The sequence below is a fragment of the Gigantopelta aegis genome, chromosome 8, assembly GCF_016097555.1.
Source record: "Gigantopelta aegis isolate Gae_Host chromosome 8, Gae_host_genome, whole genome shotgun sequence".
Classification (NCBI taxonomy): domain Eukaryota; kingdom Metazoa; phylum Mollusca; class Gastropoda; order Neomphalida; family Peltospiridae; genus Gigantopelta; species Gigantopelta aegis.
Window position 1 is genome coordinate 73,642,702 of NC_054706.1, and position 72,089 is coordinate 73,714,790.

The 72,089-nt window shown below is 35.0% G+C and overlaps 1 protein-coding gene across 1 annotated transcript; it reads right to left on the minus strand.

Moving 5' to 3' along the window:
• Positions 1 to 11,201: 11,201 nt before the first annotated feature.
• Positions 11,202 to 32,803, minus strand: LOC121378940 (RING finger protein unkempt homolog). The gene is made up of 15 exons (XM_041507333.1): positions 32,734 to 32,803; positions 32,425 to 32,634; positions 31,006 to 31,286; positions 23,649 to 23,784; positions 23,010 to 23,127; positions 21,789 to 21,873; positions 21,256 to 21,404; positions 20,548 to 20,640; positions 19,225 to 19,377; positions 17,656 to 17,890; positions 16,967 to 17,265; positions 16,242 to 16,487; positions 14,286 to 14,381; positions 13,264 to 13,425; positions 11,202 to 11,390 (listed from the first exon to the last, which is right to left on the minus strand). Exons 1-15 carry the CDS (start codon positions 32,787 to 32,789, stop codon positions 11,220 to 11,222), a joined length of 2,490 nt encoding a protein of 829 aa, XP_041363267.1. The 5' UTR covers positions 32,790 to 32,803; the 3' UTR covers positions 11,202 to 11,219.
• Positions 32,804 to 72,089: the final 39,286 nt, after the last annotated feature.

Consider the following 72,089-nt stretch of genomic DNA (forward strand, 5'->3'; position numbering starts at 1 on the left):
AACCTATAATCCCCTCCATTTAGACCGGTAGGGGAATAATCAGAAGGACGGAAATGAAACCTATAATCCCCTCAGTTTAGACCGGTAGGGGACTAATCAGAAGGACTGAGATGAAACCTATAATCTCCTCCATTTAGACCGGTAGGGGACTAATCAGGACAGAGTTGAAACCTATAATCTCCTCCATTTAGACCGGTAGGGGACTAATCAGGACAGAGTTGAAACCTATAATCTCCTCCATTTAGACCGGTAGGGGACTAATCAGGACAGAGTTGAAACCTATAATCCCCTCCATTTAGACCGGATGGGGAATAATCAGAACGGAGATGAAACCTATAATCCCCTCCGTTTAGACTGGTAGGGGAATAATCAGGACAGAGTTGAAACCTATAATCCCCTCCATTTAGACCGGTAGGGGAATAATCAGGACGGAGATGAAACCTATAATCTCCTCCATTTAGACCGGTAGGGGACTAATCAGAAGGACGGAGATGAAACCTATAATCTCCTCCATTTAGACCGGTAGGGGACTAATCAGGACAGAGTTGAAACCTATAATCTCCTCCATTTAGACCGGTAGGGGAATAATCAGGACGCAGATGAAACCTATAATCCCCTCCATTTAGACCGGTAGGGGACTAATCAGGACGGAGATGAAACCTATAATCTCCTCCATTTAGACCGGTAGGGGACTAATCAGGACGGAGATGAAACCTATAATCCCCTCCATTTATAGACCGGTAGGGGACTAATCAGGACGGAGATGAAACCTATAATCCCCTCCGTTTAGACCGGTAGGGGACTAATCAGAAGGACGGAGATGAAACCTATAATCTCCTCCATTTTGACCGGTAGGGGACTAATCAGGATGGAGATGAAACTATATAATCTCCTCCATTTAGACCGGTAGGGGACTAATCATCAGGACAGAGTTGAAACCTATAATCCCCTCCATTTAGACCGGTAGGGGACTAATCAGGACGGAGATGAAACCTATAATCCCCTCCATTTAGACCGGTAGGGGACTAATCAGAAGGACGGAGATGAAACCCATAATCCCCTCCATTTAGACCGGTAGGGGACTAATCAGAAGGACGGAGATGAAACCTATAATCCCCTCCATTTAAACCGGTAGGGGACTAATCAGAAGGACGGAGATGAAACCTATAATCTCCTCCGTTTAGACCGGTAGGGGACTAATCAGGACAGAGTTGAAACCCATAATCTCCTCCATTTAGACCGGTAGGGGACTAATCAGAAGGACGGAGATGAAACCTATAATCTCCTCCATTTAGACCGGTAGGGGACTAATCAGGACAGAGTTGAAACCTATAATCCCCTCCGTTTAGACCGGTAGGGGACTAATCAGAAGGACGGAGATGAAACCTATAATCTCCTCCATTTAGACCGGTAGGGGACTAATCAGAAGGACGGAGATGAAACCCATAATCTCCTCCATTTAGGAGATGAAACCCATAATCTCCTCCATTTAGACCGGTAGGGGACTAATCAGAAGGACGGAGATGAAACCCATAATCTCCTCCATTTAGACCGGTAGGGGACTAATCAGAACGGAGTTGAAACCCATAATCTCCTCCATTTAGACCGGTAGGGGAATAATCAGGACGGAGATAAAACCTATATGTGGGATAGATAAGACGGACAGTCAGACAGGACGGAGATGAAACCTATAATCTCCTCCGTTTAGACCAGTAGGGGGCTAATAATACCTACATCTCGCCTATTGACTTTGTCAAGGCGAGACAAAAATAAAAGAAGTCAACACAGTGGTTATAACTGACATGTTTTTATGGCCATTACTTGATGTTAAGTTGTGAGCTAAACCAGCAGCCCATTGACCTCGTTCCAGATAGTCCAAATCTGTTCAGTAACTCCAGCTGCCAAACGGGACATATTTCTTATTTTATTACTCTATAGTTAACTTTTCCATTTTAGTAACAAACCTCTAATATATGCATACATTTATTTCTAAACTGCTAATGTATGTGTGCATTTCTCTAGCCCAATCACATTTCTAAACTGTTTATGCATATGTGGATTTCTCACACACATTTCAAAGACTCCTGATGTGTGTGTATGTGTGTGTGTGTGTATTTCTCTAGCACATTCTAAACCTGCTAATGCACAGGGTGTGTGTATTTTTCGAGCACATTTTAAAACTGGTAATATATGTGTGCATCCCTCTAGCACATTTTAAAATTGCCAATGTTTGAATGCATTTCTCTAGAAACTGTTGATGTGCTTGCTAACACTTCCACAGGTATTTCTAGCACAATCACAAAGATTTCTAGTACTACTTGCCATACAACAGCCTTCAAATAAACTCTGTTCATAGCTGGTTTTGTCTTCTATGGCATTAATGCAAGAATTGCTTTGTATATTATGTACATGTACTTGAGTGCAAGGATATACAGTAATTAAATACTGAAACTAATATTTGTTTCCCCCACACAAAACAACTTAAAACACCTACAGTTACAAGCATCGCTGGAAATTCACAATAATTTGCTTAGTGGACAGTAAAAACAAATTGTAAATTGGTGATGAAAACAACGTATAACATTTTCACAAATAAAACCTCTGAATAGATTTGGACTACCTAATATTCAGGCACCAACCCAGTGACTGCAGACACTGTCAATGAAGAATTTCTAATAAGAAAATATCTTACTTCACAACTCTTGCACTACTAAGTATTTACAAAACAACTTGTATGTACACCGTCACAAATTTACAGGTACTTTTTTTTTTTCCAATCAATACTTAATTGTCATCATCATTTTCAACCACCAGTACTTGATTTAAAAAAATGCTTAAACAAAGACTTAAATACAGGGTATACAATAGCCAATAAATGTTACACAAATATAGTGCACAGCTAGAGCAGGGCACATAATAAAATGAATACATTTCAAGATAAAGTCAAATGGCACAACAGAATAACATGCATTGTTTATTTAACTGATACAAGAACGAGCCAAATTAGCATCACAACATTTGTCTCAATGCAACTGCAGAATAGAGGTATCTATTTAGTGAGTGTCATTTAGAGGCTGTACATTTTGTACATAATAATACAGACTCGTTCACTTGGTACATAATAATCAAGTTGTCATTTAATAGATACTAGTATTCACAAGTATACAGAGTTGGGAGCAGAACAAAGCATAAATGTGCATAAAATAAGGGGGAATTTAAAGAAAACATCAAAAACAATACACATGTATTGAGGGTTAACCATAGGATTACCGAGTTGTGACTTACATTTAGTTATGTTCACTGACAAGCAGATATATATTAAATATTTACTTATCCATGTTCAAGGTAATGGGGCTAGGAAGGTATTGTCATGATCTGTATATAAGGGAGAGAAGACATTTAAAAGATTTTTTTAAATTTACAATGCACATAATAAAGGGAGATCTACACCCAATATATAACGAAGTTACTGATTGGGTAAAAACAAATATATTTTGTTATTGTTTTTCATGATGTGGGACTGATAACAAATACTATATCACATTGTCTTTAAGGCCATTTTGGACACCAATATTTGTATAAAATGGTTATCTTTTGCTACAATTTTGTCTTACTCTATTCAGAAAAAAATATGTTCCATTTATTATCACATTTATTGGTACAGTACATAAATGTTTACTATTTGAAACACTAAAAGTTTCTTTTTTGACAAAATTCTAAAAAGATAAAACTTGCATATTATAATTACTACTATAAACCACAAAAATATTGTCCCTAAACACAATCTAAATCTATTACATTACACCATAACACATGGTCAAGACTAATTATTTAAAGAAAAGTCAGCAAATTCAAAGCATCAGAGCTTGACATTGTGTTGAAACTTAGTGAAAAAAGATAGTTATCTTTTAAAATCGCTAAAAACATGGTTCATGGATTAAGCTGCTGCTTTCTAGATTGGCAAATCAGAAATGAATCTGGTGCATTTTTTTTTTTTAATTTGCCAAAAAAGCACATTCACGATTTTAATGAGACTAATTTTTGTTGCCCGTAAGACCAATTAAACTTGGCTACACACTTGTAAAACAATTACATCAACAGAATTTTTGACCAGCTCAAAACTTGAGGGTCTAAGACTGTATCAAATTACATAAAAGTTACATATAACTGGTTGATTTTAGACACTAGAAAACAAATCTAGGCAATCAATAAATTTGAAAAGCCTATTCTGCTGATGCTAGCTCCTTCTATATAAGAGTATAATATGCATACATATTTCTATAATGTACATTTCTATAATATAAAACATGTAATATAATAGATACGAAATAAGTAATGCACTTATACGTGTATCAGAAATCAATCAAATCAAATAATTTTCTCCCCACTTTTCAATAAATATTTATGCAAGAATCTGCTGGTTTCTACAAGTCTATGTATATTTTTTTCAACAATAATTTTACATGTCATCATTGTTCCTAACTATAGTATATTACACATTTAACAGGGTGTTTTGTTGTTCACCATGAAATGTACATAGATTATTATATTATTATATGAGCTTGTGTCGTACTGATTTTATGAAACGATTGTCAGGATTATTGTATTGCCTGAGAGACAGCGAGGGTAATACATGGATCCTGACCAGGGGTGGGGAAAAATAAAATTGTCAATCGGTCCCACGTTGATGTCATCACTACCGGGGGGAGGGGGGGTAGAGGGATAAGAAGAAAGGAATACAAATAAAAATTATAAAATCATTTAAAAGGTGATATTTGCCAAATAGTGTTCTAAAAACAAAATCATAGTGGCATTTGTATATTTTTATCTTGAATCATGAACGCGAAATGATAAACATCAAAACATGAAAGAAAAACAAAATGTTTGATCCCATCAGCAAAATTTTTTTTATTATATTTATTTTACATAATGGAATAAATAATATAAAAAAGGAATAAAAGTTATGCATTTTAACTCCCATATATGTATAAAAAGTACCAGTATTCAGTAGTCCTGAAAATTAATAAACAATAACACCGTTGGAGCGTTTGACAACTTGAGCTGGCACACGTTTAGACAAAGCAATTAATAACGTTATCGCCGATTGGATGACATTTGACCTCTCCTGGCTCTAAAGATAGCCGGCTTAGCTATTCCAACTCACTCCCACTTTTTTTTTAAAAAGAGGTGTAAACCTTTTTTTAAATTTTAAAGTCCTTTATAATTATTTGATACACTACATTGAACAGTCAACAAGAAACACATTTATAGGTTATTTCAGTATATTTTATGCTATTTCAAGCAGTTTGTATTTCACAAAAGCCTCTTGCCTCGGACTCAGACACTCGACCCGACAGAGCTCCGTACACAGGCGTTAACATGTGTTGATTGTGACCAGTTGCAAACTCTGGGTCCTTTGTTTTAATTGGAGTGTAATACCTTGGTAGCCTTCTCGCCAAGAATGATGCTATTGTTAACGTCTGTTTTATCTCGTGACCAGCACAGCGGCTTTGACAAATGTCTAGCCTAGTGGCAGTAGATTGATTGTAGCTCCCGACTTATGGCAGACTTTAAAATCACAGACGTCAGAAACACCAGTCAATTTTGACCACTATTTATTTATTTGTTATTATTTTAAATCATGCACAAGATGCCAATGTCTGGGCAGGCTGATCCAATTGGCGGATAGGAATTTGTTCCTATAATAGAAACGGACAGGTGCTTCGGACCGACAAGAATGATAAAAGTGGGACCGGCAAACGCACGTTTTTGAAAAATAATTTCGGTCTCAGAGATCGAGAATCGGTCCCAGACCGGGAAAAAAGGGCTTTTCCCCACCCCTGATCCTGACACAAGTTTCGTAAAATCAATACGATTCACATGCGAGTGTAATAATTTCTTGATCTACCTAATCCATATATTTTTATGAATAACAGGGACCATGGATGTCAAAACCTTTCAAATGTAACTAGGAGACGTTTACACAGATCTAAGACTGGGGAAACTGTATTAAGTTATTACGTCATTTCCCAAAATTATGGCATTGCTTGTGCACATGAAATCATTATGACACACATTGTGTCATATTAGTTATTATCTGTATGACTTGAACTATGTGGATAATAAAAATGATTATATCATTTCTGATTTGTTAAGTTTCAGACAGAAAAATTACAATTTGGTCTCTTTGATATTTTACCTGATTGTAGATATTCACACAGAAAGGTAGTTTTAAAAAGAACTAGTGAAAGATTTTGGCACCATGATTTTTGTCAACTGCAGTATGTAACACCAAAACTTTGAACTGAAAACTGTCAAACAAAATTCCAACAATCGAGTGCCTGTTAAATATTACTCGATGCCCAAGATATAAAATTACAAAATGGGCAGCTGAAAAGTGCTACATTTTACAAGAGATATAAAAAATTATTTCTGTTTGTAAATCATTTAAAATATCTCTGTAAATTATTGTATAACAATTTGACATTTTAATACAATTTCAAAACTTTTACTCTTTAACCCCACTACATATAGAAACACAAAGATGTCAGGACATCAAGACTGCAATGATTGAATGAGGTATATCAGAGCTTATAAATCTGTCAACAAAAACACTTAACACATTTTAGTGGTAGGTGTTATTTTAAAACCAATATTTTTGTTTATTACCTATGTGATATAAGAGTATGTGAAAAGAACAAAAGGCACAGAACTGAAATGCAGGGTGCAATATTGCAATTAAAACGCTCATCTATGCGAGTGAAATTTTACTCTGGTGATTAAAATTTACAAAATACTGGTCTTTTGGCAAGCAGATAATTTTGTCACACCTGGCTGTCATTATGATATAAATTTAATTTTTCATTATTAGTCAGATGACACATGTGTTGTCGAATAATGTATTTTAATTTGCAAAATTGAGGTTCAAATAGCATTTAAAACTGTTTCATTCATGTACACCCATATTAATACTTGATATGTTGCCTGGTGAGTGACAATCCCAAGTTGGCTTGTGATTTTATTCATGTACTAGCCAACTGGCAAGTAATTATAAATTGTTGCTTTGCTCCCTGAAATACACCATAAAGAGTCAGAAAGCAAATGGTATCCAACACCAGGAGCAGGTTCAATACTTAGTAAAACACTATCTGTGTAACAAAGACACAGCATCTGTGTAACAAAGCCAAAGCATCAATATTCCAACAAATGTAACATCACTGTCCAAGACTGATTCTGGAGTTTGGACTTTACTATAAGCATAAATTCTGATTATCTGTTTTTAAAATTTGGCCATTCTGCATCACCGTTGCAACTTTTCACGTTTGACATGGAATTTTATTTACTTAGATTCCCTCAAAACTGACAGATATATTCTGTTAGTGTATTTATAAAACTATGCACAAAGAGTGTTCATAAAATATTTCAATAGTATTTGAAAAATACTGCAAGTATTATAGTCATATCATGCCACGTCTGACTGTTGTGCTTTATTGTAAATGGTAGAAAACACCAGGAAATAATAAACATTCACAATTCATAACAACATTTTAATTACATTAGATTCACTTCAAATAAAAGAGTGCATAAGCTCCTCAAAAAGGTTGATTAAAAAATCTAAAGAACTTTCAAAATCAAATAGCACTAATAGTCACATAAAGTGTTAACTGACAAAAATGCACCAAACACTGCTTCTTATTTTTTGTTGCTCTTCTTGCCAAGTATTTTAAATGTCATGGAGCTAACAAATGGGAAATACTCCAAACAAAAACAATATAACCGTCTCAAATAAATGGAGATTCTGTTAAGTAAATGTGATTTCCCACTTCAGATAAACAAATATGCTTTAAAATAAAATTACTCAGAAAACTAAAGAGTTAGTCAAATGATCATATAAAAACAATCTTTTGAATGAACTTTGAAAGAATGAACTGACAAAAACCATCCGTGCAGTAAAATCCTCCTCAGCCAAAAGGTTCAAAACTAACAAAGGTATTAAGACTTGGTAGAGGAGAAAGAAGTGGCGGAACCCCCACCCCCCCACCCTGCTGCAAACACACCAAACAGATCCTGAATATCATTTTATAAACAAAGATAGTTGAAAGGTTTTAGACTCAAAATTTTAGACTCAAAATTAATATACAAAGTATTTACAAGACAAGCAAAAAAAAAAACATAAGAGTACAGTGCTATACACCAATACGGGATAATACTGGAAGAGTGTAATATTTTTAAAATGGTTACTCAATATGCCACACAAAATCTCGAGCTTGCTCAAACAAAACAAAGGATTAGGTAACTATAACAACCAAAAAATACCACTATCTGATTGGTTAATATTGGTTATCAATTCTGCCACCACAAAATAATTAAATTTGTACACAGAAATCTATTTCGTTACAAGGAATTATGTTCTACCATTATTTGTTATTATAAGACTAATTTTATAATCCCTTTAGTAAAATTCCAGGACAAAAATGTGTTTTTCAATAACTCCTTATCCACACCGAAAATACTGCATTATATATATATATATACACACACACATACATATACCCACACACACACACACACACATATGAAGAAAATACACTTGGTGTTATTAAGTTTTATGCATAAGTCATCAAATTGAACTGATAAATTTGTTTCAAGAACCTTACCAAGGGACCAGATGAAAAATTAGTTTTTTTTAAAGTTGTTATCCATTGCTTTATTCTCAAGAGCATCACACATGGAAAGTATGGAGCACATTCATAAAGAACTGTTCCAAGGAAATTACATTTGGAATGAAAACATTTTTTAAAATTAATTGTGAACATACATAAGTGCTTAATAATATATAGACAAATGTTTTGCAAAACGGTCAAAATATAATAGCTATTTCATATCCTTTGAAATCTATTTAATATGAAAGCAAGTGAGGGAATTAACCATCAACAATTGAAAACTATCAGCAAGGGATATGGTTAGAAAAATATCCCTTTAAACAAGTGTGAATACTGCAGTAGTCACATGCACAAACAGTAAATAAAAATGAAGAGAAAAAAGGGAGATAACAGTCAGAAAAGCAGAATAATGCCCTGTTTGAAAATATATACATTGACAATATCTGAAATTTTAAACAAGCATGCATAAAAAAATTAATAAAACATGCATGGGTGGTATTTTCATTATCTCTTTTAGGAAAAAGGTATAAAATATTTTCAACATGCATGCACAAAAAACCCTAAAACATGCATGGGTGGTCTTTTCATTATCTCTTTTAGGAAAAAGGTATAAAATATTTTCAACATGCATGCACAAAAAACCCTAAAACATGCATGGGTGGTCTTTTCATTATCTCTTTTAGGAAAAAGGTATAAAATATTTTCAACATGCATGCACAAAAAACCCTAAAACATGCATGGGTGGTCTTTTCATTATCTCTTTTAGGAAAAAGGTATAAAATATTTTCAACATGCATGCACAAAAAACCCTAAAACATGCATGGGTGGTCTTTTCATTATCTCTTTTAGGAAAAAGGTATAAAATGTAACAGAATTTGTAATAACGATAAAGCCCATAAATAAAGTAATTTTTTAATGAATGAATTTATATTTAACGACACCCCAGCACTAATTTTTGATGTTAACAGCATAATTATAAAACACAAGTAAAAGAAAACTAAGTATTAAGCTAATCGTTTTTAACAATACCGCTGTTTAAACCCTCTGGATTCTGGAGAAAAGAAGTAAAGAAAAACTATTTAGTAAACAACCTCATAATGTAACTGCCTATGTGTAATGTTGCCAACGTCTTAGGCTGTATTACTATTTTTATATAGACCTCAACCAACCCCCATTCAATACATGTATATACATTCAGAAAATAAATAGAGACAGGTATTTATCACAAATCAACAGACTTGCACCCTTGCAAGAGTTGCTATTTTATGAGTCCTTACATCACTTTCTCACCTAATAACAGTAGATTGTGTAGCTGCTTTCTGCTATTGCTTTCAATCAGTGCATTCTAACAAACAAGACAAGGAGATAATTGAAAAAGGTTTTACAAAACTCAGTTCGTCCAATTTGGGCAAAATGGAGATAATGACATAAACTGGAGTGAGTTTTTATATATACTGTTTACGGTTATGTGCCCAGTGGTTATGTCAAACTAGATTAAATCGCATTTATATGGTTGCTATAAACCAGCGGTATATCCATGAACTAATAACTGTGTAAAATGTAAATAGGGGCATCGAAGGAATTTAACATGGCAGTCTTTGCCAGGAGAGGCGAGTGATGACTCCCGCTCCCCTCCACACTCGGCTAGAAGATTTAGGAGAGCAGCAAATTAATCGCCTCTAACTAAAATATTTAATACAGTTTATTTCACACATCATGTGATTGCTCGCTTAACACAATTTCAGGAGTCAACTTCAGCTCACCTTGATTTTGCTTCTGGCGAAGACTGCATGGGGATGCCTCCCTATCCCCAACATAAAACACTGTAGACTTAATGAGTTTTGTAAAAACACTTCATTTGCATTGTCCTGCAACCACAGAGTGGTCAACATACTTATACTTTATACATGTGACTAATAAGAATACTTCACCACCTCTCATTTAATACCATATTTATGACATGGTGAAATATGCCAAATAAAACTTTCCTCATTTCATAATCATGATAATAAATGTGAGATAAGTTTTAAAAAAAAAACACCTATAAACGGAAAATATAACTGATATAAAGGTAAAGAAAAAAACTGCCGTAAATTTGAATTTTTATAATTTTCATAAATACTTAATCTGATCTCTCTCACCAATGACATTTCCCCCTATTTTAATAGACTGGGGCCTAATTCACAAAGGTCTGTTAGGCTCTGCTAGACAACAAAGCATCCTCTTTGCAAGGCTTTTAGCATTGCACTGCGAGATCGCAAAGTTGTGAGAGTTTAGTGAATTAGGCCCCTGGTCCATATATTTCAAAAGACTGGTCTACTGAAATTGTCAGGAAATGCCCTTTGTGAGCAGTCAGGTTAAGCTGAAAAAAAATCAAATTGTACACAATTGTACAAAAAATACATTTGTTTCTTATTAAAGTCAAAAATAGCTTATCTGAAAGGGAAAAAAATTGCTAGATAAGTTGACGTAAGATGAGACAAAGTGTACACTGTATGTACATAATATATAAATAACTAAAACTTGCTTAAGTAGGTGTTCTAAGAGCTGTAATCGTTACGCGAAGTTCACAGATGTTGTTTGGATAGCTATGTGACAGAAGGGACAGTCTCTTGTTTGGGCAGCACACACGTTACAGAGCACTCTGTGACTACACGGTAATGTGGACACTGTCCGTTTCCTATCTTGGCATACTAAACACTTGTTTGATGTCTGTTGGTATATAACCTGAAAGTAAAGAAAATCAACAATATATAAGATTGGAAATCAAAGGGATAACAACAGTATGTACAATACTTTTTTTCTTTTATAAAAATAATTCAGAGATGATGTTTTCTTAGATGGAATATTTTATCAAGGTAATAACACAAATGAAGAATACAAGTTTAAAAGTCTTAAAACTCAGGAGCTTGACACAGGTAGAAAAAAAAAAAAAAAAGTAGTTTGTTTTATTTAACGATGCCACTAGAGCAAATTGATTTTTTATCTTATTGGCTATTGGAGAAGTAGAAAATAATTCCACAAAAGCATATACCATATATTGCCGTGTATTAGCCGAATCCTTGGATAAGCCGACCTCTTAATTTGACCCTAAATATCTAGTACAAAATCATCAGCCTTGTGTATACGCCGAAGTCATCTTTTGTAAAGTTGTATCGATTTCAATAATATTGTCAACAAATAGACTTGTGCTTTTCTTGTTCATTATATTTGTTTTCCCTTTAATTATTACAAAAACGGTAATTGCGATTGCAATCAATGCAGCAATGCTAACATCTACCATGTCGTGAAAAATAATTTAGAACTGATAAAGCATAACAGAAAAATAAATAATTCAAGCTGTAACAACATATCACTGCACGCAAGTAATTAATTTATTCACTGGACAGCAAAATGTAAAATCATTGAGGCATGTTTAACCCCCCACCACACACACATACACACAGAAACAAAAGATCATGCGGTCCGTGACTGCAGCCGTTCACTGTATATGGTATGGTAATGTGACAATAGTGGGAGTAATTATCGTCCTGAAATTCATGTTATGTTTTTTCAGTCGGTAATGTTAATAATGAGTTTAATTTATTTATGGCATCACTTTACAGTTTAATGCACCCTCCCAACAAAACAATAATATTAGAAATATAATACTTATTTGAAGAAAAAACACTGTTTTGTATCTTAAATTTGCTATACGAAAGACTGGTCCCAGCACAGGTCAAACAAAGATGGCGGACAGTTGGAAAGAATACGTTTTTACCATTGAAATGACAATAAAACAAGTAATTTTTTATTATTATTCATTAAACTTATAATGCATTCAAGAACAAAAAACTGCATAATATTGCATGATGGGGTGTTTTATTTATACTGTGCACAAATTATTGTTACATAATCTGTGAAAGGCTAAGGGTCTGATCACAATTTATAAGTCGCGGTCGGGCATATTTTCGATCAGAATTTTATACTCCAATTTGTTGCCTCTGTGTATAAGCCGACTCTCTTCTTTTGGAAAGTGTTTCTAGACTTCAAAAGTCGGCTAATACACGGCAATATACGGTACACATATATATAGTAAATATAATTATATATACATACCGGTAAAATGCTTTCTGTCAGGATATCTTTTAAAAGAGTCCTTTTTTATTTATGATTTCTCAAAGTTTATTTTGTTTAATGACACCACTAGAGCACATTGATTTATTAATCATCGGATGTCAATCATTTGGTCATTTTCACATATACTCTTAGAGAGAAAACCTGCTACATTTTTCATTCGTAGCAAAGGATCTTTTATATGCAGGGTAGCACATACCACATCCTTTGATATACCAGTCATGGTGCACTGGCTGGAAAGAGAAATAGCCCAATAGTGATTTCTCAAATGCAAACAAAATAATGAATGTCAATAAATTTGTCAATAAATATAGGCGAGGGCTCAGTAATTTGGCAAACATGTTCCCAATTGTTTATGGAATAAAATATGTTTTCAATCACACCAATAAAGTTACCAACTTAGTAAAGTAATTTATAAAAAAAATTTTTTTTTTAAATCATCCAAATAAATCACTGCACCGATAGAACAGGACATGAACATTACCTCATCAATTTTGTCAAGATCGTGCTTCAGTGTTTGTCGTATATGTCGCAGTGACTGTAGGTTTAGTTTGTCTAAATCTGTTATGCGCTGTAACGTTCTTAGATAGCCTCCACCATTCAGCAAGTCTAGTTCCTGTTTCATCCTTTGTGACTGAGTTAAAGACTATAAGAAGAAAAAGGAATTAGTAAAATCTCTTGAAAACTCAATGAAAATGTTTGAAATGTGGTCCATACACAATTGAGCGATTATTATACCTCTCTGAACCAAACCCTGAACAAAAGGGAATCCAGTCAAAATCAGCCTAGTTTCAGAGTCCTGAAATTTTTTCTTAATTCTAAATTGTGAACTTCTAAACACCGGATTCTGTCTAAATCGGATAAATATTAGGTCCCCAGTGTGACTTGGTTTAGACAGGTTTCACTGTACAAGGAAGGGAGGGGAGGGGAGGGGAACAGAAGAGCAAACACGATGAAAACCAACATATAAACTTTTTGCTGTGGAATGTCACTGAGAAACTGAATATTATACTTTGAGAAAAAGACGAAACCAAAAAGCTATTGATTTATGGACCAGACCATGGCAATACAGGTTTATATATGAAAAGAAATGTGTTTTATTTTGAGTGTGTTGATGTATTACAACAGCCACTAATTGTATAACACTGTAGCATAAAGAAAGAAAGAAATGTTTATTTAACGACGCACTCAGCACATTTTATTTACGGTTATATGGCGTCAGACATATGGTTAAGGACCACACAGATTTTGAGAGGAAACCCACTGTGGCAACTACATGGGCTACTCTTTCCGATTAGTAGCAAGGGATCTTTTATTTGTGCTTTCCACAGGCAGGATAGCACAAACCATGGCCTTTGTTGAACCGGTTATGGATCACTGATCGGAGCAAGTGGTTTACACCTACCCATTGAGCCTTGCGGAGCTGTAGTATAAGGAATTAACATAATATTACATATCTGACTGTTATTCCTCAATAATTAGGCCAAAATTGAAACCAATTCTGACCTCATCTCTCTGTTTGATAGCATGTATTCTCTCTTCATCAGCCAGCTTGGATTTCCTATAAGATTCTTCAGCTTCTTTCTTCCAAGCTTCACACGCCTGAGAAATTAATATGTAACAAAATGCAGTCAATTTGTTTTAGTTTTTTTGCTACATAAACACAACACATTACAATATTTGCAGATTGAAAGTAAATTTAAGCAAAGATAATGTTGTTAAAGCCACACACCCTAGTTCCATCCAGCGAAAATAAATTATAATTTGGTTAATCTACAAACCTGTAACACACTTAGATAGCGTTTTTATCAAATGGAGTGAAAAAGCAGGTTTTATATCGATAAATACCATGGGAATCCCCATGTCCCAATTGCTTGAAATAATTTTGAAAGTTAGTATTCTGATGTCACCGGTAGATGTCGCTCGAAGCACAACAATGCCTACGTCACGACAAATTTCACAGACTTGGGGTGCGTTCCTTTCACCTCTCCTGGACATGTTCCAACTGTTCTGTCCTGGTTGTATCCCCTCTCCAGATATCGTAAGACTTAGCAAAATTATTGGTTTTAACGTTTTGTATTGAGACACTTACTTGTCTGAACTTTATTGTTACTGAAAATGTTCACGAACTGTGAAGAAAAATCTCACAAATGAACAACAACAAATCGGATGTTGATTGTGCGAACTGTGCACGAGAAAACAAACCGAACCAAAATGATAACGGTCACGTGGTATACCTACGTCTGTGACATTGAAATGGAAATATCCCCTCTAACAATAGATTAGACCATGTCTGCTCAACGTTTTTTTCTCAGAGGCCCGTGCCATTTTATGAAATAAGAAAAATGCATTTTGTGGTATTACAAAAACCAGGATTACCAAAAAACACTTCAGGTGAATGGAAATGTATATTCTAAATAATAAACGGTAAGTAAAGTGCAATTTTATTTGTGAAAAAATGGGTTTAATAGCGAAAAACAATGCTGTAATGGTTAACAACTAGCCGTAACTAGGGTGTGTCCCTTTAAGTAGCAACTGAATAATAACATTTTCACACAGTGAAATGTTTTCATGAAAGCAAATGCCATACCACTTTTAAAACTTCATTTTTCAAAAAATAGATGCAACAATTAGCTGCAAACAGACAAGACAGTGACTGCTGCTAAACTCTATTGGTCAACAATTTTTATTTATTTATATTTTGTTTTTTGATCACTCCAACTTTAATAGGCCTGTTCTTATAAAACTTGAGTCTGGACTCTAATCTCTAACGACGTCACACACGTGCAATTTGCATGGCATTAAAGCCTCAGACTCTGTTTCGAGTCTTGAGTCTCGACTCTAAAAGTTTTATAAGCATAGGTTTTGGTCACCAAATATACACTATACAGTGAAACTATTATGACTATCAATGGGATATAGCTACAGGTCAAAATAATTAACAATTAAACACCATGTGTCAAAATAATTAACAATTAAACACCATGGCTCAAAATAATTAACAATTAAACACCATGTGTTCAAATAATTAACAATTTAAACCTACAGGTCCAAATAATTAACAATTTAAACCCACAGGTCCAAATAATTAACAATTTAACACCATGGTTCAAATAATTAACAATTTAAACCCACAGGTCCAAATAATTAACAATTTAACACCATGGATCCAAATAATTAACAATTAAACACCATGGGTCAAAATAATTAACAATTTAAACCCACAGATCCAAATAATTAACAATTTAACACCATGAGAAAAACAATTAACAATTAAAACCTATGGTTCCAAATAATTAACAATTTAAACCCACAGGTCCAAATAATAAATAATTTAAACCCTGTATTTTCACATATTAAGTTTATAACACTGTTATGTTTGTGATCGGGGACAATAAAATACTTGTTTTTAAAGTTTCTAATTTCATTCAATACACATAATTAGTACTCAAGGTGACTTACTCCCTTTGCCTGTTTGTACACTCCTTCCCACTCTGCTAGTTTTGTCCTCGTCACGACGAGTTCATCCTTCAGTTTGGTGACTTCACCGCTCTCACTGCCATGGTTGTTTGATAATGCTGAGGAGAACATTGGGGACTGGGGACCAATACTTCGGGGAGACATAGAGTTTGTATCACTTATAGATGCTCCGTGAAACTTGGAGGAACTTAACTGACCAATTAGAAATGGTGATGATGACTGTGGATGCTGGATACGAAATGAAATGTAACCATCAAGTTTGTTCAAATCAAAGACAATCACAATTATTATGATGTTTTCAGACACAACAAACCACATTTCCAGATTTACAAACACAAATATTTATGAAAATTATAACAAGATAGCATCAACATTTTCTACTAACAAATGTAGACCACATGCAAAGATGAACATTTATGCCAGTTTTCCAGATAATTTAAATACTTCTGCTTCCTAGTGAATTCAAACCAATAAATATTATTTAAACTAATACTATTTCCCACATAGTTTTCTTAGGCATACAAAATATATATTAATAAATCAATATTTTCCTTTGATAATTTGATCTCATGTTTAAAGTTTTTCAAATCTTCAGCTACAATATTAAATCCAAAGAAAAAAAGAAGGTTTTTAGGATCATAAAAAGTAAGGGGTTATTGGGACCTTTTCGATAATAAACAAGGATTGACATATTTTTTGGTTGGCACCTGATCTCCCGTCGAATCATGCTTCTGGACCTGCAGAGGCAACATGGAGTGCGGGAAACTTCCGAAGGGCGATGGCGGAGACTGAGACAGACTTCCCATGCTTCCTCGCTGGTGCACACTGCTGGGGGGGATCCCAATTGGTCCCGATGTTGTCCCGAAACAACCTGACGTCGAGAGCCCTGTACTTATGGAGCTGCCTATAGAGTTTGTGTCATTATCCCGATCCCGATCCCGATCCAGCTCCTTATCGAGGCTGGCAATGTCAAAATCTTCTAAATGCAGGTCATCAAGAGCGTGACCTGTAACAGAGGTTATCAGGTAAGTATTTTGCAAATAAGATTTTCTAAAATATATATATGAAGAAAGAAAACTCCATACACATTATTTTATCAGTGGCATGAAGGTGTCTAACAGCTTTATCCGTGACACCATGAGTTTCAGTTTCGTGATTTCACTGTGATTGTGAAAACTAACCCTATGCTTATAAAGTCTACATTCAAATCTTTATTAATGTCTTACGTCTCTAACATCATGGTAACACCATGTAAACGGAATACATACAACATACTGCTCCATATCGGCATTGTGTCAATACCGAATACTGTACCGATACCAAGATAAATCGCCCCCAAAATGCCAATACCAAAACCTAAAATTTCAATAGCACCCAGCTCTAAAACTAAGCTTACCTATAACAGACTCGACTGTGTCTCCCGCTGGGTAGAACGCTGGTGCGTGAGGAGACATGGTCGAACTGGTGGCCAGCGTCAGAGGCGGAGCTATGGAGTTCTGCAAGGCACTCTGTGAACTAACAACATTGTTTAAATTGTGCAACAGTATCAGGTTCTGCTTCCTCTTTGCCTTCTCCACTACATCTAATGAAGTATCTTTATCTATTGCTTGAATTTGTTGTCTTAGTTTGACCTGCAAAAAAAGTATAACACTGTAAAAATCATAAAATATTAGATATCTTAAAATTTAGAAATATCCAAATAAGTGACATATTAGCGACATGGAACTTTAGTAAAATCACCATACCAGAAACTAAAACCCCCAAATAAGCTTACGTTGTAGGATGGGCTGAAATAATATTTTGACTAATCTTGACATTGTGCAGCTTATTGAATTTAGTAGAAAATTGCACTAAGGTACATGCTAACTAACTAGTGTTGTTTGCTATCATTTTGGTTTAACCAATAGCATGTAACCACTGTTGTGCCTTCAGTTAATCACAGACAAAATCATTGCACCAAAGGTTTTTGGACTTTGGAACAGTCTGTTGTATGTCTCTTTAATTATAGCATCATGAAATATTAGCGTCCTGTATGACATCACTAAATTTGCTAACATTTTATGCTCACTACCATTTTCTGATTTAGAGTACATGATAGTATTTAGAAATAAAAATGAAATGACAACTTGAAAACGTCTTTATCCCCCAGGGATTGAAATTAGTGTTGGCTTGCTGGTCAGACAGTTTTTCCAAATGAACCTGAAAACTTTAGATACGTCTGGTATGTTGATCTGTGAACTTTGCTTGTCGATAAAAAGCTGCAGTTAAAACTTTCAATCCAAAGAAGTCAGACAATGTACATAACATTTAATTTTTAAATTACAAAAACAGAAACTAAACAACAAAGCACCTAAAAAGATCATGCAAAAGTTAAATGATTAGTCATGCTAGTATGAAAATTTCTTAATAATGTCATCGCAGACAAATGGAGGGCTATTTTTAGATACAAGAACAAATATAAAGAGATAAAAATCAACATTCACTAATAATAAAACAGGAAATGCAGTATGTTGAAACATCAGGTTGATGTATGAAAAAACATTCAACCACTTCAACATAAAATTAAACAACTTCTTATGCATAAAATCCTTATTTACAAAATTCATCCACTTTTTAATCACTATTCCACAATTCAAGCACTTGTCAAGAATTAACTTGAAATTTAAGGACTTTTCATAATCTTTTCACAAACCTGGGTTCTTTTTAGGGTTTTTTAAAAACATATCTTATGATTTATTAAATCAAGCTAGTAGCATGGACAATATTTTTCATTCTTTTATCCCTTTTCCTTGGTGAGAACACATTATTTCTATTTCTATTTCAGTCCTTTCTATATGTTTATAATAAATGGCTACTGTTTATGACCAATATGTATATAAACCATTTCACAACATATTAGAACAAACATTTTTAAGATCTAAGAATTGCCAAAATGAAAAAAACTAAACAGAGTTTGAGTTACTACCTGAAATTCCTCTCTGTCCATGCCAGTTATCTTGAAGTGGTTGTGTGGACTCATAAGGTCTGAACCAAAACTGCTTGATCGACTAGCTGAACGATGCTTCCCTATCGGTTCTTGAATATAACCATGGTTTGGTGTGCCTTCTATACTAATACTCTGAAAATTGCCAACATTGCAGCTATAGAGAAACATGCAGGCTAAGTCAAATAATAAACTATCTCAATCAAATCTACCTTCTAATAGACTACAAGTATCCTGCAAATTACTGGCTGCAACATTTTAAAAAAGAAAATATCCAAGCCAAATAAAAATAATTATTATCTTAGATGTTCAAAACAGTAACGAAAAGTATATTAAATATCTAATAAATAAATAAATAAATTTTAAATATTAGGCTTGATCATCACCCAATATCCAAAGAACAATCTATGCACAGTGAAACTGAAAATAAACATGCAATATTTATTAAACACAAAACAGCAAGTAACTGTATTGTAGTAATATGTTTCCAGATAGAAAATCACAGTTAATATTTATATGTTAATCTGGTGTCTGTTATATAAAGAAGGGGAAACAAGAGGGGTAATTCCATATTTATTAAACACAAACTGTTGAATTTTATACCTACACCACACCCCATCATAAGGCCACTCCCCCTCTAAAATTATATAAAACTTATCAATAATCCCTCACCCTGTTTTCTCTGTCATAAGGACGTAATTTTACCAATTTTATTAGATTTTCTGTTTTTTTTGGTTTAGTTTTATATGTTGATTTGTTTTGAGAATAAATACTAGACAGAAAATTATCCATTACCAGAGCATTACATAATTATTAATCGACCCTTTATAGATTCTAGATTTAGAAAATTTCCAAAACAGAATTTTATTAGGGGAAAAAACTTTTACCAATCAAAATAACTAACAGAATTCTACTAGGGGAAACAACTTTTACCAACCAAAATAACTTTATTTAATAGCATACACTCCACTTAACTGTTATGTTTAAATTATTTCTCTAGAAACTGTGTTGTATACAAATATAATAACATAGCAATTATAAAGAGTAGTACAGGTTTGTACTTCGTATAAGGCAGTTGCAGGCTCAATAATCTTTAAAACATTCCAGATATTTAAAATGATTGTGAATGTAATATTATAAAGATTACAGCAACAGAGTTCTAGGTACACATGGAAAAAACTCAACACCACTAAAAGAAACATGCATATTCAGATTCTATAAGCAAACTGCATTACTTGACTGTGAATACTGACCGCATATACCTGTAAGTTAACGAAAGTTGAAACCAAGTTGAACATTACTTACAGAATTATTTGTTGATATACTATCAGCTCGTTCTTTTCCTATAGGGTTAGGTAATTTTCCTAGTAAATGTTGTGGGGACTTCCCATTCTGTTCCTGAAATTAATATTTAACCATCAACTAATGTTTATTAGTCAAAGCAATGGGACATAACTCTGATGAACCAAATGATTTGGCAACACGAAAATAAACTATGATAACAGTTCATCAAACAGACATCGAAAAAAAAGAAGAAGAAAAAGAGAACATTCATTCAGTTTACCAGAGGCGTACCAAATGCTTTGAACAAAAACACCACCACAAAACTTTTATCACCTGTGTGCTACTGAAACATAAATTACACACACAAGTATCAGTACAATAAGACCAGCCTCGGTGGTGTCGTGGTTAAACCATCAGACATAAGACTGGTAGGTACAGGGTTCGCAGCCTGGTACTGTCTCCTACCCAGAGCACATTTTCATGACTCAATGGGTAGCTGTAAGACCACTACACCCTCTTTTCTCTCACTAACCACTAACAACTAACCCACTGTCCTGGACAGGCAGCCCAGATAGCTGAGATGTGTACCCAGGACATAATGCTTGAACCTTAATTGGATATAAGCACCAAAATAAGTAAAAAAAGAACCACTTTGATGATGAGATCAAAATATAAAAATTACCTACGTTTTTTTCCCTTTGCTGTTTAATAAAAATGGATTTGACTAACCTCTAGTTTTTGGTCCACATCACCAGATTTTAAAATACATTCAGAAACACTGCTATCAATAGAACAACTGTTTGGCAAAGCACTGGTTAAGAATGCTGCTAAAGAATTATCTGCTGCCAAGGTGACATCACGCTGGGTCGTCATTTCCTCTGGAACAAACAATATCAAATATTTTTTAAATACTCTAAAATTTAGTTATTTCCCTTTAATTGTTTTTTGCTAATTCCATAAGAAGGTTTATATTACTTACTGAAATAATATTTTTTGTTTACATACATTTTTTCTTGGAAATTGCAGATGAAAAAACTAGAACCCTTAAATAATATTAGTAATTCAATAAGTTGTCTTATATAAATTTAATTTAAAATTGGATTTAATAGCATAAAACATGGGTCTTTAGAAAATAGTAAATGATTCATCACCGACAATTAAATTGATTAAAAACAGTCTGGGTAATTTGGCAATCGTAGTCGTTTATGAAATGTACATTACATCAATATGATTGTTATTCTAGAATGAAAGTAAGTTCTTACGTTCTACATGAGCAAAAGCACAAAATGGTCCCCGAGGGCAGTATCCAGTTTGAACCATGTCATTACATTTTGTTGATTTGTAGATCTGAAATATTTCAACATAAAAACACTATCAGAAAAATGAATATAATGGATGAATAATAACATGCCAGGTAAACCAAACACAATGTTTTCTAGACACTAACATGGCATATACTACTGAACATACAGTAAAACCTGTGTTAAGCAGCCATCAAAGGGAGTATTAAACAGTGACCATATGAGACGCGTGGCTGCTTAATACAGGTCAATTTGTACTATATTAGGTGAATGTGGCTTCAAGGTATATTATATATTTTTTGTTTGATGCTGATTAGTTATTTCATCCCATGTTAAATACATATATGGTCCTGACTACATTTCGAAATGCAGTATTAGTACATGCTGATTTTTGCGTGTGCATGTAACTTTTAAAACTGGGTGCACACGGTGCATGCTAATATTTTTCAAGTACTGTGTATTGCGTATACTAGTATCCTGTTGTCTACCAGATTCAGACTCAAATTGTTGAATTTTGTGTATGCATTTCGTAATCTGTTCGCCACATGAAAACAATAACTTTTATCTTATGGGCGCATCCATTTTGTATCCCATAATCCTACTTACAACAATGGTGCCCTTTCGGTCATTTCCGTGAAATATATTTGCGAAAATTGGCGGCAATATCTCAGTTATAACCGTGAACGGTATTAGGGAAGGTGGTCGAGACCGACTTTGGGGTATCCATGCGCATAACACAGTTGTTGTCGTCACTGACAAATTGAACTCTGCCAGATCTGTGATCAATACAAAGTACCGTAACTGCCTTGAACATTTTCGACCTCAGATAAGGTAATTAAAATAGTATTTTCCTCATTGTTAACAGGATTTACCTTATTTTTGTTGCATGCAGAATTTTAATGGTGCATGTAAAAAAAATTTCAGCATGCACCTGGTGCATGTACATTTTTTTTTTCATTTCTAGCCCTGAACTGTTATATCCAAAAGAATAGTACATCCATGTAGTTAACTGAAAAAAAAAAAGTTTAAAAAAATAAAAACAAGGGGTATTCTCTCAAGCATCATATGCTCAAAACCCAACAGACGCCGATTAAACAAATATAATGGATTATTATTGAATAAACATCAGTCTACTTCCATCCGTTTGCTCCATGCAGTATGAACAAAGGGAGATAACCTCACCTCTGGGTGGAACTGCTGCTCTGTTCGTGTGTGACAGTAAGCACAGTTATCTCCACTCTCACACTGCGTGGGGTCTCCCCATTCATCACCATGCTTCACATTCGGACACGGTGTCGACCTGGAATTCATATTCAAAATTTAATAGGTTTATAAATGGAACATTAAAGGCACAGATTCAATGGGTGGGTGCTGGGTGTGTGCAAAACCTTTGCTAATTACTTCTGACTAAAAAATAAAATACACTGTTTAATGGTTGAATACAATTTGATTTGATTTTTAATGGAGTGCACTGGCTTAGGAAAGGGGGTGGGGGGGCAAGTGCATTATAATACTAGTGTAAAAGTGTGTAAATATAAAAGTGTGCCCCCCCCTCCTTGGCACCTTCCTACTAGTGTAGTGGATGTAATGTCTTGGTTAGATGATTATACATTATACATGTATACTTTTGAATACTTCGTGATTTATTCAAGTAGAAGTAGAACTATATTATCAAGTAGTGATTTTTCAAACCAGCAATACACATGACATAAAACAATAGTGTGTCAAAAATGTAATTATTAAACACGTTTGACAAAATAAAATTATCGATAACTGTGTGTTGTTGTGTAGTACAAGTCATTAAGAAAAAACAACACTGACCTATATTTGATTGTTTTAGGACTCCTCCGCCTATCTCGTGAGTTATGATACTGTGGACAGGCGTAACCTTGACGACAAAGTCTTGGAGGTCGTTTGCATTGTTCTGTTTTATAATTAGCTAGAACATAGTTTGTATCTGAAAGCAAAAGCAAAGAAACATAACATTAAAATTAATTTAATTTTGGAGCAAATAATTTATTTTATTAAAAAATGACACATTAAGGGCATATCTATGCTGGATGCGGCACATATGTTTTCTGATCCTTGTGTCTGCAGCTTAAAATTGGAAAATCTACACTGACTACATTTCGCTCACAACTGGTCAAATCACTTCTGTTCAATAGATTTTAAACATTAAAAGTAGAGGTTTAAAAAAAAAAAACATTCATAAGAGGAAGGAAGGAAATGTTTTATTTAACAACGCACTCAACACATTTTATTTTATGGTTATATGGTGTCAGACATATGATTAAGGACAACACAGTTATTTAAGTGTCTAACTTGTCATCCAGTTATTTAAGTGTCTAACTTGTCATCAAGTTGTTTAAGTATCTAACTTGTCATCCAGTTATTTAAGTGCCTAACTTGTCATCCAGTTGTTTAAGTATCTAACTTGTCATCCAGTTATTTAAGTATCTAACCTGTCATCCAGTTATTTAAGTATCTAACTTGTCATCAAGTTATTTAAGTATCTAACTTGTCATCCAGTTATTTAAGTATCCAACTTGTCATCCAGTTATTTAAGTGTCTAACTTGTCATCCAGTTATTTAAGTATCTAACTGGGCTACGTCTCATCACTTCATAAGAGGAATGCACTTGTAATGTTGATTACTTACAAGTACTAAACATTCAAAGAGTATCTAACTTGTCATCCAGTTATTTAAGTGTCTAACTTGTCATCAAGTTATTTAAGTGTCGAACTTGTCATCAAGTTATTTAAGTGTCTAACTTGTCATCAAGTTATTTAAGTATCTAACTGGGCTACGTCTCATCACTTCATAAGAGGAATGCACTTGTAATGTTGATTACTTACAAGTACTAAACATTCAAAGAGTATCTAACTTGTCATCCAGTTATTTAAGTATCTAACTTGTCATCAAGTTATTTAAGTGTCGAACTTGTCATCAAGTTATTTAAGTGTCTAACTTGTCATCCAGTTATTTAAGTATCTAACTGGGCTACGTCTCATCACTTCATAAGAGGAATGCACTTGTAATGTTGATTACTTACAAGTACTAAACATTCAAAGAGTATCTAACTTGTCATCCAGTTATTTAAGTATCTAACTTGTCATCCAGTTATTTAAGTATCTAACTGGGCTACGTCTCATCACTTCATAAGAGGAATGCACTTGTAATGTTGATTACTTACAAGTACTAAACATTCAAAGAGTATCTAACTTGTCATCCAGTTATTTAAGTATCTAACTTGTCATCCAGTTATTTAAGTGTCTAACTTGTCATCCAGTTATTTAAGTGTCTAACTTGTCATCAAGTTATTTAAGTATCTAACTTGTCATCCAGTTATTTAAGTGTCTAACTTGTCATCAAGTTATTTAAGTGTCGAACTTGTCATCAAGTTATTTAAGTGTCTAACTTGTCATCAAGTTATTTAAGTATCTAACTGGGCTACGTCTCATCACTTCATAAGAGGAATGCACTTGTAATGTTGATTACTTACAAGTACTAAACATTCAAAGAGTATCTAACTTGTCATCCAGTTATTTAAGTATCTAACTTGTCATCAAGTTATTTAAGTGTCGAACTTGTCATCAAGTTATTTAAGTGTCTAACTTGTCATCCAGTTATTTAAGTATCTAACTGGGCTACGTCTCATCACTTCATAAGAGGAATGCACTTGTAATGTTGATTACTTACAAGTACTAAACATTCAAAGAGTATCTAACTTGTCATCCAGTTATTTAAGTATCTAACTTGTCATCCAGTTATTTAAGTATCTAACTGGGCTACGTCTCATCACTTCATAAGAGGAATGCACTTGTAATGTTGATTACTTACAAGTACTAAACATTCAAAGAGTATCTAACTTGTCATCCAGTTATTTAAGTATCTAACTTGTCATCCAGTTATTTAAGTGTCTAACTTGTCATCCAGTTATTTAAGTGTCTAACTTGTCATCAAGTTATTTAAGTATCTAACTTGTCATCCAGTTATTTAAGTGCCTAACTTGTCATCCAGTTGTTTAAGTATCTAACTTGTCATCCAGTTATTTAAGTATCTAACCTGTCATCCAGTTATTTAAGTATCTAACTTGTCATCAAGTTATTTAAGTATCTAACTTGTCATCCAGTTATTTAAGTATCCAACTTGTCATCCAGTTATTTAAGTGTCTAACTTGTCATCCAGTTATTTAAGTATCTAACTGGGCTACGTCTCATCACTTCATAAGAGGAATGCACTTGTAATGTTGATTACTTACAAGTACTAAACATTCAAAGAGTATCTAACTTGTCATCCAGTTATTTAAGTGTCTAACTTGTCATCCAGTTATTTAAGTATCTAACTGGGCTACGTCTCATCCCTTCATAAGAGGAATGCACTTGTAATGTTGATTACTTACAAGTACTAAACATTCAAAGAGTATCTAACTTGTCATCCAGTTATTTAAGTGTCTAACTTGTCATCAAGTTATTTAAGTGTCGAACTTGTCATCAAGTTATTTAAGTGTCTAACTTGTCATCAAGTTATTTAAGTATCTAACTGGGCTACGTCTCATCACTTCATAAGAGGAATGCACTTGTAATGTTGATTACTTACAAGTACTAAACATTCAAAGAGTATCTAACTTGTCATCCAGTTATTTAAGTATCTAACTTGTCATCAAGTTATTTAAGTGTCGAACTTGTCATCAAGTTATTTAAGTGTCTAACTTGTCATCCAGTTATTTAAGTATCTAACTGGGCTACGTCTCATCCCTTCATAAGAGGAATGCACTTGTAATGTTGATTACTTACAAGTACTAAACATTCAAAGAGTATCTAACTTGTCATCCAGTTATTTAAGTATCTAACTTGTCATCAAGTTATTTAAGTGTCTAACTTGTCATCCAGTTATTTAAGTATCTAACTGGGCTACGTCTCTTCCCTTCATAAGAGGAATGCACTTGTAATGTTGATTACTTACAAGTACTAAACATTCAAAGAGTATCTAACTTGTCATCCAGTTATTTAAGTATCTAACTGGGCTACGTCTCATCACTTCATAAGAGGAATGCACTTGTAATGTTGATTACTTACAAGTACTAAACATTCAAAGAGTATCTAACTTGTCATCCAGTTATTTAAGTATCTAACTTGTCATCAAGTTATTTAAGTGTCTAACTTGTCATCCAGTTATTTAAGTATCTAACTGGGCTACGTCTCTTCCCTTCATAAGAGGAATGCACTTGTAATGTTGATTACTTACAAGTACTAAACATTCAAAGAGTATCTAACTTGTCATCCAGTTATTTAAGTATCTAACTGGGCTACGTCTCATCACTTCATAAGAGGAATGCACTTGTAATGTTGATTACTTACAAGTACTAAACATTCAAAGAGTATCTAACTTGTCATCCAGTTATTTAAGTATCTAACTTGTCATCAAGTTATTTAAGTGTCTAACTTGTCATCAAGTTATTTAAGTGTCTAACTTGTCATCCAGTTATTTAAGTATCTAACTGGGCTACGTCTCATCACTTCATAAGAGGAATGCACTTGTAATGTTGATTACTTACAAGTACTAAACATTCAAAGAGTATCTAACTTGTCATCCAGTTATTTAAGTATCTAACTTGTCATCAAGTTATTTAAGTGTCTAACTTGTCATCCAGTTATTTAAGTATCTAACTGGGCTACGTCTCTTCCCTTCATAAGAGGAATGCACTTGTAATGTTGATTACTTACAAGTACTAAACATTCAAAGAGTATCTAACTTGTCATCCAGTTATTTAAGTATCTAACTGGGCTACGTCTCATCACTTCATAAGAGGAATGCACTTGTAATGTTGATTACTTACAAGTACTAAACATTCAAAGAGTATCTAACTTGTCATCCAGTTATTTAAGTATCTAACTTGTCATCAAGTTATTTAAGTGTCTAACTTGTCATCCAGTTATTTAAGTATCTAACTGGGCTACGTCTCTTCCCTTCATAAGAGGAATGCACTTGTAATGTTGATTACTTACAAGTACTAAACATTCAAAGAGTATCTAACTTGTCATCCAGTTATTTAAGTATCTAACTGGGCTACGTCTCATCACTTCATAAGAGGAATGCACTTGTAATGTTGATTACTTACAAGTACTAAACATTCAAAGAGTATCTAACTTGTCATCCAGTTATTTAAGTATCTAACTTGTCATCAAGTTATTTAAGTGTCTAACTTGTCATCAAGTTATTTAAGTGTCTAACTTGTCATCCAGTTATTTAAGTATCTAACTGGGCTACGTCTCATCACTTCATAAGAGGAATGCACTTGTAATGTTGATTACTTACAAGTACTAAACATTCAAAGAGTATCTAACTTGTCATCCAGTTATTTAAGTATCTAACTTGTCATCCAGTTATTTAAGTATCTAACTGGGCTACGTCTCATCACTTCATAAGAGGAATGCACTTGTAATGTTGATTACTTACAAGTACTAAACATTCAAAGAGTATCTAACTTGTCATCCAGTTATTTAAGTATCTAACTTGTCATTCAGTTATTTAAGTATGTAACTGGGCTACGTCTCTTCCCTTCATAAGAGGAATGCACTTGTAATGTTGATTACTTACAAGTACTAAACATTCAAAGAGTATCTAACTTGTCATCCAGTTATTTAAGTGTCTAACTTGTCATCCAGTTATTTAAGTGTCTAACTTGTCATCCAGTTATTTAAGTGTCTAACTTGTCATCAAGTTATTTAAGTGTCTAACTTGTCATCCAGTTATTTAAGTGTCTAACTTGTCATCCAGTTATTTAAGTGTCTAACTTGTCATCAAGTTATTTAAGTATCTAACTTGTGATCCAGTTATATTTCATAAATTAAATTTAATCCAGGAAATTATTTGACTCTTTTTAGGGATTTAGATTGCATTAAAGTGAAAATGATAAATGTTGTGCTCAAAATACACATGCCCAGATTAAGTACAAATATGCTGACCTCAAAACATTTCATCTCAACACCACTGCAATGTTAAGTTTTAATTAGATTAATTTAATTTTAAATGTGTTTCTGAATATCCACAACTCGTTAGCAGTTACATATAATGTTAATGCATTAAAAAGACCTGTGTACTCAGAATAGACAAAACAACCTGTAGCTTCCAAATTAGTAATCTATCTAAAGCCTTGACTTCATTATAGATTTATCTGCCATTTGTGCTGTAACATGTGGTCATTTAAATTATGTCAGATTTGCTTAATACATCAGATTAGATGCCTTTAAACCGTAACCAGAAAAAATATAATGTGTACATGCTCAACACCTGCATTTATCAAAAACTATGGGTCAGGCAGTGAAAACAGATTATTTTGTATAATAAAAACACACTAGACCACAATCATTTATTAACTGGCTATTGGAAGGAAGGAAATGTTTTTATTTAATGACGCACTCAACACATTTTATTTACGGTTACATGGCGTCAGACATATGGTTAAAGACCACACAAATACTGAGAGAGGAAACCCGCTGTTGCCACTTCATGGGCTACTTTTTCAATTAGCAGCAAGGGATCTTTTATATGCACCATCCCATAGTCAGGATAGCACATACCACGGCCTTTGATGTACCAGTCGTGGTGCACTAGCTGAATAATTGGCTATTGGATGTCAAACATTCTGTAATTCTGGTACAGCCTTCAGAGGAATCCCACTATATTTTTCCATTAGCAGCAAAGGATCTTTTATATGTACTTTTTCATAGACTGGACAGTACATATCATAGCCTTTGTAGTGTTTCTGCCAGAAAGATATTTTTGGATATGACGCTATGACATGGAATGCAACCGCAATCGATGGGGGATATGGGGCCTCCCCCAGAAAGAAAATGGGGTAAGTTTAAGTTTAGGGTTGAAAAAATCCTACAGTAATGATAAGATTCATTAATTTTGTCAAAAAGTGAACTTAAAAAACCAAAAGGTGAAACAAAATTTGGGTATGGCGCCATACCCATTTTACCCAGGGTGAGCGATGTGCTGACAAAGCTCCCCTCCACCTGTTTTGCTAAAACGCAGGTGATTAACCATTGTACATGTACGTAGTTACAATCGTGTAAGTCATAAACTGGCTTCGTAAATTTGGCCCGTGATCTTTAAATGGGGAAACATCTAAAAATAACTGGTACTTTTAAAAAGAAAACAAATCATGTCACCTTCCTGTTGAAAACTTCTTCATTTCAAAGTTTCAGGAAGAAGTGACTTTGCTCTACAATTTATACCTAGAATCACCCCTGCCATGACAAAAATACAAATAATCCATGACTTTCAAGACCAAAAGAATTATATTTGCAAATTCCATTATTTTTCAGTATATTTTCATGACCTATACAAATCTTGTATGCAGTTTAAATGATTGTTAGAGTTGGGCAGTATATACCGTATATACTATTCGATATCAGTATCACGTCAATACTGATTTACCTACTGATTTACCTACTGATTTACCGTACTGAGCAAATATCAAAATACTGAAATTCCAGTGTTGAAAAATGTTTTACACCATTAACAATTAACATTAACAAAGCACTAACAATATATCTGAGGAACACAAAATGGCTGAAAACAAGAGAGAGTCGAGGACCTTGTGTATGGAATTTTATTTTATTTAGATGAAATTAGTGGGTGAGACTTAACTTCTGCTTGCATTTAAAGCAGAGTATACTGAAAATACTGCTCGATATCAGTATTGTATCAATACTGAATACTGTACCAATACTGAGGTAAATCACCCCAAAAATACTAAATACTGACACCTACCCTCTGACACCTAAGCTGAAATTTCAATACCGACCAGCTCTACCGATTGTATAATCAAAAGATAATTAGTTTGGAGGACGCTGATTATAACCAACGATCGACAATGAAATTGTAACCAATTTTTCACACTAATATAAAGATTAAAGTTTGTTTTGTTTAACGATACCCCTAGAGCACACTGATTAATTAATCATTGGCTATTGGATGTCAAACATTTGGTAATTATGACTTGTAGTCAACAGAGGAAACCCACTACATTTTTCCATTAGCAGCAAAGGATCTTTTATATGCACTTTGTCACAGACAGGAAAGCACATACCACCGCCGTTGACCAGTTTGACTGTTTGGAACGAAAAATATAATATAAAGAATAACCATACACAATAATTCTCACCATTCCATTTTGGATCTTCTGCTAGTATTTTATCTTTTTCTAGACTGCTAGGCGAAGAGCTAGCAATAGAAATTTTATCCAACATGTCCATTGATTGCAGTTCGTGTATATCATAGACCGGTGGCCTCACGTCCAAGGTGCCATGGGCGAATGCACAGTGTGGTCCATTTTTCGCACAATGTCCTCGGGAATCTGTCTCGTAAACACAGGTTCCTGTTTTATAGTAACGTAGATGATATCTTCTTTCTGTGTCGCCTGCAGTCCGGTGTAGAAATGGACAACTACGAAAAATAATCACCATAAAGAATATAAGTTAATAATAAAAAAATTAAAATATGTTAAATTACACACAGAGAAATACAGACTATACAAGAACATAAATCAATATCAATCTAACTGATCTTAAATAGTTATGTTATTTTTAATTTAGCAAAGTTTATTTTCAACTATTTTCAACTGTAACACAGTATCCTATTTAGCATTGGGGGTTTTTCTCTATCATATGTAGCCGTTAATTAAGAGATATGATGGAGGTGCTGCTAAACAACCATTTCTTAATTTTTAATCAAGATTTATATATCATTACTTATATGCTATTAACATGACATGTACATGTTTGTTATATTTTCTAATAAAAACTAATAAATGTCCATACCTATTTAAAAGGTTTAAAATGAAATTTGATTTGCAGAAAACCCCACATAAAAACTATATATAAATGCTAATTTGATAGCCAACAAACCTGACAGTTGTCGTGTATTCAACATTGTGTAAGTTCAAGGCCGTGACCTACATTTAACTGCTACAACAGCTGATTTGTTTTTCACTGTTGTGCAATAAGTATTAACACGACATAACGTTCTTAAACAAACACAATAAATTGGTTTTATTTTAGTTGGGATAGCCCCAAAATGCTTACGAAACTATTGCAAAAAGAAATGTTCCTTTGTTTACTTTCTCTTGCGATATTTCCTCGCGATGGAACCACACAATGAAAACATGCCGACATCACAAATGAAACATAGTTGTACTTGAAACTAACCTTTGTCATTCATATTCCTGATCGCAGTTATTTTATAAACATATACAGTTATCATATTCCATAATAAATACGCACCCTATGACAAAATAAAGTGGAGAATTGTCAGCATAAACCTCGCAAACACACAACAGATCAAGACAAAATGGCCGCCATGTTTGTTTACATCATGTCAAAAAGTTTACGTCCCAGATTGTTGGCTTTTATTTGGAGCTGCGCAAAAAAATCTGAATAATTTGACAACAAGAAGGATTGAGAATAGCATAGTATCATACTGGCCTCACTTTCCCTACATAACAAATGAGAGTTTATTAATGGAACGCTTTCGCATGTTAATTTCCCACCAAAATTTAAACTTCACTGTCAGAAACTCCACTTACTCGTCTCCATCGGGACAGATTCCAGTAGTTTCGTCATATTTCGTACAGTAAATATCCGGGCTGTAGTTAAAAGCCCCCTCCCTCCTACGAACTGGTCGACGTCTGCGCTGATTTAGAAAATGCCAGTGGAAACACGTAAAGGGACGGTGTTGTGTGCATTTATGCTGCAGAAATAGGGAACACTGCTGGGTACGAAACTCCTTCAAATACCTGCAAAAAAAAAGAAGAAACCATTGGAAACCAATCAGTCCATAGTGATCAATCGACTGACATTCAGCAAATAGTATGTCACACGCAAAAAATACTTACATGTAATGATGAGGTTTTTCTGTTTGTGTTGGAAGTAACGTAGTTTCCGACGGCATTTTGTTGTTGTCAAATAACATGCTTACGCGCATCTATAATGCGCATGACCATTTGATTGGTGCTTTTATGCCATGTGACTGGGCTTCCCCATCGGGCATCTGTCATTTAAGTCATTCACAAATCTGATCGACTTAATATTATTTACAAATTATCCTAATTCTTTCGGTTAAGACACCTTTGTTTTATCTGCTGATACACCAATCTGTGTAATCAAATAAAGTAATGAATGACACAAATCTCGCTATTGTATTATAATGACGTGTATCTATGAATATTTAAGAAAAAAAGTCAAGTTTCGGTTTCACGAATCCCCCCCCCCCCCCCACACCTCTAGAATTCATCCAAGTCATTATTTCATTATGATTATTGTTGAATCCAGTATTGCATGGCACTTTACACCAATATTATTTCGACTAACAGCAACGAATAAAAAATATGTGGAATTTTTTGTTTTTCATTTTATTTACTTTTCCCTTGTTAGCGCTTGTCTGATGTGCTTGGGTCAAAGGATCGAACCTCGTTAGCGGACTGTGCTATGTACTATTATGTCTGTGGGAACGTGCGCAATATAATTTTAGATCCCAAATTGCTATTAATGCAAAGTCGTTCGTGCACAGGCAGACTAGGCCCAGGTCTAAGGTGCCAAAATCTCTCTCTCTCTCTCTCTCTCTCTCTCTCTCTCTCTCTCTCTCTCTCTCTCTCTCTCTCTCTCTCTCTCTCTCTTTCTCCATGCTGCATGGAATTCCACTTTTCCTAAATATATTCTTTATGTCAGATCCGAACATGTTCATCCGCATATATATCCCTAAATTTGTCCACTTACTATCACGTGAATATAGAAATAACCCACCTTTTCTTCAACTCGGTAGTAAGCTAGGTTACTTTTATTTATAATCCTTGGTAGACCTGGGGTTGCAAATAGATTTGTAAACTTGCCCGTAGGAATATGCCTTTAAGATTTGGAATCATGGAATTTACTATGGTCTGTCATCTTGTTTAAACCTGAATTACATTTTCAAATTGTAGGGAGAGGCCTTGATATATTAGGCATTTTGCCTGTTGGCCAATCCCAAAACAGCATTATATAATTGAGAATACATATTGTTTAACACACACACACACACACACACACACACACACACACACACACACACACACACACTCATGTTCATCCGTTGTTCCCTAAAACTTAACCTTAAAAGTTTCTATTTATTTTATTGTATGGTTACTCGGTTACTGCAGGAGTGGACTTTGGACGATTCTTGGCACGGCGTTTCCTCTATTTTTCGTACACTCTACGATTGATATCCAGGGAATATTTATCGCATATATAAAGTAATTTGCATATTTCATATTGAAAACCTCTCATATTAGATTTAATTTACAAGTGCCATTCAATATTGCAGTTAAAATAGATACACATCAAAGTATTACTACCCTGCACAATTTCAGTGTTGCAGTTAAACAAATCGAATCTAATTTCGACAGTTATAATTTAGTATATCGTTATGGCCACACAGATCTATTCGCATTGCACCGAATATATACTTAGCCAAAAAAGTTTAGCAGTTTGGTAAATGTCCTTAAATAAAAGAAAACTCGTGTCTTACAAAATAAAACCAGACACTGGATATAATTGAGGCATATTATTTGTCATATAAGTAACACGAGATTTTCAATATAACATAAAATCTGTCACTGTCACGTCGTTAAATGGTGCTTGGGGTCCATACACGAAAATCTGAAAACTGTCAGTAACGTGTCTTGAAAATCTCCTGTTACTTATACTGACAAATGATGCCTCAATTCAATCCAGTGTCTGATTTTATTTTGTAAGTCACGAATTTTCTTTTATTTAAGCACATTTACCAAATTACTAAACGTTTGTTGGCTAACTATATATTATAATTATATTGTAAGCGCCACGTTTTTGTGTTTTATTATTTTTTATTTTAGTCATGAACGTTATTACCGAGGAGACGGCGGGACGTAGCCCAGGGGTAAAGCACGGCGGGACGTAGCCCAGGGGTAAAGCACGGCGGGACGTAGCCCAGGGGTAAAGCACGGCGGGACGTAGCCCAGGGGTAAAGCGTTCGCTTGATGCGCGGTCGGTCTAGGATCGATCCCTGTCGGTGGACCCATTGGACTATTTCTCGCTCCAGCCGGTGCACCACGACTGGTATATTAAAGACAACTGGGTTCTAACAATATTTCGTGCGACTAATCGCGAGCGCCCTAGGTCATTGTGGCTGTCTGAGAACATCATTTAGAGTAAAGTGTGGGGGGGGGGGGACATCAGATATTCTGTCCTCCCCCACTGCTAAAAGTGTGTGTGTGTGTGGCGGGGGGGGGGGGGGGGACATGTCCCCCCTGTCCCCCCAAAAATGACGCCCATGCATAAACTACATATATATCAGGATATTCAAAAAAATACCCTCAGACCTTTTGGACCTTTTCGGTACACTAAACGACATATGTACATGTATATTTTTATTGTTAATAATAATTTTAAAAAATACACAAAAGAAACACTACCTCTTGGACTACATGCTACACACTGATATAGACAAAACGTGTAATTAATTATAAACAGACATGAAACTAAGGTGCACTGGAATCTGGATTTGTATGTTTGTTGAACAATTTTAAGCACACTGTGACTCTGAACGCAACACCGGCCTCGGTGGCGTCGTGGTTAGGCCATCGGTCTACAGGTTGGTAGGTAATGGGTTCGGATTCCAGTCGAGGCTTGGGATTTTTAATCCAGATACCGACTCCAAACCCTAAGTGAGTGCTCTGCAAGGCTCAATGGGTAGATGTAAACCACTTGCACCGACCAGTGATCCATAACTAGTTCAACAAAGGCCATGGCTTGTGCTATCCTGCCTGTGGGAAGCGCAAATAAAAGATCCCTGCAACACTGCAGTTGTAACTTGTAAAATCACGTGATCATCACACGGGGTCTACCCGTATCGTAAGGTTAGATTTTGCACGTGCATTATTGTCTGTTAGCGTCAGAAGTTCTGTCAACAACAACAAAGAAAAGTATTATCTTCTAATTTGTACAAGAAAAATAATCATAGGAGTATTCGATCTAGTGTGACAGTGGCAGTGGAAGATATTGTAAGTTTAAATCGTATAGGAGATAATGCCAGCATCTAGAAGAGCAAGTTATATATTATCGTCTGTTGCCCTGTTTCGGTGGTTGCGTGGATTGCGCGCGACGATACCTATAAAATTTTGAAGATTATTGACATTTGCGTGATGGAAGTAAATAGCATATCAACACACCTAGGTATTAAAAAAGTTTGGCCTCATATTTGATATACCTTAACAAATTATGGAGAGTGTCACATACCATTTAAGAGATTTGGTGAATGTTTTTACTGAAAATAGCAATTCCATTTTTGGGGATACCATGGACTGGTTTAAACCTGTAGTGTATACTGCATAACAAATGTACATATTAAATAAAATTTATTTATTTGTTGGTAATGGATAATAGTTTCAGGACTCGAAACTCACACAAAAATATGGTGGCCCAAAAAATAATAATGAATGTTGACAAATTATGGTAAGAGAACCACGAGCAAAATTTGAATGTGGAATGCAAATATTAATAGTGGCTCATATGTTATAGCTCTAAAAAAGATCGCCCACATAATATTATTTTTAATATTTAAGTCACCCAAACGAGACATTGGTCACATTTGGCGACCTTGTCACAGGCAGTTACGAGCCCTGAGTTTTTACACAAATAATCAATGTTGAAGGTTTATTAAAAAAAAAATGTAATTTTAGAAAAAGTCGTAAATGACTGAGTCTCCATGTTCACTAAACAGGTGCTCTTATTTTAGGCCAATAGTTTCAGTATAAGTACATTGTTTTAACCAAAAAATCCATTTTAAGATTAGTGACACCATGGACTTTGTGTAGGGAAAGTAAACAAATATTGGTCACATTTATATAATCTACTCTTAAATATGGTATATTTCTTAATACTTTTTAAACCCATAACTGGTCCAACAGGCAAGGACTATAGGTTTCATGTCTGTCCAACATATAGCTTTCCGAATGTTTTTTTTTTCTCCACAATGCCTTGGGATATGGAGCTGAAATTTTGTGTATAACTTTATCATGTTCTGTTACAGACACAATTTGACTTTCATGACGATTTGTGACAGTTATGGTCCTTAAACTTATGTGATAAAAAAAAAAAATCCTGACTTTTTTTTTAATGTCTCAAGATGTTTTTAATAGCTTTATCATGTACTGTTACAGAATTATTGCCTTTGAATTTAGGAGATGCAGAAATTTGTTTGATGCGGTAAGGGACATGTATTGCTTTAGCTGTACTCTCGGACTATAATTTAAAAGAATACTTCAATTTTTTTTAATTTAGATTTTTTTTTTTTTTTGGTGTCGAATTATTGTCATGGGGTCTGCTGTAAAAATTCTTCAGATACTTTAATCTGCCCCAGATTGGACCCCTGGCCTCCCAGAGACCGAACCCTGGGGCGGACATGCTCGAAACATTTGTGGTATATGAACATGCCAAAGTATAACACACGCACACAGATACTTAAACACGTAATTATAAGGCTGTTTATTAATGTATCATAATTCTTATCAATTAATATTATTTGTTGAGGATTTTTCTAGTATTTAATATGACTAATTTTACTGTAACAAATGTATACCTTCATTGATGTCAAGTAAATATACTTTGGTTGGATTCCCCCTCTCCTATATTTTTATGCTTTCTGTGCCATGTACATCTATATTGGCAAATAAACTATAATAACCTACAATGTTGTTACTCAGTTTCTGCCTTTGTGTTTTAAGATGCAGCTCAATGGTACAGCACTTGCTGGAAGTGCCTATTAGGCTATTTTTAATTCCAGTTGGTCTACCATAATGGTTTATCAAAGACTGTAGTATGTGCTATCCTTTGTGGGATGGTGCATATAAAAGATCCATTGCCACTAATGGAAAGATGTAGCAGGCTTTCTTACTAAGACTATATGTCAAAATTACCAAATATTTGACATCCAGTAGCCGATGATTAATAAATCAATGTGCTCTAGTGGTGTCGTTAAATAAAAGCAAACTTTAACTTTTTGTGTTTTAGTGTTTACTTGTCTCCACCATTTCCCACGTAAATTTAATTTTAGGTGTGCTAATAACCACCCTTCTATGCAAACGTAACGTACAATTAGAAAAATACAAAATTTTAGTGTGAAGTGGGGTATAATCATCTATTTGAGTTTTTTAATATCTTAAAAATAAAACAACTACATGTGTACACTGATGGCTATTTCATGTCCTGTGTATGCATTATGCAATGAACACCACCAACAACAACAACCAAAGAAAAAAAAAGCCAGCATGATCGGTTGATAAAAATGTTTTGTCCAGGTCGACTGTTTTTCACTTGTCTGCACACTGTATTAGAAAACTCAAGCTGGAGATTTTATCAGTAATTATACTCTCTACATTAAGACTACCTAACCCGTAGGAATTTCAACATGCATGTATGCTCAGTGTTCTCAAACTGGCTGTTACAAACAAAAATGATTACTTTATTCACTTTAGTAATTACTTGTTTTTGCATGTTCATGTAAAAATTCAGGGAGTAAGTGTCAGTCACTTTTGCACCGTCTCCCAAAACCTGTACTATGTAGTAAGGCCTAAAAAAAAAAAACATTTCTGGTTTCCCGACCTACCCTAATTTTATGTACTGACTGAAATATTTTGAAGCAAAATTTCAGGATCCCTGATTTGTTTTTCAATCAGCAAACTAGTTGCGGAACACCGTGGCTGATTATGGTTTCTCAGTTTGATTCAATAAAAAAAAAATGTTCCTACCTACCTACCGTATTTTTTTCAAGGATGAAATCAAAACACAGATATATTTTTAGGCTTAATCAAAGTGAATCTTCTGCCTTTTATTTAAGTGAATTGAGACCAGTCTAGTAGCACACCTGAGTGGAATACAAAACTTATTTACTGCTGTATATCACAGCTGTGTTTGAAATAAGAACATGACAAGCAAAACGTACCCCAGTGGTTCAGTGGACAAGTAATAATATTCAATGCAGTTTCATTCTGTGCAGTCAAAAACATTGACCTTATACATGTACTATAACAAAACAAACCACTTATTTGTACAAGATATACTTATCCGGTGGACTAATGAAAATTTCAGCTAATTTCCCATCTCTGCATATGTATTAGCCAACTTTTCAAGTCTCTAAATATATCACCATGAAAACAGGGGCTGGCCAATACTTGTCAATAAAAAATATTTCCAGAAATGTGACAATAATGAAAACTCATCTGCCATTCCAGGCTCCAAAAGCTTATCGTTAGGATTTTTAATCTGTATTATCAACAGTCTATTAAAAATTATGTCTGTGGGATGGTGCATATAAAAGATCCCTTGCTACTAATGGAAAAATGTAGTGGGTTTCCTCTCTAAGACTATGTCAAAAGAAACTGCCAAATGTTTGACATCCAATAGCCGATGATTAATAAACCATTGTGCTCTAGTGGTTTCGTTAAACAAAACAAAACAAACAAAATTATATTTAGGTAGGGTATTGAGCTGTATTCAGTATGAAAGAATGCAATATAATTATAACATAGTATTTTGTGCAATTTTTTTTTTTACCTTTGTTTTTTTAAATATATATTTTATTATTATTTCAAAAAGGACTCCATAAACAAATGTGTTAAGTTAACATTCAAGATTGTGTGGTTTTGTTTTTAAATTACCCAAATTAGGATGCTTTTCAAGGTAGGACAGTTTTCTCATTCTGGCCAGTGCTCCACAACTGATATATCAAAAGCCATGTTTATGCTATCTTGTTTGTAGAATACACTGCCTTAAAAGATCTCTTGTTACTAATGGAAAAATTTACCAAAGGTTTGACAACCAATAGCCGATGATAAATAAATCAATGTGCTCTAGTGGTGTTGTTAAACAAAGTAAATATTATCTTTAATTTGTATAAGTGATTGTTATGTAAACAACTTAAAAATAATGTCTGACTAATTGCAAGTACCAAGTACCCAAACAAATAATGTTAAAAGTTTATTTTGAAGTTTATTGTGCATTTAAATTTTTAGTTTAAATTATTTACTGATTGATGTTTTAATTAAGCCATGCATCATGCGGTAATCATAGTATTATTTAGGACAATATTTTTAATATACCAGGTATGTATTGATTTTATTTATAGACATGTGTTTGTCGACCTATCATAATAAAAATATGTGACTTGGAAACAAGTGCCAATTATCCTGATAGTTTTGTTAAATCACTGTGTTCATAACAATAATATATTTTTCTATACCCGTAACCTGCTGTGTGGTTTAATAAATGGTTCATATTTTCCACTTAATCCCATTCAACCTAATTCATTTATAAATAATGTCCTGATTTTATGAGCCTGCCTTTGTTAGGAGTATCGATGTTGGAAGTGTTAAGCTTATGCGTATTTGTTTTTTATAAAGGTTTTGTTGCCGATATATTAGGTAAGTATATTCAGTCATATCGACATCTTGTAGGATAGTATTATATTAATGTTTTATTTGTAACAATTGTTTATATAATTAATCAGTGAGCAGTTGAGTGATTTATATTCTTTAACGTCAAGTCAAATAAATTACATAAACGTGTTAAGAATATGTTTATACTAACCTTCATTTCACTACTACAGGGTAAAAATTACAGAAAATATTGTTAGCAATTTGTAGAATTTTATTATCTCATGAAGTTAGTTCATCTTTGCTAACAAAATACAACAAAATAAAGGTTCATAAGGGTGTATACTACCAAATCAAATCCCATATTTACTTCTCTATCAAAAGTTTGGTTCCCCTCAAACTTTGACCCAGCCAGAAGTTATTTGGTTTAGTACCACCATAACTATGTAATTTTTAAATGAACTATCTGGCTTAAAAACACATTGTGTGTTTTCAGGGAACATGAATTTTTTTGTATATATATGAGGTCATCTTTATTCATGTATTATTTAAACAATTATATTAACCCCTATGGATCCAGATAAAATACCATGTATCTACTACATATTAATAAAAGGGGGAGGGGGAATTAGGGTTGGTCCTCTAGTTAGGTTTGAGTTCCCGGAAACACAAAATTATATTCACCCCTATGGATCCAGATAAAAGACCATGTATCTACTACATATTAATAAAAGGGGGAGGGGGAATTAGGGTTGGTCCTCTAGTTAGGTTTGAGTTCCCGGAAACACTAAATTTATTTTTAGACCTTGTATCAGCAATCCAGCCAGTGCACCATGACTAATACATCAACGGCCATGGTATGTGCTATCCTGTGTATGGGATGGTGCATATTAAAAGATCCCTTGCTGCTAATCGAAAAGAGTAGCCCATGAAGTGGCAACAGTTGGTTTCCTATCTCAATATCTGTGTGGTCCTTAGCCATATGTCCAACACCATATAACCGTAAATAAAATGTGTTGAGTGCATTCTCTCTAAGACTTATGTCAGAATTGCCGAATGTTTGACATCCAATAGCCGATGATTAATAAATCAATGTGCTCTAGTGATGTCGCTAAACAAAACAAACTTTAACCACTACACTACCAAGACCAAGCATAAAACCCAACAAACAAAAAAATGATAAAAAAAATGAGGAGATAGAAGTTTAGCCCTGAACTGTGTGCTATTAGATTCCACTGTTCTCACAGGTGATTGATTTTTTATACTGCCACCTGCCACGCTACAGCACAGAAAGATAGTGATGTCTTTGAGACTTGGACAGTTTAATAGCCTGTCCTTTCATGTCTCCTCTTCACTCACCCCTTTAATAGACAGACTATAAACTATCTCATAAGCTGAGGTGTCATGGCCCTTTGTTGTCACTGCAGTTGTCAGATTACAGAACGTAAATGTGATTGACTGGGTGCAGTTATAAACTCGCACTTCTTACTTCCACGTTAAGTAAGTAATTATTATTAATGGTGCCCAAATCACATGTAATATTGCTGTATTGATTGGATTGATAGGTAGCATCTGTTTGGGTCTGTTCATTTGTTCTTAAACAGTTGGTGGTCTGTCTTCGTGAATATTCTAGTATAATCATATAAAGTAATCTCGTTGAGTCCCACTTTCCAAGACCAAAATTATGTGAGTGTATGCAATATTAATTTTTATGTGCTTTGAACAAAATTGCAGATATATATTCATTATTGTCAATGGTGGTATATATAGTTGAGGATTATAATTAAAGAAACTAACACACACAGTGTAGAATATATTGTGGCTATTACAGAGTTTTTAGCCATTATATTTAAATCTTATTGTCAATGGTGGTATATATAGTTGAGGATTATAATTAAAGAAACTAACACACACAGTGTAGAATATATTGTGGCTATTACAGAGTTTTTAGCCATTATATTTAAATCTTATTTGTTGACAATTTGGGGTGGGATCTAGCTCGCTTGAGGTGCTTGCATCACAAGATCAAACCACCTTGGTGGATCCATTCAACTGATTGGTTTTTTTCTTGTCCCAACCAGTGATCCACAACTGGTCAAAGGCTGTGGTATGTGCTTATCTGTTCCTATGGGAAAATGCATATAAAAAAAATCTTGCTGCATTAGGAAAAATGTTGCGGGTTTCCTCTGATAACTATGTGTTAGAATTACCAAATATTTTACATCCAATAGCCGATGATAAATTAATCAATGTGCTCTAGTGATGTCATTTAAAAAACAAAACAAAACTTATTGACAATTTTAGCAATCCATTATATTTCTGGTTGTTCTTGTATTAAGGTCAACAATGGACATTGATGACATAATTGTTTTGACTTAGTACACAATGCATATACAGTGTCTGCACTTAACTTTTTTTTTTAGTTGTCATCCGGGCAAGTGGTGACAGCACTTTCACTTGCCTGGATCTATTTTCACTTGCCCAAATAATATTTTTGATTATTGATTTAATTTTTTTTTTTTAAATCAGTCGCCAGGTGGGCAACCTTACTGTGGGTTTTCAGTCGCCTGTTGTCGTTTTCAGTCGCCAAGGGCGATCGGGTGACCGTTAAGTTCGAACCCTGCATGTAATGTATCTCATTGTAATTTCACTTTATATCTGTATTTTATGAATTGTACTATTTTTATGCAGTATTACAATATTTTCTCCCAAAACAGTGAGATCCTTTAGAAGTCTTCAAACTGAAAGAAGAATTTCAATAGCACTTTAGCATCTAAAATTTTCCATTCTGAAAATGGAAGTGTTATGCACTCATGTATTATTATTGCAGCAAGACTGCTAAGTTATGTCGTATAAATACTGATGTCATTTAAATTTAAAATCAATTATGTTATTAAGATGCTTTGCCACATTATCAACAAAAAACCCTGTCTATCAAGGGCAATCGATCCTGAATTCCTTTGTACCTCAGATTAACATGCTACAACCCTGAATTCCCTTGTACCTTGGATTAACATGCTACAACCCTGAATTCCCTTGTACCTTGGATTAACATGCTACAACCCTGAATTCCCTTGTACCTTGGATTAACATGCTACAACCCTGAATTCCCTTGTACCTCGGGTTAACATGCTACAACTCTGAATTCCCTTGTACCTCAGATTAACATGCTACAAGCCTGAATTCCCTTGTACCTCGGATTAACATGCTACAACCCACCTTTGTCCTGAACTAAAGTTTAGATAGCTGAGCTGTGTGCTTGAACTGTAATTGGATATAAGCGCAGACATTTTAAAACATGTGAATTATTTTTTAAATATATTAATAGTGAAAAAGGGAAGAAGATATTGTTGAAAATCAAAATACATAAAGAGACAGCAAATTTCTTTCAAATGTTGGCATATCTGTGCTGTGTATTGTCACTTCACATTTCCTTAGTAATGTTCAGGACCATTTCATATGTACATCTGTGATTGCCAATGTACATACACAGCACAGTGTCTTTTTAAAAAAGAAGAAGAAAGAAAATAAAAACTTGCTCTTTAATTTATAGTGACTTATTTTTAGTTGTCATTTTGCTCACTTTTTAAATAATCTTTGGGGATTCATTTCTAATTTGTTTATTTTCTTGAATTCTTTGCCTGTTACTATGTTAAGTTGTTCTGTCTGTGCATGCAAACATTAAAATCGGCTTGAATTACTGTGCGTTATCATTTTGGGTTTTGCTGCTTTGCTGCTTAAGCATATAAAGCACTCGCAGTGAATGTGTGCTGTTTACGTAAAGGCTTAGTTTGTGACAGGTGAAATAAAACTGTGTGCACTGCAGATTTTGTCTACCTAATTGTAGTAAAGGTCAGTGGATTTCTCTGTAATTTGAAACAAAATTACTGTGATGTTTATCTGTTATTCCTTTGTGTGTGTTTTTATACCTCTCCAGTGTTAATTGCCAGAGCTAGCACTGCCAAGTGTTTGTTGATTTTATTATTGAATCCATGGCTAATAACAGTCACATATTTGTAGGCACTTCTTTGCTTTTATTCATGATACCAGTAGATCCAGGGGGTTAGTCTGAAACTATTTACTACAGAACAATCTACAGATTACCACAGGACAATCTAGAGATTACTTTTATGCTGTTTTCCCCAGCCCATTGAGTTTGAAAGAGAGAGTTTAAATTTATGTGGGTATTGTCTAGAATTAATGGCCCCCAGTCAACCAGTTTTAACTTATTTTTGTATTTTTGCTCCTGCATTTGCAATCAGACTTGAGTCTGCTAGAAATATTTGCACCTTGTTATAAATTTATGTGGGTATTGAATCTAGGATTAATGGCCGCAGTCTACAAGTTTCAACTAATTTTTGTATTATCGTTTGTGCATTTGTGTTCATGTTAAAAGTAGAAAAGAAAAGGAATGTTTGTTTAATATGACCGTGGCTCATTTTACACTATTGTTTAATATGACCGTGGCTCATTTTACACTATTGTTTAATATGACCTTGGCTCATTTTACACTATTGTTTAATATGACCTTGGCTCATTTTACACTAACATTGTTTTCTGTCAAACTAATTAGTCAAAAGATAAAACAAAGTTACAGAGGGAAGAAACCCACTTCAGCCTTATAGGGTAATTTTTGATGTGCTAGCTTTCATTAGAAAATTGTTCAAGCATACCTGTTGTAAACTGTTGTAACTTCACCAGATAGTTCTGTCCATGACAGTTCTTTAAGAAAAAGCAACAATGAATTTTTATATGCACTTTTTCATAGGCAGGATAATACATACCATGGTATTTTGATATACCAGTAATGACTCATGGGTATAAGAGGAGGATCGATTCTGTGACATGTCACACCTCCATCAAAGGCTGTGGTATATGCTATCCTGTCTATGGGATGGTGTATATAAAAGATCCCTTGCTACTAATGAACAAATATAGCGGGTTTCCTTTCTGAGACTGTCAGAATTACCAAACATTTGACATCCAATAGCCGATGATTAATCACTCAATGTGTTCCAGTGAGCTCTTTACATTTAAGCTTCAGACTGACCCTGTTGTAAAAAAGATGTTGAAACATAGAGGAAGAAGATATGTAGGAAACTTGACAGGCGTGTTTGAACCTTTGATGGATCAAAGCATGACTGGTTAAACGATTGATTAATTCTCCCTAAACATGGTGTCTGTTGTTTTTTATAGGGTGTATAGGTAGTACTAAACCAAATAACTTCCGGCTGGGTCAAAGTTCGAGGTGCACCCAACTTTTGATAGAGAAATAAACACCACAAGTCCTGCGATTGGTTATAAATGTGAGTGTGTTGGTTGTAAAAAATAATAGTTTCATCTGGGTCAAAAAATATATGCAATTTTATTTCATCTAGTACCAATGTGTCAAGTAGCCTTGTGCTTGAAACATGTATGGGGTACCTGTAAAAAAAAGTACTCTAATTTTGTGTGGAACTAGGGTAGTCATAGACGCTACCCGTTATCTCAGAAACGATCAGCTTGACCCCCGATTTTTTCTGATTCTCTTTAAAGTGTGAAGTTTTAGCCACATATGTTACTATTGTCATCTATGGGATTTGATTTGGTAGTATAGGGTGTATACTACCAAATCAAATCCCATAGACGACAATAGTAACATATGTGGCTAAAATTCCAACCTGCAGCGTATCAATCGACATAAACACCACGAATATAAATACTACCACCCCTCACCCCTAGATCAGAAAAAATTGGGGGTCAAGCTGCTAATTTCTGAGATAATGGGTAGCATCTATGACTACCCTGTTTCCAAACAAAATTCCAATACCGATTTTTTACAGGTACCCCATACATGTTTCAAGCACAAGGCTACTTGACATAGTGGTACTAGATGAAATAAAATTGCATGTTTTTTACCAAAATGAAACTAATTCTTTCTTCTTTTTTTTTTACTTCTCTATCAAAAGTTGGGTGCACCTCGAACTTTGACCCAGCTGGAAGTTATTTGGTTTAGTACTACCTTAACTAGAGTCCATTAGTGGTATATTTTACCAGCCTCGGTGGCGTCGTGGTTAGGCCATCGGTCTACAGGCTGGTAGGTACTGGGTTCAGATCCCAGTCGAGGCATGGGATTTTTAATCCAGATACCGACTCCGCAAGGTTAACCACTTGCACCGACCAGTGATCCATAACTGGTTCAACAAAGGCCATGATTTGTGCTGTCCTGCCTGTGGGATCCCTTGCTGCTAATCGGAAAGAGTAGCCCATGTAGTGGCGACAGCAGGTTTCCTCTCAAAATCTGTGTGGTCCTTAACCATATGTCTGACACCATATACCCGTAAATAAAATGTGTTGAGTGCATCGTTAAATAAAACATTTCTTTCTTTTGGTATATTTTAGGCCATGGTATGTTTGTGCCTTTTGATCTGGCTCAGTCATTCTAGCTCAGTGTATGATTGGGTTTTCTCCCCATCTTAACCAGTGTTCCATGACTGGGTTATCAAAGGTCGTGGTATGTGCTGTTCTGTCTGTGGGAAATTATTCATAATGGGAAAATATAGGTGGTTTTCTCTAAAGACGTAATTAGCAAATGTTTGAGATCCAATAGCCGATGATTAATAAATCAATGTGTTCTAGTGGTGTTAAACAAAACCAGCTTTAACTTTTATTCAGCAAGGACTTCAGATTCACAAGGATCCTTAGAAAGAAGTACTTCACTTTTAAAAGATAAATTAAAAGATTTGAGAGTGTTTGGGAAGTGTTTCTTTTGTTTCGGTCAAGTGTGTGAAAGCTCTTAAATTTCTGGAGTACATGTGGCTAAGTATCATCATCCAAATACTCTATTCATGATGTTTGTCGTCACATTCCGCTGTTATTTCTTAGTTTTGAATTTCTCAATTGGTTTGTAGATGTGTCGGATATTAAAGCCACAACCTACTTTAAATTTTATGTGTGGCAGTCTGTCCTATGTTGTGTATGGTTGCTAGGAAACCATGCTGACATTGATATTGGAGACTATTGTGATCGCTTAATTGTACATTTAATGTCAAAAAGCTCAACATGACACCCATTACATTTCTGAAAGGCAATCAAGGAATTGGTCAGAGCACTTGTATTGGGATTTGTCAATACCTTCCTAATTTTATATATGGGTTAAATTTGCGAAAAAACTGATAATGGTTATTGATTTGTATATTGCATACCCCATCAATTTTAAGTAATTACTATGTTGTGGGTTCTTTTTTATCTCAATATTGTTATTTTATTAAGTGAATTCTTGGCAGTCTGTCATATTTTAGTGACAACAGAGAGCAGATGAATAGAAAGACTTCTGTGTCCAGGTTTCCAACCAGTTGGCTGTATTGACTGTCAGCTGGTGGGGTGGGGGGATCTAGTTCAGTTGGTAGAGTGCTCACCTGAGGTGCTTTGGCCACAGGTTCTAACCCCCTCACTGGACCTATTCTCTGATTGTTTTTTTTCCGTCTCGTCCAGTGCCCCACGTCTGGTATAGTAAAGACTGGTAAGTGCTGTCTCATCTGTGTGAAAGTGCATATAAAAGATCTCTTGCTGTTAATGGGAAAATATAGTGGATTTCTTCTAAGACTACATTTACCACTACATGTCCAAATAAAATGCTAAGTATGTACTCTTATCACCTACGTATAAAAAGATCAAAAAGAATTTAGGTTTGACCTTTTGTTCTAGGTATGATCAGGTTCAAAGCACATTACTTTTTAAGCCTCACATCAGCAAGTGGTTAGTATGTTTTCACAAAAGAAAATCTTGTACCAGGATCGATGGGATCATTTCCAATCGTGGGTGATGTAGAACACATCTGCATTGATCATGTGTCACTGAGCAGAATTGTCATAATATAACTCTGTAGGGGCAGGGGGCTGGAGTTAGCTCAGTTGGTTGAGTGCTCGCTTGAGGTGCTTATGTCGCAGGATTGTCATAATATAACTCTGTAGGGGCAGGGGGCTGGAGTTAGCTCAGTTGGTTGAGTGCTCGCTTGAGGTGCTTATGTCGCAGGATTGTCATAATATAACTGTAGGGGCAGGGGGCTGGAGTTAGCTCAGTTGGTTGAGTGCTCGCTTGAGGTGCTTATGTCGCAGGATTGTCATAATATAACTCTGTAGGGGCAGGGGGCTGGAGTTAGCTCAGTTGGTTGAGTGCTCGCTTGAGGTGCTTATGTCGCAGGATTGTCATAATATAACTCTGTAGGGGCAGGGGGCTGGAGTTAGCTCAGTTGGTTGAGTGCTCTCTTGTGGTGCTTATGTTGCAGGATTGAACAACCTTGGTGGATTCATTCCACTGATTGAGTTTTTTCTCATTCCAACCAGTGCAACATAACTGGTCAAAGACTGTGGTATGTACTTTCCTGTCTTTGGAAAAGTGCATATAAAAGATCCTTTTCTGCTTTAGAAAAAAATGTAGCATGTTTCCTCCGATGACTATGAATCTGAATTACCAAATGTTTGACATCCAGTAGCTAATGATTAATTAATGTATGTGCTCTAGTGATGTTGTTAAACAAAACAACTTTATCTGTATGGGCAGGATGTAGCCCAGTGATAAAGCATTCACCTGATGTGTGATCGGTCTGGGATCGACCACCAGCTGTGGGCCCATTGTGGTAGTTCTTGTTCCAGCCAGTGTATATGAAAGGCCATGTCTTGTCTGTGGGATGGTGTATATAAAAAATCCCTTACTACTAAAGGAAAAATGTGGTATGTTTCTTCTCTAAGACTGTCAGATTACCAATTGTTTGACACCCTATTGCTGTTGATAAAAAAAAAATCAATGTGCTCTGTTTTTTATTTTTGACAGCCATTTCTCATTCCAGTCAGTGCACCACAACTGGTCTATCAAAGGCCATGGTATGTGCTTTTCTGTCTGTGGGAAAGTGCATGTAAAAGATCCCTTGCTGCATTAGGAAAAATATAGCGGGCTGCCTCTGATGACTATGTGACAGAATTACCATATGTTTGACATCCAATAGACGATGATTAATTAATCAATGTTCTCCAGTGGTGTCGTTAAACAAAACAAACTTTTTTTCTTTATTTTATGTCCATACATGTGTAGGCTATGGGTTTCTTTTAGATTAAATCATAGGTGCTATTTTGACACATGTAATGGTACATGTTAAATTAAAACAATGCTTGCTGTTAATTGTGTTACATATTGACAGCAAATTTTCTTCTATACTTAAAACTAATTTCTTTTTTTTAAATACATGTATATCACATTTCTTTACCTTTACATGCACTAGTACCAAATATCATCTCACCAGGTCAAGGTTAAAGTGCACCTAACTTTTAATAGCACAGTCAATACAACCAATCCTGCCATTGGTGATAAATGTGACAGTTTTTGTTGTTATAAAATGTGGTTTCATCTAGCCAGTGAAATCTTGCAGTGTAATTTGAACTAGTATAACAGTATAGGTAGTACTAGACCAAATAACTTCCGGCTGGGTCAAAGTTCGAGGTGCACCCAACTTTTGATAGAGAAATGAACACCACAAGTCCTGCGATTGGTTATAAATGTGAGTGTGTTGGTTGTAAAAAATAATAGTTTCATCTGGGTCAAAAAATATATGCAATTTTATTTCATCTAGTACCAATGTGTCAAGTAGCCTTGTGCTTGAAACATGTATGGGGTACCTGTAAAAAAAAGTACTCGAATTTTGTGCGGAACTAGAGTAGTCATAGACGCTACCCGTTATCTCAGAAACGAGCAGCTTGACCCCCATTTTTTTCTGATTCACTTTAAGTGTGAGGGGTGGTAGTATTTATATCTGTGGCGTTTATGTCAGTTGATACGTTGCAGGTAGGAGTTTTAGCCACATATGTTACTATTGTCGTCTATGGGATTTGATTTGGTAGTATACACCCTATAGCACATATTCAGTGCATAATATAAAATATTATGATTTTGTCATTTTATTTAATTAAACTATTTTGGTTGATTAATTAGCCATCACTCGACCATGCAAGTTCACAATGACCTTGACTTTGACAATAATCTCTGTACATGGCTCTGAATGGAGTTTGAATCAAAGTTAGCACTGAAGAAAAGTTGGTTTTGGCTTATAATTCATACTGTAAAGATTTCAATAATTTCTTTTTACATGGTATTTGACTTGCCATATACAACTGCTCTTAAATATGGTATTATATATAGGCAACCTGAACTAAGATTTTAATAGCAATTTATTTTTATATTAAAAATAGCATGTGCCAATAGTGGGTTAATGTCTTTAGTTTCCATTAACATTGTTAATTTTTTATGTATGAAATTCTGAAAACTCAAATTTGTAAAGAACTTGATTTTTATTGTAATTTTGACATATTTATAGGATGCTAAGTTATATTTTAGACAAAATAGTAGTTTTATGAAAAATTTTAAGCAAATTTGAAGAAAAACTTTACCAAAAACATAATTAAATTTGTTGTCACTATTGTGCCTTCTATTCTTATTTGTACATAACAATAAGGTTGTTAAACATATACTTAGATCTCCAGATCATTTTTTTCTTCTTAATAATCACTTAGTTAGCTCTCATGAAAAGCATTTTGTGTTTATACTAGATTCAGAACCAATTTTTTCAGATTTGATTATCTGCCTTGGATTAAGTTGATAATTTATTTTATTGTTAAAGCTGTATTACCTAATGTTACTAGCTAAATAAAATGCTGGATTACAGATTGTAGGAATACATCTAATATACATATTGTATTCATCCGGGTTAGAAAATAATGCAAGAAAATAGATGTTCGGGTAATTTTGTCATTTAAAAATAGTTTTTTTCAGTCATTAATCAAAAATAAATGTGTGAAAGCTGCATGATAATTCCAGATATCACAACTATTAAAACCTCCCATTACAGTAGGCTATAAATAAAATATAGTCAGGAATATTGGTGGCTGGCAATGGTTTTCATGGTTCATTATGAAAATCAGCATGGCCGATGGATTCGAAATTCCCACACCTGGTAACTTGAAGACACCCACACCCAGCATACAGGATTTCCTCCCAACACTAATGTTCAGAACATTAAGTCATTACTTCATACAGGTACAGTCATGTTTGTGTTTCCTTCCTCAGACAGTGTATTTTTTTAATACTGATATTTCTTTGATGTGCCTGTTAAGGTCTTCATAATCTAGGGGTCAATCATGTGCATGTGTTTTAATGGAATTCTTTAAAGGGGTAGAGGTACTCTGACTATCTTTGTTGTCTCTATATATATACCTGAGTACACACACCCAACTGAAAGTAAATATCTTCAGGAGTTTTATTTTAAAACATTTTGTTGTTTAATATGACATATTGCACTTGTACAAAACTATATGCAATATATATGTTTTTTGAGGTGTACATTATATTAGGTTGCACTGTAGAAACAACAGTTTCAGTGAGGTTGTCAGTTTATGTCAGAATACACCAGATCCTGGTTGTCATAAAGACAAATAGCTGGACACTTTTTGAAAAATGTATGTTATCAGTATAGACCAAATAACTTCCGGCTGGGTCAAAGTTCGAGGTGCACCCAACTTTTGGTAGAGAAGTGAACACCACAAGTCCTGTGATTGGTTATAAATGTGAGTGTGTTGGTTGTAAAAAATAATAGTTTTATCTGGGTTAAAAAAAAAAATGCAATTTTATTTCATCTAGTACCAATGTGTCAAGTAGCCTTGTGCTTGAAACATGTATGGGGTACCTGTAAAAAAAAGTACTCAAATTTTGTGCGGAACTAGGGTAGTCATAGACACTACCTGTTATCTCGGAAACGAGCAGCTTGACCCCCATTTTTTTCTGATTCACTTTAAGTGTGAGGGGTGGTAGTATTTATATCCGTGGCGTTTATGTCGGTTGATACGTTGCAGGTAGGAGTTTTAGCCACATATGTTACTATTGTCGTCTATGGGATTTGATTTGGTAGTATACACCCTATGTACCAGCTGCTATATTTTGTTTGAAACATGTGCAGGGTTCTACTAAAGATATGAAACGTTTTGTACAGGACTAGGATAGTTATAATAATAATAATAATAATAATAATAATAAAGTCTGTAGCTCAATTTATTTATTTATTTCTAGACTATTTCCCCATAGGCCTTCTTACTAATTATGACAATAATAATAATAATAATAATAATAATAATAATAATAATAATCATTGTATTAATTATTAAAAAACAAAACACCCTAACAAAACCCATACATGTCTGTACAATATATACAAACATAAAACATGTTAAAACAACTATGTAGAAGTGCAATCAGGTTTTTAAGAACTGTTTGACACATGTCTTCTTAAATATATTTAAACTTGAACATTTTTTAATATCATTGGGTAAACTCTTCCAGATACCAACTCCAGACAATTGAAAGCTTTTCTTGTAGTGTTCTATTTTTGGTCAGGGAGTTGAGATATTTCCATCAGCAATGGAGCAAAGTTCAAAAATTTATGATATTGGATTAAACAGGTCTTTGAGGTACTGAGGAGTAAGTCCATTTAGTTTTTTTTGTTTAACAACACCACTTGAGCACATTGATTTAGTGATCATTGGCTATTGGATGTCAAACATTTGGTAATTTTGACATAGTCTTAGAGAAGAAACCCGCTACGTGTTACCATTAACACTAAAGGATCTTTTATATGCACTTTCCCACAGACAGGACAGCACATACCATGGCCTTTGATATACCCGTCATGAAGCATTGGTTTAGGGTAGTTGAAGAAGCTTCCTGTTATGTCTAGCAGCTTAGCCCCCAGTGTTGTCTACTTTACTTTTAAGAATGAGGTCTCGTAGTATTTATACCTATGGTGTACATGAATGTAACAATTTTAGCCACATATGTTGTTATTATCATCTGTGCAGTTTTATTTGATGGTATACACCCTACAACCCATTAAAAAAAAAAATCCATGCTTAATATATGAATTAATAAATTTTACAGAACTGTCTGGTAACTGCAATATATGAGATAACTAAATCCAATAAACCCGTCACAAGCGCTGCTACCAGGTAATTCTAAACACAAGTGAGTGCTCCGTGATTGTTTTGGCCGTGAGAGTTGGGGACTGGGGAGAACCCGTACAATGGACCTGTTAATAGCGCTGTAATGTCTCGACGGCAAACACCTCTCGAGACCTAATCAACAGGCTGACCACTCGACAAGTGTTTTGCTGGCGTCCGTCAACATTTACCTCTTGTAAATCAAATATGTGCAAGATTCAAAGATAAATGGTTCACATTGTGGTGGAAGGCTTGAGAGCAATTCACTGCCTGTTCTTTGTCGTGGGTTAAATGTTTTTTTTTAATATAAGGATTTTTTCTTGTTATGAATTTCAATTGAAGGCATGCTATTTCGTTAGGTAGGTAATTGTATTGACTTTCTTTGTGTATTTACTGGAAGGCTTGTTTGAAAATATATTTGATCAATGGCTAACTCGTTCCGTGCTAGATGTTAGGATAAATTAACCAAAGTACATTCTGAAATGATTTTAATTTTTTTTTTATTATCGAATGTGAAGGTTTTTTTTATTATTAAGAAAGAGTTTTCTTATCTTTGACCAACGTAACTGGTTTATCTCATTATTACATTGTTTTTAGTTGTTTTTTTAATGTTATGTTTGGCCATTAAACCTCACCATTTAACTGTTAAATCTTGTTGTTGGTCAGAGCCAGTACTGGGATGTGAACCCAGTACCTACCAACCTTACAGCTAATATACCGTAGCTTTACTACTATCCCATAAAGGCCAGTCTGTCTTCATTCATTTACTCGCTCATACTCATTCCCATTTTCATTCCTATCCCCATTCCCATTCTCCTGCCCATTCACATCCCCTTTCACATCCCCTTTCACATCCCCATCCCCATTCTCAATCTCATCCCCATCCTCAATCTCATCCCCATTCTCAATCTCATCCCCATTCTCAATCTCATCCCCATCCTCAATCTCATCCCCATCCTCAATCTCATCCCCATTCTCAATCTCATCCCCATCCTCAATCTCATCCCCATTCTCAATCTCATCCCCATCCTCAATCTCATCCCCATTCTCAATCACTAACCATGCTGGTCTGTCTTATTCAGGCTCTGGAGGATGGGACAAAAACACTTGCTTGATGCACTGTCAGTCTGAGATCGATTCTCATCTGTGGACACACTGGGCTATTTCTCATTCCAGCCAGTGCACCACGACTGGTATATTAAAGACTGGTATATGCTATCCTGTCGATGGGATGGTGCATATAAAAGATCCCTTTCTACTAAAGGAAAAATGTAGCGGGTTTCCTCTCTGAGACTATATGTCAAGTTACTAAATGTTTGATATTCAGTAGCCGATGATTAATAAATCAATATGTTCTAGTGGTGTCGTTAAACAAAACAAACTTTTTATTCAGACTCTTGACTGCTCTTGACTTTTGAGTGCTCTTTGATCCAACATCTCATACATATATCCACCAAAGGTTTACACTTGGCCACCCAGAACTCTGCTACTGACATTGCTGCTAACTCTTGTCAACAGTAATGGGTCGTTCTTACAGTGAAGTCCTAATGATGGATTATAATTGAAAATTGATAGTTTTTGCTCTACCAATGTGATGATTGATTATAAAAATCCATATTCTAATTTTTCCTCCAGTTCTGATGCTAGAATTGATTCAGACTCTTGACTGCTCTTGACTTTTGAGTGCTCTTTGATCCAACATCTCATACATATATCCACCAAAGGTTTACACTTGGCCACCCAGAACTCTGCTACTGACATTGCTGCTAACTCTTGTCAACAGTAATGGGTCGTTCTTACAGTGAAGTCCTAATGATGGATTATAATTGAAAATTGATAGTTTTTGCTCTACCAATGTGATGATTGATTATAAAAATCCATATTCTAATTTTTCCTCCAGTTCTGATGCTAGAATTGATTTAAATATTCTTGGGTTGGTGTTTATTTTTATGTATACATACAGAAGTAAGATATTACCTAGTCGTTACAGCCATTTGTAGGATCTATAGATATCTCAGTGAACCTGGCAGTAAATATCTGGTCCTTATACTTGTGTATTTCAAACTGATTGGGGGTGGGACACAGCCCAGTGGTAAAGAGCTCGCTTGATGCGTGGTCGGTTTGGGATTAATCCCCGTCGGTGGGCCCCTTGGACTATTTCTCGTTCCAGCCAGTGCACCATGACTGGTATATCAAAGGCAATGGTATGTACTATCCTGTCTATGGGATAGTGCATATAAAAGATCCTGTGCTGCTAATCAAAAAGAGTAGCCCATGGAGTGTCGACAGCAGGTTTCCTCTCAATATCTGTGTGGTCCTTAACCATATGTCTGATGCCATATAACCGTAAATAAAATGTGCTAAGTGTGTTGTTAAATAAAACATTTCCTTCTAACTGATTGTGTAATAACAAATTAAATGATTGGTGCCAACTGATTATAACCGAAGATCGATAATGACATTCAAGCCGATTCCCAAAACTACAGACAGGACTGCACATACCACATGCTTTGATATACCAGTCATGGTGCACTGATGTTTCCAGGGTGTGGTGCCTACTGGTTATAACTGGAAGTTTATTTTGTTTAATGACACCACTAGAGCACATTGATTTATTAATCATAGACTATTGGATGTCAAACATTTTTGAATTTTTTGAAGTCTTAAAAGAAACTGCTATATTTTTCTACTTGCAGCAAGGGATCTTAAAAATGCTTTTTCCCACAGACAGAACAGCACATACCACAACATTTGATATATCAGTTGTGGGGCACTGGTTGGGATGGAGAAAAAAACAATGAATCTTAATTCTTACAGGACTTAGCTAGCAAATTTTATTTATCGACTTTAATATATCACTCATGAGGCACTAGTTGGAACGGAAAAAAACAAACAATCAGAGAATGGGTCCACCGATCTTGATTGTTAGAGGAATTAGGTAGCCAGTTTTATTTCTGTTTAGGAACATTGCATATATTATTTATTACCTTCCAGTTCTGTGTTAATCATTAATATCTCGTTAATTAATATAATGGTCTGGCAGAGAACCACCCAGGTTGAGTTACCATGGTTGATGCTGTATTAAATAGGTGCTTAAATTGATCAAAGTTTGGCTAGAACTGTCACCTGCCAATGTGGCACGCATCTGATAACAGCCATTGATTTTTTTAACAGTACGTATTGAGGAAAGTAAATTAATTTAGTTTTTTTTTGTACAAAAGTCAGAAGGTCTGTTAAGGTGATATCGAGGAAACAGGTGGTGCTAAACAAACGTTAACAGGTTAATAACCTGCTTTTATTGTTATTTTACTGTATGCAGATTGCATACCAGTTAATATATTTAGGTATATATGCCTTACAGGTAAGCTGTTAATACAACCCTTACATTTATAAGTGCATATTTTGACAGGTATCCTTATTGAGTTGACTTGTTATTTAAAATAATATACTAGGAAATGAAATTCAGTTGAAAAGAATTTGTATTTGTCATTTATTTTTTTGATGCCAAATGTATTGTTTAGCCTTTATGATTGCAAAGATACTACTATAGCACATTGATTTGTTAATCATCGTATTGGTAATCAATTGGTAATTTTAACAATCTTAGAGAGGAAACCCACTACTTTTTTTCCATTAATAGCAAGAGATCTTTTATATGCATCATCCCACAGACAGGATAGCACATACCATGGTCTTTGGTATACCAGTCGTAGTGTACTGGCTGGAATGAGAACTAGCCCAATGGGCCACCAACCAGTCTTAGGGATCAGTCTTAGATGGACCACGCATCAAGTGAGTGCTTTACCACTGGGCTATGTCCCGCCCCCCTAAAAGCCTGTGAAGTGCACAAACAATATAAATTGTAGAAGGCACAGTGCTCACTAACTTTTAAATACTATGCCTTAATGACGTGAATGTAGGTGTTCAGTGCACAAACAATATAAATTGTACAAGGCACAGTGCTCACTAACTTTTAAATACTATGCCTTAATGACGTGAATGTAGGTGTTCAGTGCACAAACAATATAAATTGTAGAAGGCACAGTGCTCACTAACTTTTAAATACTATGCCTTAATGACGTGAATGTAGGTGTTCAGTGCACAAACAATATAAATTGTACAAGGCACAGTGCTCACTAACTTTTAAATACTATGCCTTAATGACGTGAATGTAGGTGTTCAGTGCACAAACAATATAAATTGTAGAAGGCACAGTGCTCACTAACTTTTAAATACTATGCCTTAATGTAGTGAATGTAGGTGTTCAGTGCACAAACAATATAAATTGTACAAGGCACAGTGCTCACTAACTTTTAAATACTATGCCTTAATGACGTGAATGTAGGTGTTCAGTGCACAAACAATATAAATTGTACAAGGCACAGTGCTCACTAACTTTTAAATACTATGCCTTAATGTAGTGAATGTAGGTGTTCAGTGCACAAACAATATAAATTGTACAAGGCACAGTGCTCACTAACTTTTAAATACTATGCCTTAATGACGTGAATGTAGGTGTTCAGTGCACAAACAATATAAATTGTAGAAGGCACAGTGCTCACTAACTTTTAAATACTATGCCTTAATGACGTGAATGTAGGTGTTCAGTGCACAAACAATATAAATTGTAGAAGGCACAGTGCTCACTAACTTTTAAATACTATGCCTTAATGACGTGAATGTAGGTGTTCAGTGCACAAACAATATAAATTGTACAAGGCACAGTGCTCACTAACTTTTAAATACTATGCCTTAATGACGTGAATGTAGGTGTTCAGTGCACAAACAATATAAATTGTACAAGGCACAGTGCTCACTAACTTTTAAATACTATGCCTTAATGACGTGAATGTAGGTGTTCAGTGCACAAACAATATAAATTGTACAAGGCACAGTGCTCACTAACTTTTAAATACTATGCCTTAATGACGTGAATGTAGGTGTTCAGTGCACAAACAATATAAATTGTACAAGGCACAGTGCTCACTAACTTTTAAATACTATGCCTTAATGACGTGAATGTAGGTGTTCAGTGCACAAACAATATAAATTGTAGAAGGCACAGTGCTCACTAACTTTTAAATACTATGCCTTAATGACGTGAATGTAGGTGTTCAGTGCACAAACAATATAAATTGTAGAAGGCACAGTGCTCACTAACTTTTAAATACTATGCCTTAATGACGTGAATGTAGGTGTTCAGTGCACAAACTATAAATTGTAGAAGGCACAGTGCTCACTAACAAACAATATAAATTGTAGAAGGCACAGTGCTCACTAACTTTTAAATACTATGCCTTAATGACGTGAATGTAGGTGTGAAGTGCACAAACAATATAAATTGTAGAAGGCACAGTGCTCACTAACTTTTAAATACTATGCCTTAATGACGTGAATGTAGGTGTTCAGTGAACAAACAATATAAATTGTAGAAGGCACAGTGCTCACTAACTTTTAAATACTATGCCTTAATGATGTAAATGTAGGTGTTCAGTGATATAATTAAAACAGCAGTCTTGATTTTTTTTTTATATGTTATTAACTCATGACAGTCATGTTATGTAAACAGATTTTTGGAAGCAGTTGCCTATATAGTGGCAATGGGATTTTCTCTCCCCCCCCCCCCCTCTCTCTCTCTTCTCTCTCTAGCTTTCTGTCTCTGTTTCTCACTCCAACCAGTGCACCACGACTGGTACATCAAAGGCTGTGGTATGTGCTATCCTGTCTATGGGATGGTGCATATAAAAGATCCCTCGCTGCTAATCAAAAATAGTAGCCCATGAATTGGCGACAGCGGGTTTCCTCTCTCAATATTTGTGTGGTCCTTAACCATATGTCCGACACCATATAACCATAAATAAAATTTGTTGAGTGCGTTGTTAAATAAAACATTTCCTTCCTTCCTTCTGTTTTTCACTCTCTGACTCTTTCTTTTTCTGTCTGTCTGTCTCTGTCACTATCTCTTTCTTTTTCTGTCTTTCTATCCGTCTCTCCTTCACTTGACCTGTCTTCACTAGGTGTAAAAATTACCATTTGTCGGACATCAAAGAGCTATGATGTGAAATGTGCTGAGATATCATTAAACAAATATTTCTTCTCTTTCCTCATCCTCATCATCATCTTTTATTCTTCAGAATAATCTTCACTATGCTATAGAAGGTCCTAAAGACAAAAAAGCTATGAAGTTCAAGGACCAAAGTAACGAGCCGATTACCTGACTGTTGAACTTGGTTGGGTTCACAAGCATGATGCCCCAGTCAGTATCTAATGGGCTGTATTCTACAGAAGTCCCAAAACCCTGGAACCAGAATGAGGGACACAGTACACTGGAAGATTGGTAAGATGATTTCAGTTCTTATTAATAATACAGGGCATAATATTTGACACTGTCAGATGGGTAAGATCATTTCAGTTCTTGTTATTAATACATGGCATAATATTTGACACTGTCAGATGGGTAAGATCATTCAATTCTTATTATTAATACAGGGCACAATATTTGACACTGTCAGATAGGTAAGATAATTTCTGTTCATATTAATAATACAGGGCACAATATTTGACACTGTCAGATGGGTAAGATCATTTCTGTTCTTGTTATTAATACAGAGCACAATATTTGACAATGGCAGATGGGTAAGATTATTTCAGTTCTTGTTATTAATACAAGGCATATTTGACACAAACTGTTCTATTAACGTTTAGGTTTTGTAACTTTAAGTTTACCTGAACTGCCTATTGGTAGAGAACTGTTACATATTCATTAAACATTGAAACATTCTGCTCACTCAGTGTCGCCACTGGGCCACACTACATGTTGGTAAGGTGGCAGCACTGTCAAGATAGCTTGTTGGCTCAACATACTGATGTTCTCTATGAAAATTAAACAATGTACTGGAAGACATATAAACATTTGGTTTGAAGTCTTTTTTGTTTACTCCACTTGGAATGGCTAAGTATACAATTATATTTTTGCAATTGATAAGAGCCACTCTTTGTTAATGCAACATTAATTGCATCTGGCAACTATGTACATGAATGCAAGAAAACATTCCTGGGTTAGATAAGCTTGCTTGGGTGGTCAAACAAACAACTTTCAATTCATATTTGTCAAATTGGTTATCAAAAAGCAAACACATTAACTAGCCTCAGCAATGTAGTGGTTAAACCATCGGCTTTAAGGCTGGTAGGTACTGGTTTCAAATCCCAGTATGACATTCATGGTGATTTACACATTTTTCACTTTGGAGACACTGAAAAAAATTCTGTTTGGTGATATCACATTTATCTAGCATTAGGTACAAAAATCAGTCTAGCGAGCGATTGCAATCACTCGCTCTCCTCCTGAATTTGTAATAAAACTGCTGTTTGCTTTGCAGTGAGGAGAGGCTGGCAAATGAACCAGAGTTCTACTGTTTTGAGGACTTCTTTCCCAGTGAGGTGGGAGATAACTCTTACTTCGTCACCGAGCAGCATGCCTACAGAAATCTCTTTCGGAAGATTCACAACGAGCAGAGCTTTTTTCAAAGGTGAGATCAAAATGCATCTTAGTCATGGCAGGGCATCAGCCTTCTGTCTAATAATCCAGCTGGTGCCTTACATACAATCTCCAATTGCACTAAGATCAAGATGCATCTTAGTCATGGAGGGCATGAAGCTTCTGTCTAATAATCCTCCTGATGCCTTACATACAATATCCAATTGCACTAAGATCAAGATGGATCTTAGTCACGGCAGGGCATGAAGCTTCTGTCTAATAATCCTCCTAGTGCCTTACACACAATCTCCAATTGCACTAAGATCAAGATGGATCTTAGTCACGGCAGGGCATGAAGCTTCAGGCTAATACTCCTAGTACCTTACATACAATCTCCAATTGCACTAAGATCAAGATGGATCTTAGTCATGGCAGGGCATGAAGCTTCAGGCTAATACTCCTAGTACCTTACATACAATCTCCAATTGCACTAAGATCAAGATGGATCTTAGTCACGGCAGGGCATGAAGCTTCAGGCTAATACTCCTAGTACCTTACACACAATCTCCAATTGCACTAAGATCAAGATGGATCTTAGTCATGGCAGGGCATGAAGCTTCTGTCTAATAATCTTCCTAGTGCCTTACATACAATCTCCAATTGCATTAACATCAAGATGGATCTTAGTCACGGCAGGGCATGAAGCTTCAGGCTAATAATCCTCCTGGTGCCTTACATACAATCTCCAATTGCACTAAGATCAAGATGGATCTTAGTCACAGCAGGGCATGAAGCTTCTGTCTAATAATCCTAGTGCCTTACATACAATCTTCAATTGCACTAAGATCAAGATGGAACTTAGTCACGGCAGGGCATGAAGCTTCTGTCTAATAATCCTCCTGGTGCCTTACATACAATCTCCAACTGCACTAAGATCAAGATGGATCTTAGTCACGGCAGGGCAGACCTGTCAACCTTTAGACAAGAGAAAGCAGGAGGTGTGTGTTGAAAAAGCAGGAGATTTTGTCAAAAAGCAGGAGATTTTTAAATTCACACAATTTAACCCAAAATCGCAAGATTTAAAAAAAAACATTATTACAATAAGTTATATGAATACTTTATAATGTCATATATACTTCTTAACCTTAGATCTTGGCATTAAAAAAAAAAAAAAATTATTAATTTTTTTTTTTTTTTTTTTTTTTAAAGTTTAAATATTATTATGATTTAATACATATTTAAAAAAAAAAAAAATATTATCCAAAAATGTTAAGAACATGAACAAGAAATAAAAAATTTAATTAGTACATTTACGGTATTACACTTACAGCCTTACAGGTTGCGTTACATTATCATTTGTGGTTAGTGTACCTAAGTACCAAAGACAAATTTATATAAATCTTATAAATTAATATTCAGTTTTTACTATAATGAGGAACGGTGGCGTGGTACTTATTTAAAATCATTATAATGATGCAATAAACATTGTATTTTCATTAATCATAAGTAAAACCTCATTACGGACATCGTGTGAAATATACCGGAATTATACCCATTTCCGTGAGTAACTTTATGTCAATGTCAAACACAACATTTTTTAATTGTACAAAAATAATTTCTTGAAGTGTACCCTTATAACCAACATTTTACTGCACAAACATACAAAATTAACTGACACAAGTATGTTTATACAGCTAATTGGTCTTTTCGTTGTCTTGCTGTGACATGTGATTTTAACATGCATCGTGTGTATCGCTGTCAACTCGGAGTCTGGCAGTTCAGATTCGTCATAGTTGCATTATGTAATCCAGTGGGAAGACATTTTACAATTCAGAGGTGTTATTAGAACTAAATTGGATAGTTTTTTTTTTTTATATGGCAACACTGAATGTCAATACACAGCCTGTTGAATTAGCGGCAACACGCTTTGTAGCCATTACGATGACAACAAACATTATAATTACATGTCATTTTATAAACTCCATGTGCTTTTTTAACAATATAAATAGGCTATCCCACAATTTTCACTTCGGCAAAGGTTAAACAGTCGGGACAATTCGGCCTGTTACATTCTCAGAAGCCGAAAGTAGTCGACATTTGCCGAATGAGAAAAAAAGGCAGAGTTACTTCCCTTCTGTTATTTTGACAAAAGAGGATCGATTTTTTTTTATACTTACAAAAATGTCATTTAAAAGGAGAAACTGTCTCCCGCACAGGAGAAAGGAGATTTGATCAAATACCGGGAGACTCCCGCGGAATCCGGGAGGGTTGACAGGTCTGCGGCAGGGCATGAAGCTTCAGGCTAATAATCCTCCTGGTGCCTTACATACAATCTCCAACTGCACTAAGATCAAGATGGATCTTAGTCATGGCAGGGCATGAAGCTTCAGGCTAATAATCCTCCTGATGCCTTACATACAAACTCCAATTGCACTATTATAGTTCCATTTTAGTTTTTATGTTTAGTGTTGTGAATTAGATGTTTATTATATGAATACTATTTGTAGGACAGTCTAATTGCAACATTAACCTTCTGACTACTGCAGGCCTGAAGTCATCATGCTGAACACTGTATACAGTACATTAGTACATTCCCCAATTCACATTTCCTGCTGTTTTACACACAGCACTCACCAGAAATAACACAAAAATCGCGAAATATTCGGATATGAATCGTAGTTCGTTTCCAATAAAAATCTGGTTGGAAAAACAGTTATTGGGAATAATGGACCTAAATACTGGACATCTGGCCACAAATGTCCTAAGTAATCGTGACTTTAGATATTTTGCCAAATTTTAATCAACATTAACTGATTTAAAATATAAAAATTATAAAAACCCACAAAAATAATACTTACCAATTGAAATATAAACTTTGTTATGTATTTATAAAACATTTAAGTGAATATATGTGAGTAAAAGTTATAAACTTGTACCCACTCAACATGGTTTTTGTCAAAAATTAATCCAGTAGTCTGAAGGTTAAAGAGATTGTCTTCAGTTTGTGGCCATTGTAAGATTCTTCCATCTTGTAGAGCCTTTTTTACCACTATAGTTGCAAAGATGTAGAAAATCCTGTAGAGAGATTACAAATGTTATATCAGTGAAGGCTAAGTAATAGTGTTTGTTGTGAAAAAAATCTTTAATTTATCTAGGCATTAAATGTCTTCAGTTTTATTTTATTCATTGCCACTGTGTCAAGTGTGCTAAACTAAGTTTCTATAATTTTGTGTGAAATTGGAGGTGTTGTAAAAACATCCTGTTATACTGAAAATGAGCTATGAAAGGTTCCGCTTTCTTCTGTTAATACTTTGGCATAGATATACTATATGTAGTAATATTTTAGCCAAATATGCTAACATTGTTACCTAAGGAATTTTATTTAGTATAGTCCAACCTGATAATGGAATTAATAAAGGTGCCATAGTACTATTGACTTCGTTTCTCACAAGGAAATGAAAACAGTAGAATTTGCTACTAAAAGTAGAATTTTAAAATTTCAATTTGAAATCAAAGATGACAAAACTAGCAGCTTGTGTTTAAATGTCAAATAATATGCTACTAAAACTTTTGGAATTTAAAACAAGCAGCAGATGTTTTTGCAGGGGAGATAAATCTTGTAGGTAACAAAGTACTGAGATATTTGAAGAGTTCATGGTGTTGTTGACAAAATGCTGCATTTAATTATCTGTGGAAAATGTTAGTATTGCTAACATGAGTTACCTAATGTCTGTGTAACAAGTACAGAAAAGCGATTGTAAACATGTTTATTATATTGTTATCTAATCGGACCATAATTCCAGACTATGGTTTTATTTCCTTCTTTCATGTGAAGACAAAATAAGTGTACAGACATTTGGTGAGACAGCTGAAATGTTTGCTTTATGGTTGGTTTTCATAGATATCTCACTGTGAACAAAAAAGGGAGTGATTAATTGCTCCCCTTACTTGAATAATCAGGAGTCAGTTTAGATATTACCATATTGATACCATAAAGGGAGCTAAAAACAATAGTCTCGTTGAACTAGTCTCAGGGGAGTGATGGGGAGCAGGAGTGATAGTTTTCATTCAAGGTAGTACCAAACCAAATAATTTCCAGCTGGGTCAAAGTTCGAGGTGCATCGAAATTTTGATAGAGAAGTGAACACCACAAGTCCTGTGATTGGTGATAAATGTGAATGTGTTGGTTGTAAACAAAAATAGTTTCATCTGGGAAAAATATGTATGCAATTTTATTTCATCTAGTACCACTGTATCAAGTAGCCTTGTGCTTGAAACATGTATGGGATACCTGGGAAAAAAATGTACTCAAATTATGTGTAGAACTAGGGTAGTCATAGACGCTACCCGTTACCCGTTATCTCAGAAATGAGCAGCTTGACCCCTAATTTTTTCTGATTCATTTTAAGGGTGAGGGGTGGTAGTATTTATATCCATAACATTCATGTTGATTGATACTCTGCAGGTAGGAGTTGTAACACATATGTAACTATTGTTGTCTATGGGATTTGATTTGGTAGTATACACCCAAAACAGTGAGGTTTGTTTTTAAGAAAACAGGCTAATCATGTCATTATATTGGACTTCTTGTATGGTCCCTGGAAAAGGCTCAAAATTTGTTAAGATGGCTAGGGTTGTTTCATGTTACTGTACAAAATTCCTATCAATAAGGAGTGAGGAAAGTGGCTTGAACTGCATTAAAATAACAAGACTTATCTACTTATGTAATAAAACCAAGCGGGATGCAAATATAATTGAACTAGAACAGATTTTTAAGATATCTGAAATCTAACAGAAAGCTGTATCTTAATTTACACACACACCCTCCCTTCCACCCCCACCCTCCCCGTCCTTGCTTCTAGCATGGCCAGGAGCTTAGTCCAAGGTGGAATGGTAGATTTTGATGGGGCCATATGCCATGGCTTTTAATAGTTGTGAGACCGGCCTCGGTGGCATCGTGGTTAGGCCATCGGTCTACAGGCTGATAAGTTTCTGGGTTCGGATCCCAGCTGAGGCATGGGATTTTTAATCCAGATACCGACTCCAAACCCTGAGTGAGTGCTCCGCAAGGCTCAATGGGTAGGTGTAAACCACTTGCACCGACCAGTGATCCATAACTGGTTCAACAAAGGCCATGGTTTGTGCTATCCTGCCTGTGGGAAGCGCAAATAAAAGATCCTGTGCTGCCTGTCATAAAAGAGTAGCCTATGTGGCAACAGTGGGTTTCCTCTAAAAAACAGTGTCAGAATGACTATATGTTTGACGTCCAATAGCCGATGATAAGATAAAAAAATCAATGTGCTCTAGTGGCAACGTTAAATAAAACAAACGTTTTTTAATAGTTGTGAGGTTAAAAGTTAAGTTTGTTTTGTTTAACAACACAACTAGAGCACATTGATTTATTAATCATCAGCTGTTGGATATCAAACATTTGGTAATTTTGACATCTAGTCTTAGTTGTGAGCAGTGCCTGGAACATGAATAACACTAACTGATCTTAACAGAACATTTCACTGTTCCTTTCTGTATATAATCTTCATGCAGAGATACAATTTTTCTTATGTTATTGGTTTTAAAATTGATAATATCACGTTTTAACAGAACTCAGTTGATTAAATGTTTGTTAAAAGACAATTTTCAAAAAAAAAGTTGTTATCAGTCCAGATCTATCACCACGCATTGACACTAAAATTCGTGTAATCCTGATATCCAAGATTACTTGAGTTTCATATTAGCATGTTACCATTCACCAAGTAATTGTGTGGTTGTGAAACAGACAAAAAGAGAATCAACATTTTAATCCCTGTCTTAAAAACCATCATCCTCCCTGAGAAAACATATGCGATGATTTCATAGAAAAACTGTGATAGAATCGAACGCAATCACTGTGAAGCGTCTGCAGCCCTGGAGATATTGGCATGTTCATTGGTGAATAAATGAGTTCTATGTTTCCTTCTGCATCGTTTCTCCCGAATCAGGCCAATCTTGGCAGAGATCTAGCACTCATCTTGTTCGAGATGGGTAAAGGGTTTATTGGACGTAAAACTGAACATTCTCCTTGCATAACTGGTTGTTATTTTGTACTCGGAAGTCGTGGTTTTTTAGCCTTCACCCCAAATGCGGCTTCTATTATTATATAAGCCATGGTCATTTGAATTGAGACCACAATGGTCGAAATTACTTCTAATAGCAGCTTAAGTTTGTTACCAGTCATAAGATTCAGTGATAGATTAAAAAATAACCCCACTGTTCCATTATTATGGGATTATGTTTATGTAACTTAGTGTATTTTGAAAGTGATGAAATTAAAACAACTGACTTCTGTAATAATAATTTTAAAAAATAATTCTGTTTCCAGTGTGGGTGTGGTTTTTGTATTTATCAGTGAAAAAAAACAAAAACATTCATCTGAAGTGGTCTCTCAGACATTTTATAATAGAAATTTTATTATTATTACAAACTGAATTACTATAAAGTTAACAAGTTTTGAAATCTGTTGAAACCAGAAACATACAAGGTTTTTAAGGTCGATGTTTTGTTAGACTTATATTAATTAAACAGTTGAATTCAAGAAAGTCAACATATATAATATATCTGTGTTGATCTTCACATGTGGTCACCAAAACCACAATTTTCAGTGGTCCACTGATCCTGTGCATTGCAGCTCATTTTCCCTCTCTCTAAATGGATGGTTTCTTGCAATTTTTCATTTATTAAACATTTAACAATTGCTCATTAATATTATTGGGTGATTAATACAAAAACCACACCCACAAAAAAAAAAGTTGTTATCAGTCCAGATCTATCACCACGCATTGACACTAAAATTGGTGTAATCCTGATATCCAAGATTACTTGAGTTTCATATTAGCATGTTACCATTCACCAAGTAATTGTGTGGTTGTGTGGTTGTGAAACAGACAAAAAGAGAATCAACATTTTAATCCACTGTTTTAAGAACCTATATTGTTGCTATTTCATACATTGAAGTGCCATATTTATATATCAGCTGTTATTACTCCGCCACTGTTTTAAGAACCTATATTGTTGCTATTTTGTACATTGGAGTGCCATATTTATATATCAGCTGTTATTACTCTGCCACTGTTTTAAGAACCTATATTGTTGCTATTTTGTACATTGGAGTGCCATATTTATATATCAGCTGTTATTACTCTGCCACTGTTTTAAGAACCTATATTGTTGCTATTTCGTACATTGGAGTGCCATATTTATATATCAGCTGTTATTACTCCGCCACTGTTTTAAGAACCTATATTGTTGCTATTTCGTACATTGGAGTGCCATATTTATATATCAGCTGTTATTACTCTGCCACTGTTTTAAGAACCTATATTGTTGCTATTTCGTACATTGGAGTGCCATATTTATATATCAGCTGTTATTACTCTGCCACTGTTTTAAGAACCTATATTGTTGCTATTTCGTACATTGGAGTGCCATATTTATATATCAGCTGTTATTACTCCGCCACTGTTTTAAGAACCTATATTGTTGCTATTTCGTACATTGGAGTGCCATATTTATATATCAGCTGTTATTACTCCGCCACTGTTTTAAGAACCTATATTGTTGCTATTTCGTACATTGGAGTGCCATATTTATATATCAGCTGTTATTACTCCGCCACTGTTTTAAGACCTATATTGTTGCTATTTCGTACATTGGAGTGCCACAGCTGTTATTACTCCGCCACTGTTTTAAGAACCTTATTGCTATTTCGTACATTGGAGTGCCATATTTATATATCAGCTGTTATTACTCTGCCACTGTTTTAAGAACCTATATTGTTGCTATTTCGTACATTGGAGTGCCATATTTATATATCAGCTGTTATTACTCCGCCACTGTTTTAAGAACCTATATTGTTGCTATTTCGTACATTGGAGTGCCATATTTATATATCAGCTGTTATTACTCCGCCACTGTTTTAAGAACCTATATTGTTGCTATTTCGTACATTGGAGTGCCATATTTATATATCAGCTGTTATTACTCCGCCACTGTTTTAAGAACCTATATTGTTGCTATTTCGTACATTGGAGTGCCATATTTATATATCAGCTGTTATTACTCCGCCACTGTTTTAAGAACCTATATTGTTGCTATTTCGTACATTGGAGTGCCATATTTATATATCAGCTGTTATTACTCCGCCACTGTTTTAAGAACCTATATTGTTGCTATTTCGTACATTGGAGTGCCATATTTATATATCAGCTGTTATTCCTCCCCTACAGGTCCAACAGGTCAGTTGCTCTGATAGCCAAAGGGAATTTATGTTTTATTGTCTTTTCATCTATTAATACAAATGGATATGAAAACTTTGATTATGTTATATTTCCTATTCATCTATTAAAAAATTGGGTCTCAAAACCTTGGTTTTGCTGTATTGTCTATTTAACATCTACTAAACCTGAGAAAGTTTGTTATGCTATATTCTGTATTCTTCTGTTAAAAATGGGGTTTTAAAATCTAGATTATGTTATATTGTCATTTACAAACTAACATCTGCATCCAAGGAATCTTGGTTTTGGTGTATTGTTTATTAATCCATTAAAACTGGATATGAAAAAATGTGGTCCAGATGGTGTCTTTTCTATTCATCTAATAAAAATTGGATCCAAAAACCTGGATGTAAAAAACCTTGGTTAAGTGTTTTATCTTTTCATTTATTAACTGGATCGAACAAACATTGATTACTGTGTATTATTTATTTATCTATATAAGAATTGTTTCTCATTTTTTAGGAATTTATCGATGTATAAAAGTCACAAATGGTATAAAATCGCTTCGCTACGCTACGCGATTTTATACTACATTTGTGACTTTTATACATCGATAAATTTCTAAAAAATGAGAAACAATTCTTATAATTACAAACAGTACAAGAAGTGTACCTTAAAACACTCAAAAATAATTTCTTTCTTTCTTACCGTCAACCATGTTCTGTAAATAAGCGTAGGAATACATGTATACATACTATTGGAAATTGTCCGCTAAAAATAAAAATAAGTATTGAATCAACAAAAACAGTGTATATATACTCTTCAAAAGAAGAAACGCAAAACCACATTGTCGTAACATTTGGAGAATTGATTTAATTATTGAATGGTGAGTCCGATAATTACCAAATGTTGCAGGATTGTTCACAATTCACTCTAGTCCATTGTGAGTAAGTGATAGGACACACCACCAAGGTCAAGGTCATCTGGAGTCAATACCGGGTGTGGCCTCCGCGTGTGTTGACAACTGCCTGGCACCGCCTGCCCATTGAAGCAACCAGAGTACGGATGACGTCCCGGGGGATGGTGGCCCACTCGGCCTGCAAGGCTGCTGCCAGCTCGGGCAGGGTATGGGGCTGTGGTTGTCGCTGTCGGAGGCATCGGTCCAACTCGTCCCATAGATGCTCAATTGGGTTCAAATCCGGTGATATCGATGGCCAAGGAAGGACATTAATGTTGTTGTTCTGTAGGAAAGCCATTGTGAGACGTGCTGTGTGAGGCCTGGCATTGTCATGTTGGAACACTGCGTTGGCGTTGGCCATAACTGGAATGATGTGTGGCCGGAGGATCTGGTCAATGTAGCCCTGTGCATTCAAGTTGCCCTGCACGTGGACCAGGTCAGTTCTGCCAGTGTGTGAGATGGCTGCCCACACCATGACACTACCCCCGCCGAATCTGTCCACTTCCTGCACGCAGTTTGCCGCATAACGTTCACCACGACGCCTATACACGCGACATCTTCCATCATGACGTCGGAGCAGAAATCGGGACTCGTCACTGAACCACACCTGTCTCCATCGCAGTTGAGGCCATTGTCGATGAATCTGGCACCACTGCAGTCAGAGTCGACGGTGTTGTGGTGTTAAGATGACACCTCGAACTGGACGTCTGGCACGAATTCCTACCTCACGTAGGTGGTTCCGTACGGTCTGGTCGGATATCCTGCGCAAACCTGGTATTGCTGCGGCTGTGGAGGTGGCAGTAGTCAATCGTTCCCGAAGGTGGCGTACTCGGATGTAGCAGTCCTGCCCGGGGGTAGTGACCCATGGTCGACCGGATCTAGGGAGGTCACGTGTTGATCCATGTTGCTGGTAACGGTCCCACAGTCTGGAGATGGTGCTTGGGGACACATGGAATGCCCTGGCAACGGCCGTTCTGGATTCGCCTGCGTCTAGTCGGCCGATGGCATTGTTTCTCTGCGGTTCACTGAGACGTGGCATGTCCTGGATTGTCAACTGTCGGCCAGATACAGAGGCCAGGCAAGCGAACACCCTGCACTTTTATACTGTCGGTGTTCATGTTGCACGTGCAGACAACGCACGTGCAGTTGTGACATGGTTTGCACGTGGCTGCGTTTTTGCGAATATTCACATTTTGGAACTTTATTGTACAGTAGCTGCGTTTTATCGAATGTGTTTGGGAAATGCAATGACCTTATATTCACAAAGCATGAACCGGTAGGAAACATAAAATCGGAGTTATAACCCATTTGTACCCTTTTGTGTTTCTTTTTTTGAAGAGTATATCTTTATTATAACTTCTTTTTAAAAAATGAAACAATTTCATGTGTAGATTTGTCTTGTTTTTTTCTATCGCAAAGTGACCTTGATATTAACTTTTGTTTACGTGTAGTGACTGTTGGTGTTGTGCGGTTATTTCGATCTTGGTCTTACCGTGATGACGTATTTTTATGAGGTTTATGGAAGGATAACACTTGGTTTTTTAGTGACGTCAGCCAATCAGAATACAGTAAATCGTATAAATTCGGAAAATTTGTAATTATTTAAAATTGAATCTAAAAAAAATAGGTCTTTCCTATTCATAGATCTGTTGAAAATTGGATCTCAAAACTTTGGTTATGTTATACGTATTGTCTATTATTTATTAACAGCTGGATCTGAGAAACCCTGGTTATGGTAGATTGTCAATTCTTCAGTAACAACTGGATCTGAAAAACCTTGGTTATGGTGGATTGTCAATTCTTCAGTAACAACTGGATCTGAAAAACTTTGGTTATGGTGAATTGTCAATTCTTCTGTAACAACTGGATCTGAAAAACCTTGGTTATGGTGAATTGTCAATTCTTCAGTAACAACTGGATCTGAAAAACCTTGGTTATGGTGGATTGTCAATTCTTCAGTAACAACTGGATCTAAAAAACCTTGTTTATGGTGGATTGTCAATTCTTCAGTAACAACTGGATCTGAAAAACCTTGGTTATGGTGAATTGTCAATTCTTCTGTAACAACTGGATCTGAAAAACTTTGGTTATGGTGGATTGTCAATTCTTCT

Bases quoted from the DNA above. Each gene is read 5' to 3' on its own strand.
- LOC121378940 (XM_041507333.1), bottom strand. From the start codon at position 32,789: ATGCCGTCGGAAACTACGTTACTTCCAACACAAACAGAAAAACCTCAT. The intron at 21,405-21,788 runs GTAAGAACTTAC...TGTTTGTTCCAG, and splicing joins TGCTTTTGCTCATGTAGAAC to AGGAAATGACGACCCAGCGT. The intron at 13,426-14,285 runs GTCAGAATTGGT...TTCTTCTTATAG, and splicing joins CTATCAAACAGAGAGATGAG to TCTTTAACTCAGTCACAAAG.